At 41.5% G+C, this 72089-nt stretch overlaps 3 long non-coding RNA genes across 6 annotated transcripts; all 3 read right to left on the bottom strand.

The window, feature by feature from the left end:
* Positions 1–13909: 13909 nt before the first annotated feature.
* On the bottom strand, positions 13910–15491 carry LOC148641324 (uncharacterized). The gene is made up of 2 exons (XR_015929839.1): positions 15391–15491; positions 13910–14914 (listed from the first exon to the last, which is right to left on the bottom strand). It is a non-coding gene; the product is annotated as an uncharacterized LOC148641324 (long non-coding RNA).
* A 12189-nt stretch (positions 15492–27680) lies between these two features.
* Positions 27681–37563, bottom strand: LOC148641323 (uncharacterized). Of its 3 annotated transcripts, none has more exons than XR_015929720.1 (13): positions 37370–37563; positions 35724–36858; positions 34899–34957; positions 34446–34725; positions 32808–32924; positions 32560–32708; positions 31840–31971; positions 31429–31568; positions 30691–30897; positions 30548–30601; positions 30242–30459; positions 29503–30150; positions 28988–29205 (listed from the first exon to the last, which is right to left on the bottom strand). It is a non-coding gene; the product is annotated as an uncharacterized LOC148641323 (long non-coding RNA). The 3 variants fall into 3 exon arrangements; XR_015929719.1 differs by having other exon boundaries at positions 29507–30150; XR_015929721.1 differs by lacking the exons at positions 28988–29205; positions 29503–30150 and adding an exon at positions 27681–28109.
* A 4062-nt stretch (positions 37564–41625) lies between these two features.
* LOC148641322 (uncharacterized) lies at positions 41626–56712 on the bottom strand. 2 transcript variants are annotated; one of them, XR_015929717.1, is made up of 4 exons: positions 55869–56712; positions 48733–48904; positions 47101–47177; positions 41626–46952 (listed from the first exon to the last, which is right to left on the bottom strand). It is a non-coding gene; the product is annotated as an uncharacterized LOC148641322 (long non-coding RNA). The 2 variants fall into 2 exon arrangements; XR_015929718.1 differs by having other exon boundaries at positions 48733–48813.
* Between the last annotated feature and the right edge of the window lie 15377 nt (positions 56713–72089).

Below are 72089 nucleotides of genomic sequence, written 5' to 3'. Positions count from 1 at the left end.
CCGAGGAAGTGCCTGCTGTCCAGCAGAAAGAGATGACACAGGCTCCTCCAGAGACTGAGGAGGACAAGGAAAATGAAGGGGAACATGGGAGCTCTGGAAAACTGGAGCAGCAGTGTAGCGGCATGGCTTATAATACAGGAATTAAGTTTGCTGCTCCCTTGCCAGTCTCTCTCTCCCTCATCTCAGTGGTGCTGGACACAGAGAGGCCATTCCATTTGGTTCAGATTTAAGGTGTTTTTCTATCTGACAGAGTTTCCTGATAAGGAATAACTCCCAAGGCTGAGATTCTCCAGCTATCCTAATAAATGGTCATCTCTGGCGCCTTACTGTCTGGGAGATTCCATGGAAGAGTCTCATCCCAAGGTTTACAATCCTAAGGTCAGAGTGCATTGTTACTCATCCTCCACCTCAACTAGCCAATCAGGAACTGGTAGTGCAGGACAACCCTACGTGGGTCTCGAATGCCCGCAAAACTTTCAACCAATGAATGACCATAGTTCCTCCAGATAAAAGAGGCAGCACAGGGCCCAGAAGGTGGCCCTCCAGGACATTCTCAGACTCAGCTCGGACAATCACGTGATGGCCAGTGTTTCCGAGTGCCAGGACTTTACTTTGTTCTAAGAGTCGAGACCGGAGGTCGCCGATGCGTAACCATAGGATCCGCCCGAGGTTAGCCCAGCAGCAAGCCTCGTGAACCGCCAGTACCCCACCGCGGACGCTCGCCTGATAGTGAACTATGGTCGGAACTGTCGAGAGCTGAATCTCAGGATCGCTACATCGGTAGCGAACCGGTCTTCTTCCAGTCTAAAAGTGTGACTTGCTTGGACCCCCAGTCACTTTTCATGTGCACAAACTCTGCTAGTTCAGCCAGGACTAACTAGCTGACCTTCAGAGAGTAACTGCAAGTGCGCCGCAGCAGGAATCTCTCCCTCCTTCTCCTTTATCAATTAATAATTGTCCCAGTAAATACACAAATTCCCTACAGCAGTAAGACTTTCCTCTCATGTTTCCAGTTTGATTAATAATTCCACTGGCTCTGTTACAGTACATCATTCTATGATTAGTCTCCTGTATCCCTACAGGACCCCATTAGTTAAGAGTTATCAGCAGGCTCTCCGGAAGAGAGTGGCCCAGGCTGGACTATACAGAAAACATGCTCTGGATGCTCCTGTCCTGGCTAGGTTTAAACAGTACCTTATCCAGGACCTGGGTGTGGTAAACTGCTCTCAGGAGGTAGGTATTTAAAACTGGGCAGAGACTCGTAAAGTACATATTTTAACTCATTAGCACAGAATTCACCCATCTGAGATTGTGCCAGCCCTAAAAATAAACCCGAAAAACATTTTTTTTTAGAAAGACAGCGTTTCGTGATTCCTGTTTTTTATGGATCCGTCTGAAGCATGCTTGATGTTTGTGAAGGACATTCCCAAAACGCGCTACTTTTTTTACCAATTGAGGATGACTGGACTGTCTCACCAAACCATTGCTAATTACATCAAAAACATCAACCGGTTCCTGTGCTACATCCTGAATGCCACCAACCTAAGACAGGAGGATCCCAGCCTGGCTAAAGTCATCATCATCTTCCAAAGTATCCTAAAGGACATTCAGCAAAAAAAGCAAGGATGTCTCAAAGGAAGTCATCAGAAAGAGGTATGTTCCATTTGGAACTCTGATTCCAGTTGGTTTCTGGTTCCGTTACATGACGGGAATTGACGTTGATGGTACTACTGCTTCTGTCACAGATACAGACAGCTTCAGAGTCCTGGGCCGAGTGTCAGTGACTGCTGGAAGGTGCTGAGGGCTGCAAAGAGAGATGTGGAGTGGATACTGGAGAAGACATCACCATGCCTGAGCTGCTTCTTATGCTGTATTACCTGCAGGCCATTCTCCATCTGAAGCACCTGCAGCACCCACGGGTGATAAAGAATATGACAGTGAGAATGACAGTCTTGCATATTTCAGTTGTTTGGTCCAATTCTAACAATGACACAATGATCTGACATTTATAATGTGCTGGTCAGGGCTCATCACTGTCATTTAGGTGGCGCTCCCGTTACTTAGGGCCTTAACAAGGAGACTGGACTGGAGGGAGGGGTGAAGGAGAAGAAGGAATTTGATCTCCACCCCAACTTCTCTTCAGTAACTCCATATGTAAGAGTTAGTGAATGGCAAACATCAAGTTCAAACAGCCTCAGCAGCACTAAATCATAATGATTCTTGATGACACCTCATGTTATATGTAAGCCCCTTCTCTCCTTCACATTCATCTTTTGCACCTCCCTTCCACACCATCCCCTACTTGTGTGCAGGAGAATCAGAAACTAAAAGAAGAATTAGTTCCTGGTCGCACTGCACCAGTTAATGTGTTACAACAGTCAACTAAATTATATCCTGCTCTCCCATAGGGGAACATACAGGCAGGAAATGAAAATAATTGGGATCAATTCCCACAGTGACCATATGGAGACGGGGGGTCTGAGTGGGCTGACACCTGGTACGAGTGTGATAGAGACGGAACAGGGACTCCCCTCCTAAAGGGAGGGCGCCCGCAGATCTGTACTCTCACCCGAAGTGGGAAAGTACTTGATGCAGCAGGGGCTGGCGCTGGTTATGACAGCTTCACTCTAACTGTCTCGCACCCTGTTGTGGGGGTCTGCACTCGCACCTACCTTCCCTCATTCCCCCATACAATCAAATCCAAAACCGGAAGATATTGACCGGTGGGCTAAAGTACCGCATCCGAAATTAGGAATGCAGCAAACCTGGAGTGCGCTTCAGGAATTAAAAGGATTGTAGAAGTGAAACAAGAATACAGGACATTGTAGTATGAAGAGAAAAATATATTCTCGATGTGTATGTGTGTTTTATGAATTTGTGTGCCGGCATGTATGTGTTTAACTGAGTTTTGGTATACTAAATGACGGTGCGAGTGTGTTTAGCCAGCGGGACTGGCTAGAAACGTAACTAAAGAGACTTGACGAAAATCAACTAAAGGAGATTGGAAACTATAAGAGCATCTGAAATGTTTGAGTACAGTACAGGTGGACGTAAAAGGAGTTAGATAAACAGTTTTTGTATGTATATACAATTAGTTGTAATAGTGGAAACAAGTTGGATTTATTCAAATGTCTCGAAACCAGACATGCTGAAACGCTGTAGGTTTAGAATCAAGACTGGGGAGAATAAACAGTCTTGTGAGAAGATCTGTTTACCTAACGATTAGATCCTGTAAATCCCTTGTAGCCTCCCTAAGTCTGTCCCAGTCCAGTGCATAAAAGGAGTTAAACCTAAAATGTACTGTTATGGGGTGTTGGTTTCTCTGTTATGGGATACTGGAGCACTACTGTCATGCTTGTCTCACTTCACAGTGTGCTATAGAGTAATGTATATGGGGAGATGGCAGGAGGCCACAGGAGTATTGGGGCAGCAAGTTTTACTTGCTGAGTACCAGATTTTAACATTCACGTGCACTTATCACGCGAATGTGGGTGGTTTTATCCCAGATCTATTGGGTTGGAATATTATGCATTACAGGGAATGACTATCCAGAACAGGGTATCACGTGGCTTCAGCTGACTGTGATCCCTCAGTATGTTGATGGTAATCTGATTGCTTCCCCTGATGAGGAAACCCACAAGTCTTGAGTTGCTTCAGGTTTAGAGTGTCTAATATTAAGCAGTTATGATAAGGCCCTTTTGTGTCTTGCAGTGTGTAATTTTAACAGGGCCTGGGTGCAATGTTTTTACGGGGTGAGCACAACTTTTAACAGATCTGCAGTCCAAGGGGGGAGTGCAGTCCAAGGCCAAGATTGCCTTGGTTCCAGCAGCAAAAGCCGCCTGTAATAATTTGAAATTAGCTCTCTTACAGGTGCTGAGACTGGGGTTTCCTCAGATGGATGTACCATTCCTTTGTACAGTATGTAAGTGTGGAAAAAGGGTTCCGGGCAGCTGTGCTGATGCAGGAGCATGGAGGTAGGCACTATTATACCATTAAATGCTGTAACCAAAAGGTGGGGGACCGTGAAAATTTCAAGAAAATGTAATACTGTTTACTGATGGGTCCTCTCTGATGCATGAGGGAGAACAGAGAACAGGCTGAGTTGTTACAACAGAATTCGAGGTGCTAACAATCTGAAAAATGCCCCTCCACTGCCTCAGCGCAGCAAGTCAGTTTAGTGCCCTGATGGAAGATTGTAAAAAGAAAGATGTTAAAGGGTTACTGTATATGTATATAATGTATGTATTTGTTGCATGTAGGCACAATTCTGGATGGCTATGGAGAAACAGGATTCTCTCACAACGGCAGAGACTCCAGTTAAGAATACTGGATTTGTCTCTGAACTGATTTGTAGTTTTACAGCTGCCGACTGAAGCAGCTGGAGTAAGGTGTAAATAACACAATAAATAAAGAATTCCAGTAACTCAAGGTAACAACCGTGCAGATGCAGATGCCAGGCGAGCGGCACTGGGAGAGCAGGAGTCTGAGACTCCTGTGAAACCTGTATTTGGGAAAAGGGAGAATTCAGGTTGAGGCCTTTAATAGATGTTTAATAGTGGTTAGAAAATGTGTAAAGAATGTGGGGTTGTATGATGATGGGGTGTGGGCTGGTGGATACCCAGGTGTATGACTAAGATGATCCCATGGTGCGGACTGCCCTGCCCCTTGGATACTGATCTAGAGGCATACTACACTGGGAAGGTGTGCCAGGTTGTAATCGCCTCATTGGGGTGAGGTGGAAGTTACATTGCCCCCATCACCCACAGTCTAAAAGACCAACAAAGAAAATATCAACCGAAGGAACACCGTGGGTAGATGCTCTACCTGCAGTCCTGTGCAGTTTGCGGGCTGGAGCAAATGAAACTGTGAGACTGAGCCCATTTGAGGTCATCCCGGGCAACCAAAGAAACTCCCTGGAGGCCAAGTTTGGCTAATGGACTATTGAATTTACTAAACTCTCTATAACAGTATTGTAGGTTTGTTAACTGAAGCGGTGCACAGGGCTCGTGAACAGGTGCTGGACACTTGGGGACCTCCAGTAGAGGGGAGACACGACAGGATACCTGGCGAGTGGGTGTAGGTGAAGAAGATATACCCTGCCAGACGTTGCAATCCTGCTGGAAGGGACCATATCAAGTGCCACTAACTACTGACTGTGCCATCTGAGTGACAGGACGAGATCGCTGGATCCGGGCATCACACTTTCACCGACCCACGGCACCAGAGAGTGAGTGAACAGAAAGAAGGATGTTGTTACCATTTCTGTGTCTGATGCTTCCTAAGACCAACAGTGTGCTTGTTAGGCCTGAGGAGCATTACTGGGGATATGGTATCAATACATTCCGGGTGTTGGCATATCTATGAGCCAAAAAATGATAATTGGAGTTGGGTCAATATTGCTATTCTAAGATCCTGACAATAAATTTCCACATGGCTGAGGTCTGCGTTTGGGTCCTGGGGTAGGACTTTATGTATTTGTAGGATTATGAATGTTTTATATGTATAATTGTAACTATCACTTGTACAAAAACATCAATCACATCTTGTTGTAACCATGGAACGCACAATGTCATGGTAATGCATGCCTGTACATCTAACAAAGAAAGATCTGCCCTGACATTGTATGTGTAAAAATAGGCAGTGCTGATGTATGACATATTTTATTAGGGGGGAATGAAGTAATGCACAAGATGTAAAAGGGTTAACTTAAGTCAGTTCTGCCTGAAAATTAGACTTTTAAGCGACAGGGGTTTATGGCAGGAAAGGGGGTTAACTGATGCGAGCTAGGAACCCCCTTGGGGCGTAATCTGACCATTTGGCCAGGGTCTCTTAACTGGCCAAGTACCATGACCCCCCTCTTTACCATAACACCGAATGACGTCCGAAGCAGCAAGGAAGGACTATATAACATAAAAGTTTGTATCGGCACATCGAACAATACTTCAGTTTTGTTGTTTCTTGCGGGAAACAAGACTTCGGCTTTATTGTTCCTTGCATGCAATAAACTCATCTATTTAACTTCATCTCGGGATCCAGAACCTTATTTTTTCTGTTACAACAGATGGATGATGGCCCAGCATTCCCAGAACAGGGGAAGAGACATCGACTGAGACTGACTGGACTTCATGAACGACACCAAAAACAGAGCCTACAAGATGAGTCTAGATAACAATTCCTTAATCCTTTTAGTGAAGGTTTCTGAAAAGGCTAAGGACTACAGCAATTGTTTTTGGACTACAGAGATATTTTAAAACCTTGTTGAGAAGTTAGACATTTGATTAAAAAAACATTTTAAATGGTTTATTGTTACAATAATATTTTAAAACTTTAATTACAGTTCAATAGATGCTGTAGACCTAATCTACAATGACTGCATTTTATTTTCATTTTAGCCATAAACTGTTGTAAATAGTTTAATTGAAAAAAATATTAATTCAGAACATACAGTTGATTTTGAAATTATCAGCTATAGTGGCTCCTATCTATGACTGAGCTGTGATTTCTGTTTAATAGAGACCAGTCTCTTACACAAAGGGCATTTTTCACTCTAACAGGTGTCCTGTCCCAGCAGAGTCTGTCACATTCCATAAGGATTTACTGCATTGTAGCAGATAAGCAGTCTTCTGATAATGTAAAAGCAATTTAAAGGTGCAACAAATGGAGTTCTTGAAGTTGTTCTTTCATTGTGTCTGCCACTCATCTCCAGCCATGTTGCCAGTAGGACACATGAGAAGCCACAAAGCAGCTGACTGAGGTCCAGAAACACATACAGGCACAACAGAAGCCTATTGTAATGTTTCAACAGCCTCTTGGGAAGAGAGATGGACTGAGACTGATTGCACTTTATGAACGACAGTTTGGATTCACCCAAAACAGAGCCCACAAGATGACAAGATATGATATGATATGAAATGATGGATGGATTAATACCCTTATTCATTTATTCCTTTTTTTAAATTGTATAATGCTGGCATGCCCAAAGGGGTTGGGCAGCCAGTTAACCTTGGACCCATAGAGGGTTTTTCTCTCCTTACTAAGGAGTTTTTGGATCATCTCCTCTGTTGCCTTCTGGTCTTTTCTGTTCTGTATTCAACACAATGCATGGTTACTTGCTTTGTTAAGCACCTTGGGCAACCTTGTTATGAAAGGCGCTAAATAAAAATAAATTGAATTGAATTGAAGATGAGTCGAGAGAACAATTCCTTAATCCTTTTAGTGAAGTTTTCTGAAGAGGTTAAGGACTAAATAATTTTTCAGCTATTTTATAGGATAATTAAGTTTGATTAAAAACATATTTTCAGAGGTTTATCTTTAAAAGAATGTTTAAAAATGTAAGTTTTCTCTTAAACAAAGGCCATTGTTTTTTCACTGGAACACGCGTCTCCAGATAATCAGTTAAGCAACCTAAAACAATTGATGACTGTAAATATGACAAGATTGTCATGATGTAAAAGCTATAGTAAAGTGTAAAGTATAGATTTGTTGAATTCTTTTGTTTTTGTCTTCAACACCATCATATGCAGATGTTATCATTTATGTTACTTTTTTGTAGCAGCTGCCTGCCAGTAAAGATGCCAGGAGCTACATGATATGACCCACAAGTACTTAATGATGCAGAGAAGAGCATATGGGAAAAAGAAAATAACATTTATCTATTAACACATCCAGAAGTCAGACGATGGGTGATGGGACAGCATTTCAAGACCAGATACTAAAGGTTAAATTGACGTTTTAGAAGTGATTCTTTTTGTTTGGCTTCAACACAATAATATGCTCACATGATTAATTTTTACATACTGCCTGATATTCATTACTGTCCAGGGTTCCCAGGAGTACACACAGCACAGCCAAAATGTGGCTAGCTGAAGTACAGCAGACCATAGAGGAAAACCTCTTGCCCACATTAATGTTTCTGCTCTGAAAATCACTGGATAAAGGTATGTCACAGCCTGCTGTTCAGCTGCTTCTTTTGTGCAAAACATTGCAAATGAAAGATTGAAATGTCAGCATTCTATGAATTTCAGACATGAGTATTATATGTATAAGTATATAGTATACATAGTTTTAATAACTGAAAAATTGTAATATTGCATAGTTTGCTTTGGTTTCCTCCAGGGGTTCTGGTTTCTACCCATCAGTCCGAAGATATATTGGTGGGTGGTTAAATGGATTCTGGTCAAATTGGCCCTTGGTGTTAAGTGTATCTGTCTGTATTTGCATCTTTTATGTTTTAGTTTAGTAACAGTAACAGCTAAACTAAACGTAACCACATGTCAGCAGAAGGAAAGTGAGGATGTTTCAGATTTCACAAAAAGGTTTATAACTTTATAGATAATGATTGGGGTTAGCCAATGAAAGGGAAGTGAATGAAGATACTTCCACAGTAATGAAACAAATTTACTTGAGTGGGTTAAAACCTGATGTTGCCAAGAATGTACAACTATGCTTTCCTGAAATTACGGAGAGTGGAGACAGATTTGATTTAATAACCTGCGAATAACCTGGGTAAATAGTTTTGCTTTTCGTCTGAGTGTACCTCAAATGTATTAGAATGGAACTAACCGTATGCTCCCCGCTATAATCACAGTTTTAGGCCATCCTCTTTTAAGGTAAGAACGACTATGTAGTACTTACATACTAGACAATTTTGAACACATCACAGACTCAGCACAGCACATCAATGATGAAGGACAAATATATCACGACTATAATCCTGATGATTAGGGAGTGGGAAAGTGGCTGTAGTCTGTGTTCGGAGCCTGGGGATGATCACTGGTACAATATTTCTTTATTGGCCTAATACTACTAATAATTTTTATTTTATGTATTCACTGTCTTAAAGCTGTATGCAAAAAGGTAACTAGCTCTGTTAGCTAGTCTCATTGTTTAGAACAAAGTGGTGTGAAAACAAATATGTTCTAAAGGAGGGACTGAAGGAATGTTATAAAATGTATAAAAGCTAAAAAAAACTGCTTGTCTTTTAGCTTCTGAATTGCTTATAACCCTGACATATGGAAACATCAGTGGAAAAATACAGCTCATGTCTTAAATGTAGTAAAAAGGGAAAGCGAATGTCTTGTTTTGCGAATGTAAGCAATAACGAAAGTCTTAATAAGGAGTTGTTTTTCTGTACTCGATCTTGACTAAAAAACTAACAGTTCATTTTAGGGATTAGGTAATCTATGTTAAAGGTAGGAAGTTTGTCACTGTGTATAAAAAGCGCTGAGCAACGTCTTTTGGAGAGACTAGCTTTTGCAAGCAGCTCTCCCATGTGCACATTAATAAATAGATCTTCTCTTACCAACATTATAATTCTGTCCATTTTAATTTTTCTACATATGGGGACACTTATTTTACGGAGTGCAGGGCTGATTTTGAGCTGAACGGTGGGGTTAATGGGCATTACATTAAAGCTCTGAGTCTCTTCTTTCATGTGCATTTGGTTTTAAGCTTGTTGTATGCAGAGTTTCGGAAGTATTATTAAAACAGGCCATCAATTTTGTCACTATTCAAAAAATGGATACAAATTTCTATGGAGGTGGATATGATGCTGAGTTTTTAAACTGGGGATAATAGACATTAAATGAAAGCTCTGAGTCTCTGCTTTCATGTGCATTTGGTTTTATACTTGTGTGCACCATTTTGGAGATATGAATGAAAATATGCCATCCATTTTGTGAATATTGAAAAATAAGGGACACATATTTTAGGGAGTGCAGGGCTGATCCTGAGCTGAACTGTGGGTTTAATGGGCATTAAATTGAAGATCTTAGTCTCTTCTTTGACATGCACTGGATTGGAGACAAGATCTCTAGTACCACAATACTGAACACTGGAACCCCCCAGGGCTATGTACTCAGCCCACTCCTGTTCACGCTGATGACTCATGACTGCACTGCTAAGCACGGTGCAAATTACATCATCAAGTTTGCTGATGACAAGAAAGTGGTGGGTCTAATTGGTAACAACGATGAGGCATCATACAGAAAGGAGGTGGAGCAACTAGTGCATCAACAACAATCTGTATCTGAATGTCGATAAGACAAAAGAGATGATAGTTAACTGCAGGAAGGCCCGCCCTAATCACTCCCCACTGCACATTAATGGCTCCCCTGTGGAGACAGCTAGAAGTACTAAGTTGATTGCTGTGCATATCACAGATGACCTCACCTGGACCATCAACACCACCTCCCTAGCAAGAAAAAGCACAACAACGTCTCCACTTCCTGCGGTGACTGAGAAGGGCAAACCTTCCCCCACATACTATTGAGGAATCAAACATTATTTCACACCTGAAGAAGGCTCCACGGCCGAAACGTTGTGTTTTCTTTCTTCTTTTTTTCAGCATGGAATAAACCTATTACTTGTTCATTTATTTCACTAGTTTGCTTTTACTGTGTAAATAATGTACTAACATCATTTACTAACTATCTTGCCAGAATAATGGAAAATTACTAACTCCAATTTAAGTGTGAGCTGGCTACGCACCTGGAACATGAAGAGCAGAGCCAGCTTCGGGCAGCCTGACCAGAACTGAGGGTGCCTGATATCTGCTTAAGTCATGATTAACAAATTCTAGAAGTACATAATATCTGCTTAAAAATAATTAAAGGAGCCCAAGAATATTCTTACAATTCTTATAGTTTATCACGTACCAAGGCGCAGCCTAGCTTTACACCATATATGGCATGGAACTGTACTGAAACTGTTCTGGGTGGGTTATCTGTTTGTAATTTTGTATAAAACGTGACCTTTTGTATCAATAAGTTGAGTAATGGCTTCATCAGCTTTGGCTCCCATATGCAGACGTAATAATGGGAATGCCTGCTTCATACAATCCCCAGATTGTGTCTCCTTTGTTGGAGGCAACAAAACATGCTTCTCTGTTCAATCTAAGAATTTTATCCATATTCTGTCTCCCCAAAGTGACTAGTTTTTCAAAAAATTCATCCACTTTCAGAAACTGACAGAAATATTCACAACTCATCACAACACGCTTCTCTGTTCGATCTAACAATTATATGAATATTCTGTCTAAAGTGTAAAGTCTAAAGTGTGGTCGACAGGTCTTTTAAGAAATGACAAATTCTGGATCATGTCAAAGGAGCAGGAAAAGTGTATTTAGTGACGTGTTTTCTGTGATTCTGTGTCTCCAGCTTAAACACAGTGATATATGTATATGCACCTGTGATTTATTGGTACATATCCAAGGCAAAAATCAGGATCAGGATTTAGCTCAAGATGGGCCAGAGATAATGTTGTGAAGTACAGCAACCCAAAAGATGACAAGCGTAGACCCACTGCACTGCATCTCCTTCAAAAACCAACATATACAGGTGTGTAGCAGCATAGTACTGCTTACAGTTCTTGGAGACGGAGCACTGTCCCCATTTACAGAAACCTGTGCTTGCTGCCCAAAATTATCATATTTTAATAGAGCTTACATTTTTGCTGTGGATCTGCAGTCGGGCCGACAGATCTTTTAAGAAATTACTAATTCTGGATCATGTCAAATGAGTAGGAAAAGTGTATTTAGTGAAGTGTTTGCAGTGATCTTGTGGCTCTGCCCTCAATACTATGTTATTGATATATTTATGTTATGTGTGTGTATATGACAGGCAGTGTCAACAGAATAGAGTTCCATACTCCAGAGTGCTTCAGAGTTCCATACTGCCTAAACATAAGCAGCTCTTGCATAGTAGAGCACATAATAACACAAAGGTAACAGTGAACCCACACTAAAGGATTAATGTTTTGCTTTTTAATTTAGAAATAAAAACAGTATTTTTTCAAATTCAATGCATTTCTATTCCTTTTACCTTAACACAGCTTTGCCATTCTTAACATGGGATGACTATCTCCACCTTGTGGTCATTGTTGGTAATGTCTTACTTTGAGTGCAGGTTTTATTTCAATTCTCCAATAGGTGATTTTAATGCTATAGATTTAAATTCTACATTCAGCAGTACACAATTTTTTTCCCCCAAGTTCAATGGAACTATCATAGTAACGTAAGTTTCTTTAAAAAATTAAATGAAATGAAAGGAATACATTTTTATAAAGAAACCAATACTAACTTTCCCATGATAATCTTCCTTAGTTCATGTATTGCATTAGAACACATTGTGGGCTTGAGCTACAATAAAATGTCTGCTCTTTGATACAAGATGAATAAAAACAAAGCATTTATTTTAATTAGTTTTGTTTTATAAACAACACTTAAGATCTGATTTCATTAACATATGTGAAAAAACATTGTGTAATGCAATGAACAAAGTATTGCTGAGATAGAGCACTATGCTTTTTGACACATACTTGTGCTTGTTCCAAAAATTACCGTATTTTACTATAGCTCACATTTTGCCTGCAGATCTGCAGTCTAGCCGACAGGTGTTTTAAAAAATGACAAATTCTGGATCATGTCAAAGGAGCAGGAAAAGTGTATTCAGTGAAGTGTTTGCAGTGATTCTTTATTGCCCAGGGCAATAATCAGGATCAGCATTTAGCTCCAGATGGGCCAGAGATACTGTTGTGAAGTACAGCAACCCACAGGATCACAAGGGTAGACCCACTGCACTGTTTCTCCTTCAAAAACTATATATAGGTGTGTATACATATGCAGGTGTGTAGCGATAACATTGTAGCAGTAGTGACATTGATTTATAATAATAATCAACTTTATTTTATATAGTGCCTTTAAAGGTAACTTCTCAAAGCGCTTTACAGGATGACAATAACAATAAATAAGAAGACTACAACAATAAATAAGAACATTTCACAAGATAGGACACAATTATAATTACAACAATACAACAATAACAATAGAGGAGACTGTGGAAGGTGGTATTAAGAAGAGCAGAGGGGTGAAGAATGGAACCAGTTAAGTAAAGGCTTTTCTGAAGAAGAAGGTTTTGAGTCTGGATTTGAAGGAGTTTAGAGAAGGTGACTCTCTAATATCCTTGGGCAAGGAGTTCCAGAGCTTGGGGGCATAGCAGGAGAAGGCCCTGTCTCCCATACAATGTAGACGGGCTTGGGGGACAGTAAGGAGGGCAGAATTTGAAGAGCGGAGGTTGCGAGGTGGGGAGTAGGGCGATAAAAGTTCAGACAGGTATTGAGGTGCCAAGCCATGTAAAGATTTAGAGCCTGCATTAATGGGATGTTGGTATGATGTGCACTGAAGGACTTCAGAGCTCAGCATATCAAAGACTGGGTTGTCTTTGATATGCTGCACCACAGAATCGCTTTAAAACCTTACCTCCTCTATATTTAGTGCTTAAAGGTCCATGCAATGAGCATAGTATTGCTTACAGGTCTCGGAGACGGTGTGCATTCTCCATTTGACAGAAACCTCTGTTCGCTTCCCCAAATTATCATATTTTACTGCAGCTTACAATTTTGCTGTGGATTTATAGTCGGGCCGATTGGTCATTTAAGAAATGACAAATTCTGGATTATGTTGAATGAACAGGAAAAGTGTATTTAGTGAAGTGCTTGCAGAGATCCTTTGGCTCTGTCCTCAATACTATGTAATTGATATATTTTATGTCATGTGTGGGTATTTGTCCCAGGTATTAAGTGTCTCCAGGAAGTTTTTTTTATGGAGAAGGACAAGTTTTGGAGCATCTTCTCGGTAAAATATGAGATTTATTAAAGAGAGTGAATTGCCTCTCTTTCCTGCAGTCTGAGAACAGCAGGGGTCTCTCTCAGGACACACCCTGACTCCCTAACATCCTGACTCTGAATATTTCTCTGTGGACTTGATTAACTGTCCACTTAGTATGAGAATCAGACCCATCAGTCTTTTTAGAAAGTGAAAGTACTAAAACTAACCTCCAACCTGATCTTAGATTCCATGAGACACCTTTATCTGCCATTAGAACAACAGAGAAACCAAACAAAAAAAAACAAATGCTGAAATTGAGAGGGAGTATTTTAATACTAAGACAGTAGCACGATGGTTGGCTCAGGATTTCAGTGTAGAGCTTACAGGAAAGCCCAGATGCTTCACTGCTGAGATACAGGTAAGCTTGCATGAACAGGAAATCAAACTGGAAAGTTTATACAACAAGACTAATGAATAACTGAACAAAGAGACATGCTTACTGAGGAACTAGACTCTGCCCTGCAAGAAATCAGAGATCTCAAGCAGAGCATGCGTGTCTCAGGTAGGGGCCAAGGGTAGAGGGCATTCAGGAAGCCTGGGCTCAGAGTGTCTCTAGAGGAGGATCTCCGAGTGGATCAGAAAGAGCCATATACAGGATGCTCAGGTGTATTCATCCTGTCCTTGATCCATTTTGTAGGTAAGACAGCAGATTTAACCTCCACTAATTTAGACAGCTAGCAAGAAAATAAATACTTGATCTGACAATACCTGGTTGTAATGTCAAGACCTATATTGAGGAGCTGAAGGATATGCTCCAGTTCGTGCCTGAAGCTATGGAACTCATGAAAGTTATTTTAGTTAGAAAAACTACCAGCAGGGCAGTACATGAGTAGATGGCAAGGCAGGGACCATAGATCTGTAACAGTTTGATGTCAAGCTATGATATAGGAATATTCTATTCATATTGATCACGTATTGGTTTTGCTGCTTTCCAGCATAAAATTGCAATCATGCTGTCAAGGGAATTCTTAACCAGAAGGTGTAATGAGCAGGCTTGAGCAATGAGAGATAATGGTCATGCATACAGTCCAACCATGTGCTCCAGATGAGGGCTCTGTGCAGGGTCAAGTAGGTCCCGCTACCACACAATCCCCCTGAGGGGTTCACAGAGCAGATTTAAGAACAACTAGAGAAGACAGACACACTGGAAACAGAGGAGCACCCTTTCAGACACCCTATCTGGCCAAGATGTGAATCCAGTGGGAGACAGGAACACAGCTTTTCAATAATGCTGAGGAGTCAGCAGAGGACCTGAAGAAAGAGGATATAACATTGATGCAGTTCGGAAATGAACAGATGAATTTCACCCACAGCAGATATAAACCAAGAAACATTATAAAATCACTTGATACTTTCTGTTGCATATCAGTCATATTTGGGAACTATAATATATAAGCATTTTAATACGATTACAGATAGCATTTCCGCTTGTTTTATATATATGATTTATAAAGACCTGTTATTGTCACGATTATAGTCCCCCGTCCTTAAGGGTGCTCCAGCCCTTTCACTTGAGACTTTATTCTGCGCACCTGATTCCTATTCCCAGCCCACCTTAAAAGCCAGGCCCTGACGCTCATCCGGGCTCTGCATCTGGTTTCCGTACCGTGCGAGTCCGGGACCTGGAAGCGCCTGGTCCCGTTAAGGTTTTAATCTCGGTTCCCGTTCCGACCCGGCCTTCGTGTTTTAATTCCTTGTTCTGATGGATCTCCTGGTTTTGGACTTACCCACTTGTTTGGATTCTCTCTAAGGACTACTGTTTTGGATTGTTCGCCTCGGCCACACCTCCCCCGTGCACCAGCGCACCTTGGACACGCCCCCCTGTCTTCAGCCCCGTATTAGACAGTGACTTTCCAAACTGACCGGGAAGGTGGAGCTTCATTCTTGGCAGAGATAGGAGTGGGGGAGCTAATTCACCTGCTCGTGTCAGCGAGGGGCCCCCACAGGACACAGGAACTTCCCCTCCATTCCTGGGAAGGAACCAGATCACCGTTTGACCCCATCGGTGGAAGTCATTCTTTTTTAAATTGTTTTTGTTTACTGTTCATGTTGTATGGATTTATATGTTCAAGTTGCCAGCGTATACATCACACCATTATATGCTGGTTGTGTATGGAAATTGTAAAGTAGCGGTATTTAATGTTAAATACTCAGCATACTCCAGAATAGAGGACTTTTCATGTTTAATAGTGATTGGCATGAGGTGGAAGAATGTATAATTTTACACCTAGAAATACAGTTTAGAGAATGAATAAGAAGTCAAGTCATATTTAGAGAACGATGATAACGAAGAAGTGAGCCCTGCTATACTTTGGGATCACCTGTAGGTCTGATTGCAGATCTGCAGCCAAAATGTAAGCTTTAGAAAAATATGGTATTTTTTGCAGGAAGCACAGGTATGTGTCAAAAAGCATAGTACTCTGTCTCAGAGGCCTGTAAGCAATACTTGGCTCATTGCATGGACCTTTTAGCACTAAATATAGAGGAGGTAAGGTTTTAAAGCGATTCTGTGGTGAATCTGTGGCTAGGCGTTTGATATACTGGGCTCTGAAGGCCTTCAGTGGACATCATACCCTATAGATTCCACAAGCCCCGTAATGCAAGCACTTAATCAATGTCACTCCTGCTACAATGTGATCGCTTCATACCTGTACAGTATATCTTGTTTTTGTAATGAGAAACAGTGCTGTGGCTCTACCCTTGTGATCCTGTGGGTTGCTGCACTTCACAACACTATCTGTGGCCCGTCTGGAGCTAAATCCTGATCCTGATTATTGCCATGTACCAATACCAATGGGCATGTACCAATAAATCACAGGAGCATATATCTATCTTTCTGTGTTGAAGCTGGAGATACAGGACAACTGCCAACATTTCACTGAATACACTTTTAATGTTCCTTTGACATGATCCACAATTTGTCGTTTCTTAAAAACCTGTTGCCCAGACTGCAGATCTGCAGGCAAAATGTAAGCTCTAGTAAAATATGATAATTCATTAAACGTGCACAGGATTACATCAAAGGTTGTCAGACACCGGGAAGCAATACTTTCGTCATGCACTGAGCAATAGGAACTAAGTATACCAGAGTTAAGGTTTAAAAGTGATTCTGTGGTGCAACATGCCAGGCTTACAGCTAGGCGTTTGATATACTGGGCTCTGAAGGCCTTCAGTGGACATCATACCCTATAGATTCTACAAGCCCTGTAATGCAAGTAATTAATCAATGTCACTCCTGCTACAATGTGATTGCTTCATACCTGTATATGTTGGTTTTTTAAGAAGAAACAGTGCTGTGGCTCTACCCTTTTGATCCTGTGGGTTGCTGTACTTCACATCACTATCTCTGGCCCGTCTAGAGCTAAATCCTGATCCTGATTAATACCCTGGGCAATACAGAATCACTGTAAACACTTCACTGAATACAATTTTCCTGTATGTATCACAGAACAAAAAAATCACTGTAGCTCAAGCCCACAAAGTGTTCTAATGCAATACATGAACTAAGAAAGATTATCATGGTAATGTCAGTATAGGTTTCCATATAAAAATGTATTCCTTTCATTTCATTTTATTTTTTTTAAGGAAAGTTACATTACTATGAAAAATCTATTGAACTTGGATAAAAAATCTTGCACTGCTGGATGCAGAACTCTATAACATATTGTCCTCCCATGTTAAGAAGGGCAAAGCTGTGTTAAGGTAAAAGAATAGAATAGAAATGCATTGAATTTTAAAAAATACTCTTTTTATTTCTAAATTAAAAAGCAAAACAGTAATGCTGTAGTGCGGGGTCACTGTTACCTTTGTGCTATTATGTGCTCTACTATGCAAGGGCTGCTTATGTTTTGGCACTATGGAACTCTGAAGCACTCTGGAGTATGCAGTACTGTGTCCTTTGAGACACACCTGTGCATGTTGCACAAATTATCATTGCATTGTGGATTAGGGACTAAATATACTAAAAGTATGATTTTAAAATGTTTTTATGTTCATTAAATAAATTATTACATGTTTTAAAAAACAAATCTAAAATACATACTTTTGTTTTAATTTATCTTTTACCATAGAACAGGAAAATCTTTGTAGTTCAAGCCCACAAAGTGTCCTAATGATGCAACACGATTATCACGGGAATATCAACATTGTTTTTCTCATAAAAATGCATTCCTTTCATTTCATTTTTTAAATAAACTCACATTATGTATAGTAGTAGCCTTCAATTTTTAAAAAAAATCTAGTACTGCTGAATGAACAATTCAAATAAATAAAAGTAAAATCACCAAATAGAGAATTGAAATAAAGGTTTACTCAAAATAAGACATTACTAACAATGACCACAAGGTGGAGATATTGACCTTACAAGTTAGGAAAGGTATAACTGAGAAAAGGTAAAAAGGAATTGAAATGCATTGAATTTTGAAAAAATACAGTATTATTTTCTAAATGAAAAAGCAAAACAGTTATGCTGTAGTGCAGTTTTGCTGTTACCTTTGTACTATGATATAATCTACCATGCAAGAGCTGCTTATGTTTAGGCAGTATGGAACTCTGGAACTATGGAACTATGGAACTCTGGCTCTGCATACAGCCTTGGAACACCTGGACACTAAGAACTCGTATGTGAGAATGCTGTTTGTGGACTACAGTTCAGCATTCAATTCCATCATACCCAGTCAACTGGTGACAAAGCTCAGGGGATTAGGTCTGTGCAACTCTGTCTGCAACTGGCTGCTGGACTTTCTTATCGAGAGACCACAGGTGGTGCGGATAGGCAATAAAACATCAACACCACTCACCCTGAGCACTGGAACCCCACAAGGCTGCTGTCTGAGTCCAAGGTTGTACTCCCTATTTACTCACGACTGCACAGCAAGACACAGCAACAACCGCATCATTAAGTTTGCCGATGACACCACTATAATAGGACTGATCAGTGATGATGACGAGTCCACTTACAGGGATGAAGTTGTACAGCTGCATAGGTGGTGTCATAGCAATAACCTGGACTTGAACATAAAGAAAACGAAAGAGCTAATAGTGGACTTTCGGAGACACAGGCCACACACTCACAGCCCACTCAGTATTGATGGAACGGAAGTGGAAACAGTCACCAGCTTTAGGTTTTTGGGAATTCACATCTCTAAAGATCTAACCTGGACTGTGAACACTGACTCTATCATGAAGAAGGCTCAGCAGCGCCTTTATTTCTTGAGGTGCCTCAAGCGATGGGGGATGCCAATACATGTGTTGGTGAACTTCTACCGCTGCACTATCGAGAGCGTCCTCACCAACGGGATCACCGTGTGGTATGGCAACACCTCTTCGCGAGAAAAAAAGGTACTGCAGAGAATGGTCAATATGGCCCAGAAGATCATCGGCTGCGGTCTCACCGAGATTAAACAGCTCTATGAGGACCGCTGCCGTGGTAGAATTCTGGCCATCACAGAGGACAGTCACCACCCCGGGCATGAGCTCTTCACCCCACTGCCCTCAGGCAAGAGATATAAGAGCATACGGACACTTACCACTAGATTCTTCAATAGCTTCTATCCACAAGCAGTGAGACTGGCGAAAACATTTAGCCATCCCCCTCGGACCACACCTACACCATCACCATCTACCTCATTGTAATTTATTTATTGTACGTCTCCAGTCATTGTTTACACGTCTGTATTGTTTACATTCAAACTGTCTGCATGTTTACTTGCACATTGTGTATTGTTTGTTTGTACATTGTCTTGATGCACTGTTTGCACTTTGTTTTGTTTTTTACACTTGTTTTACAAATGAGAGACTTTCTGTAAGTAAGAATTCCATTGTAGCAGTACCGGTTACATATGGCAATAAAGTTCAAGTTCAAGTTCAACTCTGAAGCACTCTGGAGTGTGGAACTCTGTTCTGTTGACATTGCCTGTGATTAATACCTGGGACAAATACCCACACATGACATAAATATATCAATCACATGGTATTGAGGGCAGAGCCACAGGATCACTGCAAACACATCACTGAATACACTTTTCCTGCTCATTTGACATGATCCAGAAATTGTCATTACTTAAAAGACCTGTCGGCCAGACTTGCAGATCTAGATCCAAAATGTAAGCTCTAGTAAAATATGATAATTTTGGCAGCAAGCACAGGTTTCTGTCAACGGGGACAGCGCACCGTCTCTGAGACCTGTAAGCAGTACTATGCTGCTACATAACTGTACAGTATATGTTGTTTTTTGAAGGAGATGCAGTGTAGTGGCTCTACCTTTGTGATCCTGTGGGTTGCTGTACTTCACAACACTATCTCTGGCCTGTCTGGAGCTAAATCCTGATCCTGATTATTGCCCAGGGCATGTACCAATAAATCACAGGAGCATATATATATATCACTGCGTTGAAGCTGGAGACACAGGACAACTGCTGTTACGTCCCAGTGTGTGGTTTATGTGTGTTTTGTTGCTATCTTCCACACTTCCTGACCTTGATTGTTCTTCCTCCCCCATTGGTCCATCATTACATCATTGTTTCAGTCTGACATCATCTTCAATTAACTCTCAGCCAATCAGAACACAGATAATTCAGTATATTAGGTTTTCAGAACGAAGGGGCCTTTTGTTTGACTTCGGTCCCGCTTGACTTATCTTTGGTATAGCTTCGGCCTTTTATTTGTGTTTTCCTTATACTTTTGTTTGTTTGTGTTTATCGTTTATTTTGCCATTACTGTAAACTTCCCCGGCTGGCGATCAATTGATCACTCAAGGTTTGTAAATTCTGTTCTGTCCTCCTTATCTTGTTTCTCTTCCTCTGACCCTCTAGAGGACAAAATACAGTTACTTGACAGTGCTCTTTTATCTACCCTCGACACCCACGACTTTTACTTCCTCTAGATAGTCAAGTTTGATCGTCTTCTCAGTGCTCCACCAGGGCCGTGGCCGACCCCGGCGGGGCCGATCCAAGGACCTCACTAAACCATCCAATCGGTAGTAGCGACGGGCAGTGTGTACAAAGGGCAGGGACTTTATCAACGCAAGCTTATGACCCGCGCTTACTGGGAATTCCTCGTTCATGGGAAATAATTGCAATCCCCGATCCCCATCACGCATGGGGTTCAGCGGGTTACCCGCCCCTGTCGGCGAAGGGTAGACACACGCTGATCCATTCCATTTGCTTCTTTAAAAACTCCATCTCCTTCTCTCCCCCTGCCCCCGGTACAATGACCAGCTGCGATCCATGAAGGCAGCCTCTCGCAAACTTGAGCGTAGGTGGCGTCTTTCTAGGCTAAAAGTACATTATCAGGCTTGGAGAGATTACATATCTGAATATAAGTGTCACGACTATAGTCCCCCCTCCTTAAGGGTGCTCCAGCCCTTTCACTAAAGACTTCATTCTCTGCACCTGTTTCCCATTCCCTGCCCACCTTAAAAGCCAGGCGCTGACGCTCTTCCGGGCTCTGCATCTGATTTCCATATCGTGCGAGTCCGGGACCAGGAAGCGCCTGGTCCCGTTAAGGTTTTAACCTCCGTTCCCGTTCCTGTTCCCCGTCCGCCGGTTCCGACCCGGCCTTCGTGGTTTTAATTCCGAGTTCTGATGGATCTCCTGGTTTTGGACTTACCTTCGTGTTTTGGATACTCTATGGATTACTCTTTGGGATTGTTCGCCTCGGCCACACCTCCCCCGTGCACCAGCGCACCTTGGACACGCCCCCCTGTCTTCAGCCCCGTTTTCCTGCATGACATTTCCCTAGTGTTTCCCCACTCCGTCGGACTGTGTCGTCCGCATAGGGTCCGGAAAGAACTGTTCGTTACAGAATGCAGAGCCAACACCTGGACCCCGCGGACGGCACCCTGGCAGCCTGGATTCCATCGGTTTTTTTTTCTCCCTTTTTTTTCTTAGGGCTTCGGAGCCGCCCTGAAAAGGAGGGGCGTACTGTCACGACTATAGTCCCTCCTCCTTAAGGGTGCTCCAGCCCTTTCACTAAAGACTTCATTCTCTGCACCTGTTTCCCATTCCCTGCCCACCTTAAAAGCCAGGCGCTGACGCTCTTCCGGGCTCTGCATCTGATTTCCATATCGTGCGAGTCCGGGACCAGGAAGCGCCTGGTCCCGTTAAGGTTTTAACCTCCGTTCCCGTTCCTGTTCCCCGTCCGCCGGTTCCGACCCGGCCTTCGTGGTTTTAATTCCGAGTTCTGATGGATCTCCTGGTTTTGGACTTACCTTCGTGTTTTGGATACTCTATGGATTACTCTTTGGGATTGTTCGCCTCGGCCACACCTCCCCCGTGCACCAGCGCACCTTGGACACGCCCCCCTGTCTTCAGCCCCGTTTTCCTGCATGACATTTCCCTAGTGTTTCCCCACTCCGTCGGACTGTGTCGTCCGCATAGGGTCCGGAAAGAACTGTTCGTTACAATAAGGTTACTATAGAGCCTGCTAGATCCACCTACTTTTCTCACATCATTGTAAATCACCAAAACAACCCCAGACTTCTTTTCTCCACCATCAACAGACTGCTCAAGCCAAACTGCCCCACCACATTACCTGCCTCATCACAACTTTGCAACACATTCTTAGATTTCTTTAGTTCTAAGATCGACATCATCCACTACGCATATCATTTCCATACCTCCTCCCTCCTCATCCAACTTCTCTGGTTCCCTTCTCTCCAGATTCTCTCTTCTTGACTCAGCATCCCTCAATAAACTAGTTACATGCATGAAACCCACCACATCTATTTTAGATCCCATTCCCACCACTTTATTTCAGTCCTGTTTCTCTTATCCTGTCCCATTGTCCTCAATATTATACATGAATCCATGAGCACTGGCATTGTACCAACGGTCCTCAAAACTGCTGCCATTACGCCCGTGCCAAAAAAGCCTAACATGGCTCTCGACAATCTTAACAATTTTAACCCCATCTCCAACTTACCCTTTCTTGCTAAAATTCTAGAACGTGCTGTCACACTTTAGTTACATAACCACCTGATGACAAACAACCTTTTCGAATCCCTCCAATCTGGCTTCCATCAACTTCACAGCCCAGAAACTGCCCTGGTCAAAGTCACCAACGATCTTCTAATAGCTTCTTATTCTGGTTCTCTTTCTATACTCATCCTTCTTGATCTCAGTGCTGCTTTTGACACGGTTGACCATAACATCTTACTTTCTCGTCTTGAGACTGTGTTTGGAGATTCTGACATTGCTCTCAAATGGTTCAAATCTTGCCCCACTGATCGCTGTCACTTTGTCTCTCTTAATGAGTACAGGTCGAAATTGGTCTTGTTAAGTCTGGTGTTCCTCAGGGCTCAATACTGGGCCCCTTGCTCTTCAGCATTTACATGTTCCCACTTGGTCAGCTTTTAAGATCACATACCAAACCTGACACTGATGTGGCTGTCTCTATCCTATCTAATTGCATCTCTGACATAAAAATTTGGATGACTCAAAACTTCCTTCATCTTAACTGTGACAAGACTGAAGTCATGCTTATTGGCACTCCCCATCAACTTTGTAAAGCCAGTCCTGTAACCCTATCTGTAGATGGCTCTGTACTCTGTAGCTTCAATCAAAGTTAAAAAACCTTGGGGTTATATTCGATTCTGGCTTAACACTCGACCCACATGTGCAGCATACTGTCAAAACATCGCTAACAAACAAAATATCGCTAGACTACACCCTATGCTCTCATTAACTGTGGCTGAAAAGCTGATCAACACATATGTATTCTCTCGAATTGACTACTGTAATGCTCTACTTGCTGGGGTATCTAAATAGACTCTGAACAAACTGCAGTATGTCCAAAATTCAGCAGCCAGAATCCTGACCAGGACTAGTGCAAGTGTTCACATTACTCCTATCCTGGAGTACTTGCACTGGCTTCCGGTCAAATTCCGTTTAGACTTTAAAATCCTCATGCTCATCTATAAGGCTCTGCATGGCTTGACACCTCAGTACCTGTCTGAACTATTATCACCCTACTCCCCACCTCGCAACCTTCACTCTTTTAAGTCTGCTCTCCTTACTGTCCCCCAAGCCCGTCTACACTGTGTGGGTGACATGGCCTTTTCCTGCCATGCCCCAAGCTCTGGAACTCTCTCCCCAAGGATATCAGAGAGTCACCTTCTCTAAACTCCTTCAAATCCCTCTTCTTCAGAAAAGCCTTTACTCTGTATATTGTAATTGTGTTTTATATTGTGTATTCTTTTTATTTATTGTTGTTGTCATCCTGTAAAGTGCTTTGAGAAGCCACCTTTAAAGCCGCTATATAAAATAAAGTTTATTATTATTATTATTATTATTATTATTATTATTATTATTATTATTATTATTATTATTATTTCCTTGCCATCAACCTCTATGTTCTTTTGTACCCTGTTCCTGTTGTCTACTCTCATTTTCCCTTATTTGTACTTTGTGTATAGAGTTAGTTTACGTTGTCAGGTACATTCTGCACACATAGTTGATTTTTGTAATAGTAACACTAGTTTAGGACGGGTGAATGCCGTTTTCTTGTATGGTTTTGGGAGGTCAGTGAAGGTTAGCTAGGCTGTTTGAAGATGCCGAAGACCGTGTGTTTTTGGTTTTCTTTTGTAGTAAGGTTAGCTTTCCCAAACCTTCTTAGCCAGTTCCATTTTATTTGTTGTTTTCTTTTCTTTGGCACTACTATAGTTCCCTTACCCTGTGTGTTATTGTGTCTTATCACATACCAGTAACTTATTCACTTAAAATAATCACTTTTTGCACCAACCCTTGTTGTCACGCTTCCTAAATCCCTCACCAGAACCCACCTGTATCCAAAAATTATCCTAAATGTTACACCCCTTTACCCCTAGATACTTGGGGTCATAACATTTTTCGGGGCTCATCCGGGAGATCAAATCCCAGTGTTAAGGATTTCTTTTTTGGTTGCAGAATTTTGGTGTTTGTACTTTTGTGCATTTTGGGACTGGTTAGCGTTATCGGGTATTTGTTTAGGAATAAGGACTGCTATAGGATTCTGATTTGTGGATTGTGTTTTTGGCAAGGTAGTTATGGCCACTTTTGATTTGCAAACGTTTGTGGAGGAGCCTTCCTTTGAGCAGCTGGAGAGGTGTAGGAAGGACGAATTGCTCCAAATTGCTGATCACTTCCAGATTCAAGTATCGACGCAAGCTCCTAAAAGGAACATCAAGAGAGCTGTGATTGATAAATTGGTGGAATTAGAAGTCTTTGCACTAGCGAGCAACGACGCCAGTCCTCCTCGGGCTGGTGCTAAATCTGCTATGGCTAGCGAAGAACACATTGAGGTGCAGGTGGTGGCTAAAGACTTAACGGAGGCAGACGTCAAGGCCACATTACCTCCCTTTGAACCGTTCTCTCCGGTCTCCACTGGGTCAAAAAATGAGATTCGCCTGAAAGTTCATCTGGCCTGCTTGCAAATAGAGGCGCAGGAAAAAGCCCAGGCACGCCAGGTAGAATTTGAGTTGAGCCTTTGTAGCGGACGGCTTCCTCTGCATTGTGTCAAATGAACACCCAGGGACACCAGGTAGAGGTCTGCGATTTTATTTCCTGATAGAACATAAAACGTGGGTGTTACGCTAAATGTCTCTCTCTCTCCCGATTGGCATCCACAATGCATCTGAGACTCTCCTTATTATATCATATTATATAAAATAACAGAATAATAATAATATCTAGAATGATATATAAGATCTAACAATATAAAGAATGATATATAAAAATAATAGATTACATATATAAATGTAATTATATAATATAATATATAATTAACACAATACCCACCATCTATGTACATTCAGATGACTACACATATATCATATCAATATCAAATCAATTACAATGATTGTTATACACCCATAATTAGCCCCTTTCTTTTCCCATGTTTTATCTATCATCACATTATATGTACTCTCCATGATATAAGACACACCTAACATATTAAATAAGAAAGAAAAAAATTATAACAAAATGGACGACATACCTTATAGAACATAAAACACATGGGCGTTACACACGCTAAATGTCTCTCTCTCCTGCTTAGCAAAATATAACATGGGGTTAAACACCATATAATGCATTAAACATTACCTTTATGAACTACCGTGATTAATTGGGCACACAACTGTAATATTCACAGAAATAAGATATATAATATCACCACATGATATGTAATAAAAAGAAATTAAAAAAATAACGCTTGCATGCTAACTTGCATGACCACGTGTCGCTAGCACCACACTACACTCCATTACGGTACGTTAGCATATCGCAACAGGCCCTCCAGATCAGACATCCTAACTTTCTAATTAATCAAATAAACATTACGTGCAACCCAATAATGCTGCACAGTCTTCGTCACATGGTCACCAATATATTACGCCACACTAGTAATCATTTAAAACAGAAAATAAATTGAAGAAGGCTCCACAGCCGAAACGTTCTGACCAATATGTTAGAATATTGACCAAACGGATGGCATATTTTCATTAATATCTCCGAAACAGTGCAAACTATATAGCTTAAAACCCAATGCAAGTGAAAGCAGAGACCCAGAGTTTTCATTTAATGTCCATTAACCCCAGCTTTAAACGCAGCATCATGTCTGCCATCAAATGAAAGTGTGTTTAATATTGAGGAATAATGGCCAAACAGATGGGATATTTTCATTAAGTTCTCCGAAACGATGCATACTACAAGCTCAAAATCCAATACATGTGAAAGCAGAGACCCATAGCTCATTTAATACCCATTAACCCCGGTTTTAAACGCAGCATCATGTCTGCCATCATAAGAATATACGTCCAATATTTTAGAATATTGACCAAACCGATGGCATATTTTCATTAATATCTCCGAAACGGTGCATACTACAAGCTTAAAACACAATGCATGTGAAAGCAGAGACCCAGAGCTTTCATTTAATGTCCATTAACAATGGTTTTAAACGCAGCATCAGTTATGATTGGGATTCTAAGTTTAAAAACCACTTATTCTTAATTCAAGAAGTTGGAATCCAACCGCACAGGGCCGCGTAACTAGTTAGCATGCCGGAGTCTTGTTCGTTATCAGAATTAACCAGACAATTCGCTCCACCAACTAAGAACGGCCACGCACCACCACCCACAGAATCGAGAAAGAGCTATCAATCTGTCAATCCTTTCCGTGTCCGGGCCGGGTGAGGTTTCCCGTGTTGAGTCAAATTAAGCCGCAGGCTCCACTCCTGGTGGTGCCCTTCCGTCAATTCCTTTAAGTTTCAGCTTTGCAACCATACTCCCCCCGGAACCCAAAGACTTTGGTTTCCCGGATGCTGCCCAGCGGGTCATGGGAACAACGCCGCCGGATCGCGAGTCGGCATCGTTTATGGTCGGAACTACAACGGTATCTGATCGTCTTCGAACCTCCGACTTTCGTTCTTGATTAATGAAAACATTCTTGGCAAATGCTTTCACTTTCGTCTGTCTTGCGCCAGCCCAAGAATTTCACCTCTAGCGGCGCAATACGAATGCCCCCGGCCATCCCTCTTAATCGTGGCACCAGTTCCGGAAACCCACAAAATAGAACTGGAGTCCTATTCCATTATTCCTAGCTAAAACACTTATCCATACTCGGTTGAATTTCACATACTTTTCACTTTAAAAGTCAGCTGTGAAATCATTAAGAAATTAATGATACAACTGATTTTTCTCTTCACTAAACTTACCAAATTCTCAGAGTAGAGTTATCTGTGAATTCCTTTGACCTGCTGTGGTCTGCACAATCGGTAAGAATCACAGAACAATGAGGGACCAATTTTAATACATTGCAATCTTACAGTTTGTTTCATACATTTTTTAGTTATGAGATCAAAAATAAAAAAAATATTTTAATCCCAAAACAAGAAGCAGTCATTGTTCATGATGGTCACAATTAGAAGTTGTATTGAAATTATATAGAAAATCTAAAAGTTTGAAAAAGCTAATTGCGCAATAATTTTTATTATTTTTTTATAAATTATGGCAATAAAATATGACAGCATTCACAACTAGTATGGTTAAACTCAATTGATTTTTATATAACATATTTCATAACAAGGTTGACCTGAGACACTTAACATAGCTGGGTGATGATACATGATGTTACAATATAGAAAGAGTAAAAGCCAGAAGATAACTGAGGAGAGGAACCAAAAACTCCTTAGTAAGGAGAGAAAAAAAACCTCTAGGGGTCCAAGATCAACTGACTGCCCAACCCCTCTGGGTATGCTAACATTATACAATTAGAAAAATAGTTTGGAGGCAAAAGACAAAACTCTCGCACAGTCCTATTTTCAGTTTTTCTGCATTATTGATTTCTTCTTCAAAGGTGTTAGGCAGGTGAAAATTTGTGATTTGTCCTGAGCAGCACTGTCATCCTGGTCATCACACCTCTTCATGTACATCCTTGCATCTTTTCTGGTAGTGAATGGCAGGTGACAGCTACAAAAAATAACATATGCATAATCATTATGATTGTGTTGAAAACAAAATTAAAAAATAAAAGCCTAAGCAACTCTGTGCATTAACATTTCTAATATTCACAATTGTGAATCATTAAAAAACAAATGCAGTAGAATTAGGCTGTGAAACTGATCAAATGCCATAAGCCCTATTCAAATTCGTGACTGATTTTCCAGGATGGAGACAATTTTATTTTGTTTAAGAAACTGATCTCTGTCGTAAATAGAAATCCCAGCTCAGTGATAGAAACTAGCCATGTTAGCAGATTATTACTTTACAGTTTAAAAAGTAATTAATGTGGTCACAAATAATATCTTGGCTTTCAGACCATAATATGCTTTTAACAGTTTACTGAAAAAATGTTCCCAGCAGTTTAGCTCCAAAATGAAAATGAAATGGTTTCATTTTGTGTTATGTCAAGGGTGTCCACTGTATAGAAATTCAATTTTAAAACATTGTTGAAATGACAAACCACTGGAAATACAGGTTTATCTAACCTCTAACTCATTAACAATGTTCATTGCTGTTGTCCTTAAACTTTTCAGAAATTTTAATTAAGAAAATAAAGCAATTGTTCCGTAGACTAATCTTTTGTGTTCTGTTCGCTGTGAATCAGAAAGGTGCTGTTCTTGAAGTCCAGTCAGTCTCTGTTATCTTTCTTCCCAAGAGGAATGCCATCTAATTCCATCAAACTTCTTTTTCTTCTGCTTGTCTAAGGATGAACTGAAATGAAGCAATTAGTATTTCAGTGGCAGAACATAATCTGTCATATATACCTCTCCAGTGCTTTCGATGCACAAATGGTGTCCTGATGAAAAATTCTTCTGTTTGGTAATGTTGGGCAGTTTCGAAAGAAGCTTATCGATATGATTATCAAAAATCTATTCTGTAGATAATGAAAGAAAATAACTAAAAAATCAGAGTAAGAATTATTATCCAGACTTATCTTTCTGTTCTCTTTCAATAAGAACGGTGTTATTAATGAAGTCCAGTCGGTCTCATTCCATCTCTCTTCCCAAGAGGCTGCCCATCTAATGCTGCTGAAAACTCCATTGTCCATTCTGGGAATGCTGTGCTGTTCAGATAGTGTCAACAAATTTCAAAAATAGTTCACATCTTTAAATCTTTTTATGTTTTGTTTACAGCATGTGGCATTTTTTTGCAGTAACAATTGAGTGGGGTATTTAATTTGGCTCTATGCTCTTCTGAAAATCATTTGTTGGGCATCTCATACCCCCCCCCCAATATACTTGCTATACTTGCTGATGAGAATGAGAAATGCCATATTCTAGATAATAAAATAAACAGAATTCTAACCATAATTTCAAGCTACAAGAAAATACATATCTGCAAAACTTGTGGTTTCATATACCTACTAAGTATTGTTTTAAATGCTTAGTGATCCAACAACTCCAGAGCCTGTTCTTCTCCTTGAAATGATTTCCTTGAAACACTGAAATCAAAGAGGAGCTCTTCTCTTTCAGCAATATCCCTATTTGCCAAAAACAGAATTGTCAGGATGGGCTGTTCGTTGATTATGAATGTCTCTAATACAGGTCTGATGTTGTCCCTTTTCTTAGAGAAATGTATCTGCATTCCGATCGTCTCCTTATCTTGATGACAGGTGCAGTGTTCACCACAAGCGTCAATGCACATTTTTTGTACAGGTCCATCAAAAAAGATAAATATTTCATTTCTCCTTCTGGCATCTGTTCCATTAGGGCTTCTGCAGCTGTCTTTGTGATGACCTCACCATGAAAATCACACACAACCTCTCCCTTCTGGAAACGTCTGGAAGTCAAGACCTTCTTCCCTTTCACAGGATCGACAACGATGTGCAGGCCTTTCCACCTTTGATGCTTTACCAACTTTTTAATTTCATTATCATTTGGTGGCAGTTCCAAGTTTGTATTCCACTTCTCAAGAACGTCAGATGCTGTTGATGCATTGGCTGACCATCCCATCTTTTGAATATAGCAGGTTACCTGTCTTTCTGTTGGTAACTGTCTAGCGTAATGGTCTGGAAAGAAAATGACAATATACATTCTCAGAATATATTCTAAACTTACATTAAGTGTTTGTTGGTGAAAATAATTGATTTGTACATTTACCAGTAATATTCTGCTGTCTCATCTTCCTCTGCTCTGTTCTCCACCTGTCATAACAGTGACGGTCATGACTTCCAGTCAGGCTAACACGCTTCTTCTTTTTGGGAAGCTGTCCATCTAATGTCACCGGAAACACCTGTATCAGTTGTTGGAAGGCTGTAGAATAATCCAACTTCGTAGAAGTAAATCCTGCAGCTGCCATAGTGGATCTTGACCTTGATCTGTTGTAAGTATTTAAATAAAATATCACAGGTCTTTGTAACACAATGTAAAAAATGAATGAAAAGGGAATATTAGATTCCAACTTACTCCACAAGTGGTGTGCGTTGTTCAGAGTCTGATGTTTTCTCCCGTGAGCTTGACCTGAAGTTAAAAAAATAAGTAATTGTGTAATTGTAGTTTTGTGAGATACTGATTTTGTTTACTCATTTTGAGATCACAGTGACACTTACTGCGATCCTTCTTCTGCAAAACCTTCAATCACTTCGATTGCTGAGCAGATGTTGGCATGTGTCAGCATTCTATAAGGTTTCTCTGCCGTAGAATTGGAATGTGCTAAATTATCTGCAACAATGCTCTTCTGTGCATCTGTTACATTTATTGCGGCCGTCTCAAATGCCCTCCTGGCAACCTGGCTAGTAATGAATGGCAAGCAGTACCTACAAAATAAACAAGCAAGCATATGTGATCATTTCCAACTCACCAAAAAAAAAAAAAAAGATGCTGATGGACAAAAGAAATACAACATTTTCCGGAATAATAATACTATACCTTAGTTGCTATAGTTATAGCTTATGTACTTTCACAAAAAGTTGTCAATTTGTCTGACCAGCAATAAAGCTAGTACAGTGAGGCATTGCAACTTGGCAATCATGCAAAAGCTCATTAGGTGCACTACAATGAGGTCCAGGTGAAACATTATCAGAACCAGGTCACCTTTTAAAAAGACTTAATTCAAAGCTTAGGTCACTGCAAGGAAAAGGCCACACCTAGTCAGTTGTCTGTGCATTCCATAATGCCTTGAATGTCACCAGAAAAAAGGAAGGGAGCCATTGGCATGCTGCAGGATGGGGGCAGAGTGTGGAGGTGTTGCATTTATTTTTCCATCAGTTTATATTAATTATATATATTTAATATATAATATAATATTATTATAATATATAATATTATAATAATATTATTCTGCTTACTTCTTATACAGTCTTCTCAAGTCATTGGTAGGATTGTAAATAGGATCTCCAGCAGATGAAATGAAAAACTTCTCTTCCTCCTGTCCACAGCTGCTGTCCTTGGCAGTAGAGTGCAGTTGTGTGAAGTACACATGAAACATCTGATGGAAAACAAAATGCAATTATGGTACATTCCAAATATTCTTAGATATTGCAAATGATGGTAGCTATACAGGGAGAGGTCTTTTTTTCTATATTAACATGTATTTTAATTGGCTTCTATGAAAATTGCCTGTGGTTTAAGTGTGTGTGTCTTGTGATGGACTGGTGTCACATTATGTGTGTTACTCTGCTTTGCACCCACCGCTTGACAGGAAGGTTCCAGTTCTACCACAACCCTTAAGGGATATTTCAGTGTAGCCATCAACTTACATGTTCCTCTTCTTCATTCAATGCAAAGGACGCCAATTGCTGTGATGCAGTTTTGTGCTCTTTCACACCAATTATGACCATTTTTTGTCCACTTGGTGAAACAACAGTCTTTCTTTGCATCCATTCCTCAACCTGTAATAGCAAGAAAATAAAATAAATATGCCAACCTGTAAGACGATCGCAAACCCCTACTCTTAAAGGCGCTCCAGCCCTTCCTCATTTGCCTCATTCACCGCATCTGTTCCTTGTTCCTACCCTGTTTCAGTTCACCTCTAAAAGCCAGGCGCTCACTTCACTGGAGGCTCTGCACCTGATCTCCGCATCGTGCGAGCCCGGGTCCTGGTTGTGCCTGGCTCTGTTGTGTTTTTAGCTTCCTGCTCCTGTTCCTGTTCCCCCCGCCGGTCCCGACCCGGCACCTGTTTTTAATCCCTGGTTTTTTGATAGATTACATGGACATGGACCTTTGCTTTTTTTGTTGGATTCTCCCTTGGACTTATTCTTTGGATTGTTTGCCTCGGCCACTATTCCCCGGATCACCAGCACTGCATGGACACGCCCCCCTGTTTTCATCCCCCATTTCCTGCATGACTTTTTCCCCAGTGTTTCCTCACAATGATGTTTATGGCTGACATCATTTCACATGGGTGAAAGCTAAGGAATAAAAACATGTACAATGGAGATACCACTGCTTAATTTTAAATGCCTTTAAAAAATAAATACCTCCTGAGAACAATTTGCCACTCCCAAATCCTTGGTAAGGTACTGTTTGAATCCAGCCAGGAGGAGCATCCAGGGAGTGCTTTCTATAGAGTCCAGCTTGGGCCACTCTCTTCAGGAGAGCCTGCTGATACTTTTTAACTACTGGGGGTCTGTAAGAATATAAAACACCGGTTTAAACATTTAATACCTATAAGACAAATTAGAATTTTAGTAAAAAATAGATACATCGGAAAAATAAAAAGTCTTACTGCTGATAGAGTTCTTTGGAGCTCACATCTTCCCCTTCCTTATCCGCTTCTGCTTCAATTTCTGGAGCAGCCTCTGGCATCTCTTCCTCCTGGACAGCGGCCTCTTGCTCAGGGCCGCTGGAATACAGGTAGATTAATAATAATAATAATAATAATAATAATAATAATAATAATAATCTTTATTTTATATAGCGCCTTTAAAGGTGGCTTCTCAAAGCGCTTTACAGGATGACAATAACAATAAATAAGAAGACTACAACAATAAATAAGAAAAATTCACAAGACAGGACACAATTATAATTACAACAATACAACAATAACAATAGAGGAGACTGTGGAAGATGGTATTAAGAAGAGCAGAGGGGTGAAGAATGGAACCAGTTAAGTAAAGGCTTTTCTGAAAAGGAGGGTTTTGAGTCTGGATTTGAAGGAGTTTAGAGAAGGTGACTCTCTAATATCCTTGGGCAAGGAGTTCCAGAGCTTGGGGGCATAGCAGGAGAAGGCCCTGTCACCCATACAATGTAGACGGGCTTGGGGGACAGTAAGGAGGGCAGAATTTGAAGAGCGGAGGTTGCGAGGTGGGGAGTAGGGCGATAAAAGTTCAGACAGGTATTGAGGTGCCAAGCCATGTAAAGCCTTGTAGGTGAGCATGAGGATTTTAAAGTCTACGCGGAATTTGACCGGAAGCCAGTGCAAGGACTCCAGGATAGGAGTAATGTGAACACTTGCACTAGATCTGGTCAGGATTCTGGCTGCTGAATTTTGGACATACTGCAGCTTGTTCAGAGTAGATTTAGATACCCCAGGGAGCAGAGCATTGCAGTAGTCAATTCGAGAGAATACAAATATGTTGATCAGTTTTTCAGCCACAGTTAATTATAGCATAGGGCGTAGTCTTGCCATATTTCTAAGGTGAAAAAAAGATGTTTTGACAGTATGCTGTACATGTGGGTCGAATGTTAAGCCAGAATCGAATATGACCCCAAGGTTTTTCAATTTTGATTGGAGCTCAAGTACAGAGCCATCTACAGACAGGGTTACAGGACTGGCTTTACGAAGTTGATGGGGGGTACCAATAAGCATGACTTCAGTCTTGTCACAGTTAAGATGAAGGAAGTTTTGAGTCATCCAAATTTTTATGTCAGAGATGCAATTAGATAGAATAGAGACAGCCACATCAGTGTCGGGTTTGGTATGGATGTATATTTGAGTATCGTCAGCGTAAAAATGAAAGCTGAGGCCATGTGATCTTAAAAGCTGACCAAGTGGGAACATGTAAATGCTGAAGAGCAAGGGGCCCAGTATTGAGCCCTGAGGGACACCAGACTTGAGAAGACCAATTTCAGACCTGTACCCATTGAGAGAGGCAAAGTGACAGTGATCAGTGAGGTAAGACTTAAACCATTTGAGGGCAGTGTCAGAGACTCCAAACACAGTCTCGAGACGAGAAAGCAAGATGTTATGGTCAACAGTGTCAAAGGCAGCACTGAGATCAAGAAGGATGAGTATGGAAAGAGAACCAGAATCAGAAGCTATTAGGAGATCGCAAGATTCTTTTCTACATGCTTTAACATAATATGTTGTAACAATGATTTCAAAAAGAAACTACAGAAGCCTTACAAATTAAAAATATCTCACCGTGCCAATGTGTCTTCAGGCTTCCCACGTACAAAAAGGCCCAAGGACTCCAGCAGTCTTACAACCACTGTCCCGTTTGCCTCACCAGACACGATCTCTATTCTGTTGTAATCCACGATGGCCCTGTTCTTCAGGTGATTTATCTTTCCTCGCCTGTTGAGAGGCCATCCTGATCTCCTCTGCCGTGGCGTGCTTCGTACACGCCCTCTTCAAGTGAGCAGGAAGCTGATCAAAAGTATTCAGGCACATCTTACACACCAGGGGAATCCTTGCGGGTTTCCTTTGAAAATAAATAATATAATTTGTGTATAGAAACAAGCTAAGACTGATTTCTTAAATTATCCTTAATTTTCTCTCTCATAGTTTGAGCATAATGATTTTATTGTATTTATATCAGAATTGCTCATTGCTACAAATGAAATAATGGCTTAATATAAAAAAGTGAACTCTTACTTGGTCTCAGTCACAAACTTTCCAATAGGAGCCATTGTGGAGTTCAAAAACTGCTGGTCCTAGAAGTGGGGAAGGAATTTTATAAGATAAATTGAATTACAACAGAAGGACTGGCTGAGGGAACACTGGAATATATACAAATTCCAACTAGTGAGGAGTCCATATAGACAATGCTACCTTTCATATTCAGTATAAGATGGAGAGATTAAATTGGCCCTGAAAATTCACTGCAATGAGAAACTGCTCCTGCCACTGTATATGAACAAACATACATGCTCATCTATATTCATTTGCAGTTACATTATTGCAATGAATCTGTATCCAAAAAAGGATGTGCTCCATCTCGTCAGTAGATTGGATTCCAAAACTGATTTGGGTCAATATACATTACCTTAGAAGATAAGGTACAGTCTACTGTAGGGAAACATTAACTTAGAAAGCATTGGCCTTCCCCGGGGGGCAGGTAGGTGCAAAAGATAAACCTTTATGCTATCTTTATCTTAAGATAAGTGGCAAAGCAGTATTTTTCCAAGTTTCACCAAGCTCATCATGTTGCCATAGTAGACAAAGTTCTATAAAATGTTAAATAAACAGCATCTTGGTCTTTCAATACTGTACAAGGTGAATTAAACTGTCCCTGGTAATGCAAAGTAATGAGAAGCATCCCAGAAACTTTATCTCTAGAAACATTAGCTGTTTTATACTATCATGTAATTTAGTGTGATGTTGTCAGAATTCAAGGACATTATCACACACAGAAATTGGTTCAGTTGAATCTAAAAAACACAGCTAAACATGGGTTTAAATGTAAAATAGAAGTCTTACCTCTTGTCAGAATCCTCCTGAATGATAGCTACATACACGATGTCCCTCTTGGATCCATGGCAGTGATGCAGCATTAATCTCCCAGCCCATATCATATCATATCAACTTGTGGGCTCTGTTCTGGGTGAAATCAAACTGTGTCTTTTATGAAGCACAATCAGTCTCAGTCCATCTCTTCCCAAGAGGCTGCTGAAACATTACAATGCACTTCTGTTGTGTCTGCATGTTCTCCTGGACCTCAATCAGCTGCTTTGTGGCTTCTCATGTGTCCTACTGGCAACATGCCAGGAGATGAGTGGCAGGCGGACTCTACAAAACAGCAGAAGCACATTAATATGATTTTGTTGAAGGCACAATGAAAGAACAACTTCAAGAACTCCATTTGTTGCACTTTTCTATTGCTTTGAAATTCTCAGAAACCTGTCATATTTTAAAAGCTGCAGTGGACTGAGTCTGCTTATCTGCTCCAATGCAGTAAATCATTATGGAATGTGATAGACTTTGCTGGGGAGTGACACCTGTTAGAGTAAAAAATCTCCTTTGTGTAAGAGACAGGTCTCTATTAAACAGAAATCACAGCTCAGTCATAGATAGGAACCGCTATAGCTAATAATTGAAACCGGCCAGGACCGATAGTCGACAATAATTGAAACCGCTATAGCTAATAATTGCCTCTCAATTCCAAAATCAACTGGATTTGGTGCTCTGAATAAATTTTTTTTTCAATTAAAATAATTACAACAGTTTATGGCTAAAATGAAAATAAAATGCAGTCATTGTAGATTCGGTCTACGGCATCTATTGAACTGCAATTAAAGTTTTAAAACATTCTTGTAAAGATAAATCACTTTTCATTAAATGTCTAACTTCTTAATGAGGTTTTAAAATATCTCTGTAGTCCAAAAATAATTGCTGTAGTCCTTAGCCTTTTCAGAAACCTTCACTAAAAGGTTTAAGGAATTGTTATCTAGACTCATCTTGTAGGCTCTGTTCTTGGTGTCATTCATGAAGTTTAGTGAGTCTCAGCCGATGTCTCTTCCCAAGCGGCTGCCCATCTAATGCTGCTGGAAACTCCAGTGTCCGTTCTGGGAATGCTGGGCCATCACCCGTCTTCTGACAATCATATCTCCTTTGTCTGTGAACAATACATTCATAAATCAATAATTAGTGTAACACATCGTCTCAAAAAGATTTGAGAGTTTGTTTAATTTCAACTGACCCAAAAGCAGATGTCTTACACTGAAAAAGATTATTTGCATTGCTCCACTGATCATGAACTAATTGGAAAACTTTTAAGTGGAGTGATCGCTCTTTTGAAACATTCAGATAAAGTTGACAGTTTTTCAAAAGTGGTGACAATTAGACCTCTTCATTCCAAAACTTTCAATAAGAACAAGAGCTGGGCAGATGTCTCATAGTGTTTTGTCTTGGGAATATTTGTGTGGGATGGCTAATCAGCCTCTATGCTCTTCTGAGCTTCATCTATCTAATTTTTACTGTCTCTTATCCCCTCCTGTTGCCCTAGCTGTTGGAGAATGAGACATGTCATCTTCAAAACAATGACACACACAATACTGAGATAGATTTCAAGTCACAAGAAGACACTATCTTTAATAGCTGAAAGAAAATATGTTCAACATACTTACAAAGTATTTTCTGGAACTGGTTAGTTATCCAACCACTCTAGAGCCTGTACTTCACCCTGAAATGATTTCCTCGAAACTCTGTAATCAAAGAGGAGCTCCTCTCCCTCAGCAATGTCCCTCTTCGCTATAAACAGAATTCTCATGACGGGCTGTCCGTTGATTATGAATGACTCTCTGACAGCCCTGATGTTGTCTTTTTTCTTTGAGGAATTTATCCACCTTCCGATCGTCTCCTTATCCGGGTGGCAGGCGCAATGTTCTTCACAAGCATCAATGCACATTTTTTGTGCAGGTCCGTCAAAAAAGAAAAGACGTCTCATTTTTCCCTCTGCCATATGTGCCATTAGGACTTCTGCAGTTGTCTTTGTGATGACCTCGCCATGGTAATCACATACCACCTCTGCCTTCTGGAAACGCCTGGAAGTCACAACCTTCTTCCCCTTCACTGGATCGTCAGTGATAGTCAGGCCTCTCCAGGTTTGACGCTTTACCAGCTTTTTAATTTGCCTTACATTTGGTTGTGCACCTGTGTTGGGCTTCCACTTCTCAAGCACTTCAGATGCTTTTGGTGTATTTGCAGTCCAGCTCATCTTTTGAAAATAGCGAGTCACCTGGCCTTCCGTTGGTAACCGGAAAGCGTAATGGTCTGGAATGAAAACCAGAACAGAAACCCTCAGAAATGATTCCAAATTCACTTTCTTTGTCTGTTTCTCTGTGAAAATAATTGATATGTAAACTTACCAATAATGTTCTGCAGTCTCATCTTCCTCTGATCTGATCTCCACCTGTCGTAACAGTGTCGGTCATGACTTCCAGTCAGTCTCAGGCGCTCTTTCTTTCTGGGAAGCTGCCCGTCTAACAACACTGGAAACTCCCGTGTCAGCTCCTGGAAGGCTGTTGCATCATCCATCTTTGGATTTCCAGATCCTGCAGCTGCCACAGTGCATTTTGGTGTTGATCTGATGTAAAAACGAATATTAGATCACAATAATCTCTGTAACACATTGGCTGAAAAGAACTGAAAGCAGTGTTATACAGCAGATGCGCATACTGCAGCACTGAGTGGCGATTGCTCTTTCAAAAGCATTAAGTAATTGCTGTTTATGACACAAGAATATTTTGTCATCTGTTCAGAACATGGTGATACTTACTGAGCTCCCTCCTCTGCAACACCTTCAATGACTTCAATGGCTGAGCAGATGTTGTCATGTGTCAGTATCCTATAGTGTTTCTCTGCAGTACCATCTGAGTGGGCCAGATAATCCGCCACAATGCTGTTCTGTGCATCTGTGAGCCTCTTTGTGGCCGTCTCAAATGCCCTCCTGGCAGCCTGGCTGGTGATGAATGAGAGGTGGTATCTACAAAATAAACACATACACAAAGTGTATGATTGTTTCCAAGCCACAGACAGTTTGATTAATACATTAAAACAACTTTGTGATTTGGTTTACTTCTCATGCAGTCTTCGCAGGTCATTGGAAGGACTATAAATTGGCTCCCCCACAGAAGAAATGAAAAAATGTTCAGTCTCTGTTCCACAGATGCTGTCAGTGGCAGTACAGCGTAGTTTAGTGAAGTAAAGGTGAAACATCTGAAATAACAGACAAAATGCAGTTATTGTACTTTGTATTGTATTGTTGAATGCCGAAGACAGATGTTGACAATGAACTGGAGAGAGTATATCAACGTAACTTTCACACTTACATGTTCCTCTTCTTCATTCAGTGCAAAGCATGTCAGCTGCTGTGAGGAGGTTGTGTGCTTTTTCACTGCTATTATCACCAGTTTTTGCCCTCTTTGTGACACAAAATTCTTTCTCTGCATCCATTCCTGGACCTGAAATCACAAGCAATTCAATAAATAATAACTGATTCATAACTGCCAATGATCATTTTACAGTATCAACAGCAGCACCCAGCAATGAAGTGTATGGAGAGTGTTGAGTGTTTCAATCAGTCAGTCTGACCCACTTGGCTGGGTGCTAAGCTTCTGTAGGACGAGGCAGCTGGGATCCCAATGAGGACTCACAAGTAGGGGATGGTATGGAAGAGAGGTGCCAAGAGGTGGAAGCGAGATAAATGTGAAAGAGAGAAGGGGCTTACATATAACATGAGGAGGTGTCATCAAGAATGATTATGATTTAGTGCCGCTGAGGCTGTTTGAACTTGATGTTTGCCATTCACTAACTCTTGTTACATATGAAGTTACTGAAGAGAAGCTGGGGTGGAAATCAAATTCCACTCTCATACTTCCACTGTCCAATCTCTCTGACTGAACACAGAGCTTAGAGCATCTTCTCCCCCACCCTTCCCTCCAGTCCAGGATCACTGGCACAGCAGGTCTCCCTGTAAAGGCCCTAAGTTACAGGAGCGCCACCTAAATGACAGCGATGAGCCCTGACCAGCACTGTTATTCTGTCTCTTTATGAATGTCAGATCATTGTTTCATTGTTAGAATTTGGCCAAACAACTGAAATATGCATGACTGTCATGCTTACTGTCATATTCTTTACCACCCGTGGGTGCTGTAGGTGCTTCAGCTGGAGAATGGCCTGCAGGTAATACAGCACAAGAAGCTGCTCAGGCATGGTGATGTCTTCAGAGGTGTGCGTCTTCTTCAGTATCCGCTCCACATCTCTCTTTGCAGCCCTCAGCACCTTCCAGCAGTCACTGGCGCTCGGCCCAGGAGTCTGCAGCTGTCTGTATCTGTGGCAAAAGGAGTAGTACCATCAATGTCAATTCCCATCATGTACTGGAACTGGAAACCAACTGGAATCAGAGTTCCAAATGGAACATACCTCTTTCTGATTACTTCCTTTGAGACATCCTTGCTTTTTTTCTGCTGAATGTCCTTTAGGATGCTCTGGAAGATGATGATGATGTTAGCCAGGCTGGGATCCTCCTGTCTTAGGTTGGTGGCATTCAGGATGTAGCACAGGAACCGGTTGATATTTTTGATGTAATTAGCAATGGTTTGGTGAGACAGTCCAGTCATCCTCAGTTGGTAAAAAAAATTGCGTGTTTTGGGAATGTCCTTCACAAACATCAAGGATGCTTTAGACGGATCCATAAAAAACAGAAATCTGGAAACGTTGTGTATCTAAAAAAAATGTTTTTAGGGTTTATTTTTAGGACTGGCACAATCTCAGATGGGTAAATTCTGTGCGAATGATTTAAAATATGTACTTTGTGAGCCTCTGCCCAGTTTTAAATACCTACCTCCTGAGAGCAGTTTACCACACCCAGGTCCTGGATAAGGTACTGTTTAAACCCAGCCAGGAGAGGAACATCCAGATTGTGTTTTCTGTATAGTCCAGCCCGGGCCACTCTCTTCCGGAGAGCCTGCTGATAACTCTTCACTACTGGGGTCCTGTAGGGATATAGGACACTAATCACAGAATGATTTCATACATAAGAGAGCCGGTGGAATTATTAATCAAAATGGAAACATGAGAGGAAAGTCTTACTGCTGCTCCAGTTCTTCAGACCTCCCATGTTCCCCTTCATCTTCCTCGTCCTCCTCAGTCTCTGGAGGAGCCTGCGGCAGCTCTTTCTGCTGGACTGCATGCGCTTCCTCAGGGCATCTGGAACTGTAAAAGTACCATTTCATAAAATACTAACCGAGATAACCGGTTTCAAAAAAGCCTTTGAAAATACAATGAAGAAATGGCAAAATTGAATCTCTCACCTTGCTGGTTTGTCTTCAGGTTTCCCACGTACAAAACAGCTGTTGTAACAGAAGAAATAAGGTTCTTGATCCCGAGATGAAGTGAAACAGATGAGTTTATTGCATGCAAGGAACAATAAAGCCGAAGTCTTGTTTCCCGCAAGAAACAACAAAACCGAAGTATTGTTCAACGTACTGTTACAAACTTTTGGGTTATATAGTGTTTTCTTCTCCGTTTCTGACGTCACTCGGTATGATGGTAAAGAGGGGGGTTCATGGTATTTGGCCAGTTTACGATGTTCTGGGCAAATGGTCAGTTTAACATTACACCCAGGGGGGTTCCTAGCTGGCATCTGCAATCCTTATCAGTTAACCCCCTTTCCTGCCATAAACCCCTGCTTGTGACTTGGAAGTCTAAACCCCCTACAGAAAAGATTAAATTCAAACCCCCGTCTTCACATCTTTCTTCATTCCCCCCTTATAAAATATGGCATACGTCAGTGTAGCCTATTTTTATACATACAATGTCAGGGCAGATCTTTCCTTTCTTGGCGAACAGGTATGTATTGCCATGACATTGTACGTTCCACGGTTATGGCAAGATGTGATACATGTTTTTGTGCACGTGATGATTACAATTATACATATAAACAATACTACTCCTACAGATAAACACTATAAAAAGGTTCCACCCCAGGCCCCAAACACAGACTTTACCCAAAACCCAATTCCCCAATTTTCAGTATAATAGTCCTGATATTTCTGTCCCTCATTGTAAATGTGTTGGGCCAGATCTGAGATGTGCTCAGAATTATCAGGGATATATGTGCAGCATTCAGTGCCAATTACTGCACAAGTTCCTCCTTGGGCCGCCAGTACATAATCTAAAGCTAGTCGGTTCTGCATGGCCACTGTTCTGAGGGCTACCATCTCATCATTAACAGCCTTCAGACTAGATGAGGTAGAATTTGCTAATTCTTCTAAAGTCGAAGCCATTTGAATTAACTCTCGACTCAGAAAGTTCATGCCGGCTTGTGGAAATATTATACCTAAATAATATTCCCAATCAGCCAATTTTCTTTGTGGTCTGTGGTTAGGTCCGAAGGGGGTGTGGGTTTGAACACGGATATGAGGAACCACATATCCTAAATAACATGAGCCAGACCACTGGGCTGGCAAACATGGGTAGGCTCGTTTTCCACAAATGAAATATGTTCCGTTTGGCGCTCCCCATGCCTCTGAAAATAAGAAACTTATACCGAATTGTGGGGTGTGCCGATCCCATCCTGGAATTTGGAAGGTAGAGGTGGATATATTTGCAGCGATGGTAAGGTTGCAACGACTCCATCCAACCAAGTGCAGACCATTAGTGTGCTGAAAACATATGTTTCCCTCACGTTCCTTATTTAGAGTCAGGTATGGTGGTGTATGGCTTCTGTTATATTTAGGAGCGTAAGAGCCTGTGAAACTCGTGGGCTCTAAGCCTCGCTCCTGTAGATACTGTAATGTTGTGCAGGTTAAAGTCGTGTTATGGCAACCCCCATAGTTTGTCATATTAAAATCTCCTAAATTATCCCTCCAAATGATCATGCCTATGACTTCCTCGAGACGCCAAGGAATGGCTCCCATAGGAAGTCCTCCCTGTACATATTTGGGTAATGCTGCACACACCCAGCAGGCACTTTGGTTGGTTTTCTTAGCTGTCAGATAGGAGAGGCCTAAAAAGGAATTAATTCCATGTTCTCCTTTGTGGGAGAGATGATCATTAATCCCTGCGGAACATAGTTCTACAGCAACAATTATCATTATTGACAGAAATGATTTCATTCTGAGTCTGTAAATGGGGATGAGGCTCGTCGGCAGTGTGGCGCGTGGATCCAGCGATCTTTTCCTTCCACTCGAACCGCAGACTCGGTTGTCAACAGGATCTGGATCCCACCTGGGCTGGAGAACCTGTGAAGGAAATTTCCTGATCCACACCCACTCTCCTGGGATGAGGTTGTGCCCTCCTTCAGGTGGTGGTCCCCACGCCTCCAGGACCTGCTCGCGGGCTCCTTGGGTGGCCTCTGTCAGCTACTTGCAATAATACAAAGGAATGGTTGATCCCTCTGAGGAAACCCCAGTCTCAGCACCTGTAAGAGAACTTGTTTCAAATTATTAAAGGCGGCTTTTGCTGCAGGAACCAAGGCAATCTTGTCCTTGTACTGCACTCCCCCCTTAAGCAGATCTGTTAAGAGTTGTGCTCACCCTGTAAAAAACATATTACCCAGGCCCTGTTAAAATTCCACAATGCTAGACACAAAAGGGCCTTATCATAACTGCTTCTATTAGACACTCTAAAGCTGAAGCAACTCAGACTTGTGGGTTTCCTCGTCAGGGGAAGCACTCAGAATACCATCAACATACTGAGTGATCACAGCCAGTTGAAGCCACGTGATACCCTGTTCTGCATAGTCATTCTTTGTAATGCATAATATTTCAACCCAATAGATCTGGGATCAAACCACCCATTAAAATCTGGTACTCGGCAAGTAAAACTTGCTGTCCCAATACTCCTGTGGCCTCCTGCCATCTTCCCATATACATTGCTCTATAGTACACTGTTGAACAGAGGAGTGAAACAAGCAGGACAGTAGTGCTCCAGTATCCCCTACAGAAAAACCAACACTCCATTAACAGTACATTTTTATCCACTGGACTGGGACAGACTTAGGGAGGCTACAAAGGATTTACAGGATCTAATCGTTAGGTAAACAGATTTTCTCACAAGACGTTATTCTCCCCAGTCTCGATTCTAAACCTACAGCGTTTCAGCATGTCTGGTTTCGAGACATTCGAATAAAACCAAATTGTTTCCACTATTACAACTAATTGTATAAATTACAATTTATAATAATTTATAATAATACAAAAACTGTTTAACTACTTTTACGTCCACCTGTACTGTACTTATACGTTTCAGACGCTCTTATATTTTCCAATCTCCTTAAGTTGATTTTCGTCAAGTCTCTTTAGTTACGTCTCTAGCCAGTCCCGCTGGCTAAACACACTCACACCGTCATTTAGTAGACCAAAACTCACAGTTACACACATACATGCCGGCACACAAATTCATAAAACACACATACACATCGAGAATATATTTTTCTCTTCGTAATACAATGTGCTGTATTCTTGTTTTACTTTTACATGAATCCTTTTAATTCCTGAAGCGCACTCCAGGTTCGCTGCATTTCTAATTTCGGGTGCGGTACTTTAGCCCACCGGTCAATATCTTACGGTTTTGATTTGATCGTATGGGGGAAATCAGGGAAGGTAGGTGCGATTGCAGACCCCCTCGACGGGGTGCGAGACAGTGTTAGAGTGGCGCTGTCATCAACGGCGCCAGCCCCTGCTACATCAAGTCCTTTCCCACTTCGAGTGAGAGTACAGATCTGCGGGCGCCCTCCCTCTAACAGGGGAGACCCTGATCCGTCTTTATCACACTCATACCAAGTGTTATCCCAATCAGACCCCCCTTCTCCATATGGCCACTGAGGGAATTGATCCCAATTATTTTCGTTTCCTGCCTGTTTGTTCCCCTGTGGGAGAGCAGGATATAACTTAGTCGCTGGCTGCAGCACATTAACCAGTGCAGCGTGACCAGGAGTTAATTCCTAATTCGTTTCTCACTCTCCTGTACTGCCTCTTTTAGCTTTTTTTTCTATACTCTTTCGTAGCGAGTAAAGTAATTTTCTTCCGGGTTTTTATTTTCCCCGTAAACACACTTTTAAGTCACATCCCAATTTCTTTCTTTTTCGTCATGTATCTTCCACTACTGGTGCCGGCCGTGCACCAGGGTGGGAGCTACATGCTTGTGCTTTTGCCAATCAATACTCATATATGCTTTCTTTACAGGCGTCTTCGCCCCAAATTCCCTCTGACAAACTCAGCTTTTTCCATATTTTTCTCCTTCTTTTCCGTCAACTTACACTTTTCCGATATTTAAACGGACCCTTCCACCACTTTCTCAAACCATCAGTTAGCGCACCTGTTCGGTCTCTTTAAGATTTACTTTTGTCGTGTGTGAGGTAACAGCTCATTCAGTAGGGGGATGCTTTCACTTGAAAAACCTGTGCATTCCTGCACTCATTCAGCCAAGGGCGTCTGTTACCTCCGGATCTAAATACCTCTCAGAGACTTTAGAGAGGATTTACACCGCACTGTTCACAGGTAAGAAACGAGACCTCGAAAACCCCCTTTCTTGATCAGTAATTCACCATCCCCAGAACGCCAGCATCGCTGCTTTTGCCCCGGGGTGGACTTACGCACTGAGCTCAATCAGGGCGATTCTCGGGTCTCAACGTCCTTTAAATCCTGCTACTTAATGCTTTGCTCTTTTATTATGAGGTGCGTTTATGTTAGTGTCGTGCGTGTGTATATGTATTTCACAAACAAGGAAAACACCAAAAACATACATACATATATCTCCTCCACTCCTGCTTCCTTTAAAACAAAAAAAAACCACGCCACGCCAATCTGTGCATGATCAAGGCGTAGCTAATCTCAGGACCCCGGGCGTAATTAAAGCCCACACCAATCCTGGATTATACGTGCATTTAATGCACCACTCAGCTCCAGAACCCCGGGCGCAATTAAGGCCCACACCGATCCCGAGCCACAGAACTCCGGGTGCAATTAAGACCCACACCAGTTCTGACCTTCAGAACTCCGGGTGCAACTAAGACCCACACCAGTCCTGAACTACGTGCATTTAATGCACCACTTGCTCTAGAACCCCGGGCGCAATTAAGGCCCACACCGATTCAGAGCCTCAGAACTCCGGGTGCAATTAAGACCCAAACCAGTTCTGACCTTCAGAACTCCGGGTGCAATTAAGACCCACACCAGTCCTGACTTCACGGTAAGGGTCCAAAACCCGTTCAAAACTCCACGCGCAATTAAGGCATACACCAGCTTCGAACGCCTGTACACAATACCGCGGAACCCCTGCCAGACCAAATTCTGGGCTTACAGCAAACAACCCATTACATACACCGGTGCCTTCCCCGGGCCAGAGGAATTCAGAAACTCACGTTTACTCCGTCATCTCGGGCGATTCTCGCAGGGAGCAGAGATTTCCCAATCGGTCAGAGAGAGTCGGGACTTTTTTTTTTAAAAAAGAGGAGTCCTTACCTCTTTGTAATGTGAGCGCTGACCGTCTCTCCTGCCGATGGGAAGTTCTGCGCCTTCTGGAGCATCCGCCGACTACGCCAAATTTGTTGTAACAGAAGAAATAAGGTTCTTGATCCCGAGATGAAGTGAAACAGATGAGTTTATTGCATGCAAGGAACAATAAAGCCGAAGTCTTGTTTCCCGCAAGAAACAACAAAACCGAAGTATTGTTCAACGTACTGTTACAAACTTTTGGGTTATATAGTGTTTTCTTCTCCGTTTCTGACGTCACTCGGTATGATGGTAAAGAGGGGGGTTCATGGTATTTGGCCAGTTTACGATGTTCTGGGCAAATGGTCAGTTTAACATTACACCCAGGGGGGTTCCTAGCTGGCATCTGCAATCCTTATCAGTTAACCCCCTTTCCTGCCATAAACCCCTGCTTGTGACTTGGAAGTCTAAACCCCCTACAGAAAAGATTAAATTCAAACCCCCGTCTTCACATCTTTCTTCACAGCCCATGGACTCCACCAGTCTCACAGCTAGGTTCCTATTTGCCTTGTCAAACAATAGCTCTATGCTCTCGTAATCCACAACATGCCCATTCCTCAGGTGATTCATCAAATCCTTCCTGGCCTGGCGAGAGGTCATCCTGATCTCCTCTGGTGTGGCTTGCTTCATACACACCCTCTTCAAGTGAGCAGGAAGCTGGTCAAATGTCCTCAGGCATATCTTGCATACCAGGGGAATCCTGTTGGGTTTCCTAAGACAACATAGAAAAATGTTTGTCTATAGAAACAAGAGAAAGCCTACATTTTCCTAATTAAGCTTTCTCCCTAATTGTATTTTATCAGCTAGGTACATGATTCTGAAATAAAACATGACTTTGTACAACAACAATGAACTCTTACTTGGTGGATGTTCCAACTGAAGCCATGTGAGATCTGTCCCCAGACGTCTTCAGATGTAAAAGACTGAGGGAATTTTCCTTTTCAAAAGATACATGAAGAATTAAGTCTACATTATTAATATCAGGGGAAGTCAAAATGAATTAGCTAAAACAATTCCCTTAGGTTCCCATCTAATTGCCAGCAACCATACCACCCTGCAACTCACAACTGGCAACCCACTGAAGCTAAGCAGGTGTGAGCCTTGTCAGTACCTGGATGGGAGACCTCCTGAGAAAAAGGAAAGTAATTAAAGTAAGGCTGCTGGAAGAGGTGTTAGTGGTGCCAGCAGGGAACGCTCACCCTGCAGTCTATGTGGGTCTTAATGCCCCAGAGTAGTGACAGAGAAACTGTACTGTAGAAAGGTGCTGTCTTTCGGATGGGTCGTAAAACTGACCTGTTGGGTCCTGACCCCCTGTGGTGTTACCCCAGCATCGTGGCTAAATTTCCCATTGGCCTTTACCAATCATGGCCTCATAATAATCCCTATTTATGAATTGGCTTTATCACACTGTTCTTCTCCCCACTGAGAGCTGGTGTGGTAAGTATTCTGGCACACGATGGCTGCCATCACATCAGAAAGAAATGAGTTTTACATTTGTTCTGTAAGTACTTTTTCAGAGATGTTCTGAACAATAACACATTAAAAGATAACTGTATAATATTCATATTTAAATGAAATCTTAGTGCTATTTTACATATTCCAATAAACAGAGAATGTTTGAAAGTCTCTAAACAATGGGAGATGAGTTAGGAAGTCTTAAAGTTTTAATCGTAGTCTTTAAAAGCAATAAATATCATGTCAAAACTAAAAATCAGTAAGATCATTGGGGCACATTAAGCTCTGCTTCCACTTTCCTTATTCAATATTCTGACACTGTTATATCTTCCATAAGCTTCTGTGAAGATGTATGCATACCCACAAAACAGTTAAGATATATGGCAATAAGAATCCATGGTTCTCAAAAGAATTACAAGACCTGTGCCATAAAGAGAACAGGTCTTTTATCATGGTTGACTGAACTGAATATATCTCTGACAAATCAAATCCGGTGAACACAGGATCCAGGTGGTCTGCACAGTGACATATTGTCTAGAGCCCTTCAATCAAGATTCTCAAAGAGCACATCAAACTGAAGTTTACCTGGCAGGCTGGGGCCTTTGACCAGATTTTTTGTTTCATAATTGGTCATTTTTTTCTTTTTCTTCACAGTTTCAGAGTGTCCACTCTAAATCCTGGTCCTGAATCTTCAAAAAAATCGTGCCCTAATGGCTACAAGCCAGACCAACTGCTCTGAGCTAGAAGGCTATGAATGGCTTTGAGCATCTGGCGCTTAAGCACCTCCAGCTGTGCCCATCTCCCCTGTTGGATCCTTAACAGTCTGCCTCTCGGGCAATCAAGTCTGCTGAGGATGCTGTTAACCTGGCTCTCCACTTGACACTCCAGCACTTGGAAGAACCATATTTCTGCTCGTTGCTGTGTTTGGATTTTAGATTGGCCTTCATCACCATTAACCCACATAAACTAATTATTAAGTTGGTAGTAGTGTTGTTGGCCTGTATAAGCATATATGATGTTTAAATACAATTTCTTACCTTTTGTCGGCAATATTGATTGCAGAAGCTGAACTCAGATGTTAATGATAGAAAATCCAGATCTTCAGGTTTTTTCTACCGCTTAAATAGAGGAGAAATTGAAAATGCATCCAACAGTAGAAATGCTGAAGAGCTCATCCAGTGAGTTGTGTCTCAGATGGAATTGGTGTCTCTAGTGAGTAGAGAGATGTGGCTTATCAAAAGAAATCAGTTCGGCTGCTCCACCCCCGCAGTCTCCTCCCCTCCTCCAAGCCCAGCCTTTTATTCAATCTAACGAACCAGATCATGTCACGGAAAATAACGGCTTTCATATTAGCACACATCACTAGAAAAGGATTATATTTCTATATTTCTCTTACATACAATTTATTTACAAGTGTTGTTATTGCGTGGTCCCTTCATTGCCCTTCATTGTGTGGTTCCCATATGTTTGTACAGTAAATACAGCGGGAGGAGTTTTACTCACTACACTCAAAACTTACAGTACAGAGATGTTCTGAACGACAAAACATAACGATTCTTAATCCCACAAGAAAGAAAAGAACAATCTTAATGTTAAGACATAATAAATTGTGTTCTTTCCAGTAGTAATTTGTACTACCAACCAGCCCATCATTGGGAACAGTCCAATTACCCATTAATGTAATGATTCCTCGTTCTACTTCTTTTTGAGAAGAAGAGATTTTAAAAAAATCAGGAAGAAGTAAGAGTGCAAAGGAATATTTTAATGATCTCTAGTTAAATTGGAGAATGAACTGCCTCTCTGTCCCCCAGTCTGAGAACAGCAGGTGTCTGTCTCAGGTTACACCCAGACCCTCACAGACACAGGAGATGGAGGCTATAACATCCTGACTCTGAATGTCTCTCTGTGGACTTCTCTGAATGTCTGAATGTCTCTAACTATCTACTTAGCATGTCAATCAGCCCCATCAGTCTGTGCAGGAAGGGAAACTACTGAAGCTAACCTCCAACCTGAAATTAGATTCCATGAGACACAATTATCTGTCTTTAGCGCCACGGTGAAAACAAAACTAAAACAATAATGAGAGTACGTTAATAAAGGAACAAGTAATAGGTTTATCCATGCTGAAAAGAGAAAGAAAAAATTCATCTGTGAAGCCTTCTTCAGGTGTGAGCAGGGGTGAATATTTTAATAAACCTGTGTGAGCAAGATCTGTGATCTACATGAGACTTGGAAGAAGGTACATAGTGACATATTACATATATTGAGAATCTCAGTCATTATATACATCATGCTAACACACACTCTTCTGAAAAAATAAGAATATCATATTAAATACATCATGCTAACAGTGACAGACCTTGCTTCAGTGTGCCTCAGTGCTTTCACTCCACCTACACTCTTCTGAAGAAATTAGACGGAATGGAGGAACATGCGGTAAGATGTTGGTGCCACAATAATATTTTCTTGGTTAGCTGAATACCCAGCTATATAAATAGACTAAACACAAAGAAAAGTCTTTTCTGATCACTATTACATAATGTGAAATGTACAGTACACAAAATTAATTTCATAGACTCACTTCAACAATTTATAAATAACATGAACAAAAATCACATTTCTGACAGAGCGCCACTATGAAGCTGAAATGCAGCACTCATGGTGTGTTCAACTAGCACTCACATTTTAAATGAGCAATTAACATCTTACACATTAATCTCTAACCCAGACATTAAATGATTATTTTCCTGATATGCAAACTAAAATATCTTCATTTAATTCTGAATGTTTAATTTGTTGCCTTGCTACAGAGTAAAATATTTTTGATGCGAAAGTGTCTGGTTCTTATGCCGCTTCAGATTTGTTGACATTTTTCAACTTATAATGTTAGCCACATTCTGCTTCCTTATCTTCAGTAATATTGAAATAATAAAAGAGTTTTTCTTGGTTTGCTCGTCGTATATAAAGTATCTCAGACTCCAAATCTTTTTCTTCCAGCTGAAAGCAAGGAGAACCACAAACATTTATTTCATCTCCTCGCCTTTTCTTTTTTCTAATCAAGGTGCTCCGATTTGAATCTTTAATCTAATTAGCACAGTGTATACATCTCATTGTCTGTCTACGTAGCAATCAATTAACACACAATGGGGATTCATGACGGGGGGTGTGGGGAAGACCGAATGGAAAGAACTGCAGCTCAACAAAGGAGAAGAGGAGAGAGAGCAGCATACCCTGATACTGGAGATTCTCACACAGCAGTAGCCCTGAGGGGTGCCTCAGGGCTACTGCTGTGTGAGAATCTCACAGCTCTGGGATTATTCCCAACGCAGCCGGCTTGCTACTGGCCAGACAAAGTAAATGCGTAAACGGCCAACTTCATGTGATGAAAATAATTTCCGTTTGAGTTTAGTCAAACAGGTCATTTTGACTCATCCTAATTCACTCAAATAAAAATGCAAAGCAATTTAGTCTTCATCACGGTCACTGTGGATTTTATTCGCTAGCATTTCGTCATTGTTAACTAAAATAAGAAAAAGCTAATTAATGACTTAGCAAAGCACATCTATGATGAAGAAAAATATATATAATAATTATAATCCAGATGATTGGGGCATTGGTGCATGGCTACAGTCTGTGCTAGGAACCTGGAGACGGTCTCTGGTTCAATACATATTTGTGTGTCTGGTATTTTTTGTTATGATCATACTGTTAATATCCTGCTTGAAAAACATGTGGACTAAAGCTGCTGCTTCTGTGCTAATTGTACGCCCTGAAGGGATCATGAAGGTCAAAAAATGATTTCATGGGAAAGGTTCTCTTATCTAGTGGCAGAACCTGATGGGTAGAACAGTATAGTTTTAAGGGGGGTTACCCTTGGGAGTGATTCCCATAGATGCACATTATTATTATGGTTTGTTTGTTCATAATAAGATGTTTTGCAGGAACGGACCAAAGACAAATTTTACAACTTCAGCTAGAATTGTTCTGCAAAACGACACAGCTGAGGCAGTGGAACAATGTGTAGATTTTTCTAAGAGTTATTACCCAGCTGTTGACCAATCTTGTAAAAAAAAAAACCCTAAGAAAAATGCTGGGCTCCAGCCCGCAGGGATTTACCTGTGCTGTAAGAACTAATGAGTGAATAAGGAGACTGGATTCTGGTGAAAGACTTCAGGAAAAAGAAATGGTGTTCACTCAGGTGGAGGGGGCCGTACCAAGGCTGCTGACCACTGCAACTGCTGTGAAAGTCACGGAAAGGGTGCCCTGGATTCATGCTTCCCACTGTAAAAAGGTCACAAACGAACTGAGCAAAGCGCAGGAGTGATGTCTCCACATGATAGATGGGGATCACATGCTTGGGACTGATGTGCACAGCTTTTTTCCTTTTTATGTGGAAGCCTGTCACCACCCAGAAAGAGGAAGAATCTAAACGCGAAGCCTCTTTGTATACAAACTGGCTGAATGAAACTGATAATGAGGGGGATATGAGTAATTTGTGGTATAAACTTATAAATCATACTGTAAAGTTAAAGGAACTTAATGCATCTTGTTATGTATGTGCTTTAATGCCTCATTCTAGAGCCTCACCCATTTCTCTCCTGGTTAGAATCACTGTTTGGGCCAGGGGGAATGTTTTTCTTTAAGTTACTAACACCAATTATAGTAGCTGTGATACTTGTCTTCCTGTTTTTGTGTTGCTGTACGACATATATTATTCCACTGCTTTGAAAAATGGTAATGAATATGTTTGCGTATCAGTATGTTCTGATAAGAATGCAAGAATCCGAAGTATGGGAGCCTCCTGGGAGTCCATATGAAGAATCTAACTTTTAATCATTTTCAAGAATAAAAAGGAGGGAATTGAAGTGGAAATCTAATAAGTAAATTGATTCTTAAAATGTAGAGAGCTTTGCAAAAAATATATTGGTGCTTTTAGATAATATATTTCAAGGATGTAACTGCTGTGCTACAGTACGTGCAGAATTTTAGAAAACAGTGCGTCAACAAAGTACACTGTTTAGGTTACTTTAGAAGACAATGTACCAAAACAATATATGCTGTCTGGGTCATTAGAATTAGCCAAAAGTAACTGATTAGCTTTGAATAACAAGTCTAGTGCTTCTTCTCTCACTCTATGATGTAATCTGTTTTGTCTTAGGGAAAGGGGAAGTTTTAGAAGGAGCAAAGCGCTGAGCTTTTTTACAGCGCAACGTCTTATAAAAACCCTGTACTGCTTGTAACAAATTGAGTCTCTGGTTGCACTTTGCGAAGTGGCAGCAGGGCTCCCAATATTGCAATATTGAAATAAAGACCTTACTCAGGTGAGAACTCTCTCTTGTGGCTTCCTTGATAGTTATATTTCCATGACAATTTGGGGGCTCGTCCGGGATCACAAACCTGAACGCGAATGGCTGCTGAAACTCCATCCGGACACGGATAATTTTAGTAAAATTGGACGAACCTCGGAGGATAAATTGTTTATCCTTCCAGAGACGCATCTGGAGAATTGGCAGCTGTCTGACGTCAGTAAGTTATCCTTAAAAATTAATAGCTTGAGAAGCGAGCCACAGGGGTGTTCTCACGCGGGTCTGGGACTCATATAAAGAACTTATCTTAACACAGACCTGTGGTTTTTGCTCTGCGGAGTAGTTAATGTGATAAGGTTCTAAGTAAGGCACCGATCGGTAAAAATGGGAAATTAAAATTCAAAGACGAAAATGGGACCGAGCAGTCCAGCAAAAGTACATGTACGACAAATTCAGAGAAACAATTATAGCCTGGGTTAGAGTAAAAAAAATGTTTTATGTTCATGAACTGTAAAGCTAGGGTAATAGGTGTAAGGGAACTTGCACATAATTTATATATGATAATTAGGGGCCCATAACTATGAAGGATCTTTGTAAGTGAATCAGAATGGACAGAGGAAAGTTGAATTAGGAAAAAGAAGTTTCCTGAAGAAGGGGAAACTTAGAAGAGAAGGAGAAGAAAGGAAAGAAAGTGAATTGGAAAACTTATGTAATGGAAAGAGGAATCACAGAAATAATGGGAAGCTTCAAAAAAGACTAGTCTTGAAACTAAAGAACAGCAAGCTGCAGCTAAAGTCATGGCCATGCCTTTTAAAAAGAAAAAGTCTCCACCGAAATTAGAAAGCGGTCCGGAGCCAAAGCCTTTTCACTTGTTCGTGAAATGCCAATGTGCACTTTTCCAGGTCCAGAAGGAACTCCAGCATATGTACATTGACTTTGGTCTCCTAGTGAATTATTTGCATTAGTTAAGTCTTTTCCTAAATTGCCTGATGACCGTAAAGAATTTAGAAGAAAGGAAAGCCTTGTTCTTGATTGTCTTAAGCCTAATTACAGTGACATAACCTTGTTGCTAGATCATATTGTTCCTAAAGGTTTACAACGTCCTCTAAAAAGGAGGAGGCAGATTGGCGGATATGTGACCCAAATGATGAAGAAGTATCCATCTAAATTAAACCACACGAACATGGAGAGGAAAAGTTAGGCAGCCACTTCTAAAAAGAGGTAAGGACTCCACTTTTCTAAAAAGTCCCTTGTCCTCTCCATGTTGCTGTGGTGGGTTCAGGGTTTTCCTGAAGCTGAAGCGAGTACAGCAGAAAAATGAGTTAATGGTGTATGTGTTTTTAGATGCCTGTTTTGTGAAGGTGGGGTAGAAAAAGAGGGATTGCTGAAGGAATAGCGTCTCACCCTGCCCGTGCGAAAAAATCCAGGTGTTGCATCCTGGTACACGACTGCAGTACGGCTGAAGGTAGTAACTAGAACTACTGTATACTCGCAGAAGAGCCGAGGGTGGTAACTCGATTCAACTGTGTGTTTAAAGCCAGGATTTGGAACCTGGTCCATGTTCCCGAATTGTGATAGTTCGTCAGTTTGTCTCGACTGGGGGATTCCGCGGGGCGCGTGGGAGACGTGAAAATGGTTTGGTGTGAAGAAAAAAAAGTTTGATTAATCCAAAATGAAACTTAAAAGAAATATTGACTGTCAGACGGAATTTAGGCTGAACAGGAATGTAGAAAAGTGTATGAACATTTGGATAAAAATAAACAATAGTTAGAGGAATATTTGAGAATTCAACAGAATATCATAGATGAGATGCAAAAATCCCTGATGGAAGAGCTAAAAGCAATGGCTGAACGAAACGAAGTTATATATGCAGAAAAAGAAACAGCAAAAAAAGAAATCACGCCTTAAGAGAGAATCTGGGAGAAGGGTGGGGATTAGTGTGGAGATTTTTGAAAGAGCATTACCCACCGAAAACTGATTAGAGAAAAGTAACAGCATGTCAGCAGAAGGAAGTGAGGATGTTTCAGATTTTACAGAAATGTTTATAGCTTTATGGATAGTATACTCGGGGTTAGCCGATGAAAAGGAAGTGAACGAAGATACTTCCACAGTAATAAAACAAATTTACTTGAGTGTGTTAAAACCTGATGTTGCCTAGAATGTACAACTATGCTTTCCTGATATTACGGACAGCGGAGACAGATTTGATTTAATAACTCGCGAAGCATGCATGCAGAAGTGCGAGCGCTGCAAATGAGAGGTAAAAAGACTCCCAAGGAGGAGAAAAGGGAGCCGCCAGTTTGTCGAAATTATTGTGCGACTTTAATGTTATACCGAGATATAAAACCCCAAAGACAAAACTACTAATAAGCTGGTGTGCAGTTACTGTTTTTTGGAGAAATTGTAAGAAAGAGGCTTGATTTCACAATTAAAGAACACGTCAGAAGCTGAAACGAGAGCCGTGTGTGAACTAACAGTTTTAATCTAGTAAACCCCTCTGTAGCCTTCCTAAATTTATCTCAGGATTTAAATAAAAGTGAAATAATCTTACAGTGTGCAGTAACTGGGGGACACAGGAGCACAGCTGTCCTGTTTTTAGACTAAAACAGCATAAAGATGTGATATAACGTTTTCTAACGGGTAACAGGAGGCTACAGGAGAAGGGGTGCAAGGGTTGTGTTTAAAGCAAATATAAGCTGTCACAGTCTGCTTGGGAAAAGATGTACAGTTTCAACTACTGATGTGGGTGGGGGACACCCCAGACCTATTTTAGGCCCAGACTGCAGCCTTTTATAAGGAATTACTGCATGAAATAGCATTTATGTAAACTAACTCAATAGAGTTATGTGATATTGTGATTGTTTTACCTAATGAGGGAATCCATAAGGCCGGGCTACTCCAAGTATTTGTAACGCTGCTCTGTAGAGGTGAAAAGGATCCGATGCAGATGCAGGAGTCGCAGGGAGGTAAGTAAACGTACCGAGCAAATCCAGGAGCTGAGTCGTAGTCCGAAGGCGAAGGTAAGTCGAGATCCGGTAAAGGCACTGGTGGCGAACAATCCAAAACGTGAGACAGAATCGTAGTCGAAAAGAGAGCTACAGGGTCAAATCCAAAACAGGCAATGATAGCAAACAATCCAAGGGGCGAGACGAGATCCGAAGTCCGAAGGCAAAAGGTGCAGGCAGAATTCCAGGAAGGCAAAAGAGGGGTAAGAACGCTAGGCTGAGCAACAAGTAGAGAACTCAATACCGAGCAACGGGAATCAGGTACGAATGGTATAAATAACCCGGCGTGCCACACGGTAGAGCAATTGCAGGTGTGTTAACTCGTGCGGCGGCGCTTGTTAGTAGTAATCCCCTGCTGGTGCTGATTGGCTCGCTTACGTGTTGATCTCAGCTGGCTGGTGGTCGTGACAGTATTGGATCTTGAGAGGAAAAAAAGGAGTATAAAACCAACTACATGATAAAGCCAGGGTGAATGCCTTCTCAGAACGAGCTTGTCTAGTGACGTATTGGTTTAAGGGGGGTAGTGCAGTATAAAGACAAAATTGCCTTGACCCCTGCAGCAGAAACTGTTTTTGATGTTTTGAAACAAGCTTTCTTGCAGACACTGGCCCTGGACTGGATTCCCTAAGACGGATCATCTGTATGTAATCTGTATGTAAGTGAAAGAAATGGGTTATGAGCCGTTGTGCTGGTGCAGGAGCATGGAGATAGGCATCGTCTGGTGGGTTATTATTATTCAGGACCCCTTGATGCGGTGGCCAAGGGGCCGTGTTTATGTGTTGTGCAGGCTACCTGCCTGGCTGTATAAACTGTGAATAATCTGGTGTAGAACTAGCAGACCGAATGAAAAGATTTAATTGAAACTTGTAAATATGGTAAATGGAAAATTGTAGCAATTTATATAGACTGTATATATACATTTGGTGTATGCCACAATTTTGGATGGCAGTGAAGGAATAGGGATTTCCCCAACATGTCAGGGACTCCAGTCAAGAATGCTGGGTTTGTCTCTGAACTGTTAGAAGCTTTGCAGCTGCTGACTGAAGTAGCTGTGGTAAAGTGTAAATCACATAATAAAGAAATGTTTCCAGTAACTCGGGGGAACAACTTTGCAGATGTAGCGGTCAGGTGAGCAGTCCTGGTAGAACAGGGGTCTGAGACCCCTGTGAAACCTCTGTTGGTGAAAAAGGGACAGCTACAGGATATTCAGGCTGAGGCCTCTAAAGCAGAGAAAAGGACATGGTTAGAAAAGAGTGTGGTGCTGCCAGCACACTGGACGCTCTGCATGCCCTCACAGCCTAATGCCCTTTGTAGCTCGACAAATGCACTCTGTCGGACACCTGTGTGCGAGTTAAATGGTGTGCCGGTTACCCAAACCTGGGTGGGGACTGTGTTTGAAGCAGTAGCCACTTATGTGGTATCTCAATGTGATCCTTATCAAAGGAACTCAACTACAGTTCAGGTGCAGGTGCTACAGCTCAAAAGGCCTGCTCCTGAGAAACCTTTCATGCAGTAGCAAATGTTTACAATTTACAATTGTAAAGGGAAACCTTGGCTCTTATAATCTGTTTTCCCAGTGGGTTGCTGTCACTGCCTCTGTGTCTACCAAACACTTGATGATGGAGATAAGCCCTCGGTGGGCACTGCCCTACCGCTTGTATTATGATCAGGCTGTGGCTGCATTAATCGGGGTGAGATGGACTGAGATCACCCTCAGTCTGCTGGAACAGTGGAATGAAGGAACAGAACTCTAAAAGATCGACTAGACATCAGACTGAAGGAACGCCATGGGATGCGGGCTGGATCAAACAGAACTGTGTAATAGAGCCTGTTTGATATCATCACAGGCCAATCAACGAAACTTCCTGGAGGGATGAATTTGGCGAATGGATTGTTGAATTTGCTAATTCTCTATTATAGTATTTTAGGTTGTTAATTGAAGTGGTGCACGGGGCTGTTGAACAGGTGCTGGACGCTTGGAGACTTCCAGCAGAGGGAAGACACGACCTGATACCTGGCGAGTGGGTGTGGGTGAGGAAGATATACCCTGCCAGATGTTGCAACCCTGCTGGGAAGGACCATATCAAGTGCAACTGACTACCGACTCTGCCATCTGAGTGACAGGATGAGATCGCTGGATCTACGCATTGCGCCGACACCGAACCACTGCACCAGAGACTGAGTGAACATTAATTATTATATTGTCACTGTTTCTGTGTTTGTTGAGCTTCTTGAGGTGGGGGCGACAGTGTACCTGTTAAGTGTAAGGAGTTTTACTTTTATAAATGGGGATATGGAATCAATACTTTATCAGTCAGCCACAAATAATAATCAGAGCTCATGTTGGGATTGTATTGCTATAAAAGATGCTCTTGGGAGTAATCCCCTTTGATAGAGGTGATTATTTAGGTTTATTGGCATAGGTAAATAGCCCTGCTTTTAGTCTGAATGTAACTCAGATGTATTAGAATGGAAATAACTGTATGCTCCTCGCTATAATCACAGTTTTAGGCCATTCTCTATTAGGGTGATAGACAGCTGTTTAGGTGAGCAAAGACTAAACAGTACTTGTATTCTAGACAATTATTAGCAAATTAATGACTTAGCAAAGCACATCTATGATGAAGAAAAATATATATCATAATTATAATCCAGATGATTGGGGCATTGGTGCATGGCTACAGTCTGTGCTAGGAACCTGGAGAGGTTCTCTGGTTCAATACATATTTGTGTGTCTGGTATTATTCATTATGATCATACTGTTAATATCCTGCTTGAAAAACATGTGGAAAAATCACATTTCTGACAGAGCGCCACTATGAAGCTGAAATGCAGCACTCATGGTGTGTTCAACTAGCACTCACATTTTAAATGAGCAACTAACATCTTACACGTTAATCTCTAACCCAGACATTAAATGATTATTTTCCTGATATGCAAACTAAAATATTTTCATTTAATTCTGAATGTTTAATTTGTTGCCTTGCTACAGAGTAAAATGTTTTTGATGCGAAAGTGTCTGGTTCTGCGCTTCTTATGCCGCTTCAGATTTGTTGACATTTTTCAATTTATAATGTTAGCCACATTCTGCTTCCTTATCTTCAGTAATATTGAAATAATAAAAGAGTTTTTCTTGGTTTGCTCGTCGTATATAAAGTATCTCAGACTCCAAATCTTTTTCTTCCAGCTGAAAGCAAGGAGAACCACAAACATTTATTTCATCTCCTCGCCTTTTCTTTTTTCTAATCAAGGTGCTCCGATTTGAATCTTTAATCTAATTAGCACAGTGTATACATCTCATTGTCTATCTACGTAGCAATCAATAAACACACAATGGGGATTCATGACGGGGGGTGTGGGGAAGACCGAATGGAAAGAACTGCAGCTCAACAAAGGAGAAGAGGAGAGAGAGCAGCATACCCTGATACTGGAGATTCTCACACAGCAGTAGCCCTGAGGGGTGCCTCAGGGCTACTGCTGTGTGAGAATCTTACAGCTCTGGGATTATTCCCAACGCAGCCGGCTTGCTACTGGCCAGACAGAAAGTAAATGCGTAAACGGCCAACTTCATGTGATGAAAATAATTTCCGTTTGAGTTTAGTCAAACAGGTCATTTTGACTCATCCTAATTCACTCAAATAAAAATGCAAAGCAATTTAGTCTTCATCACGGTCACTGTGGATTTTATTCGCTAGCATTTCGTCATTGTTAACTAAAATGAGAAAAAGCTAATTAATGACTTAGCAAAGCACATCTATGATGAAGAAAAATATATATCATAATTATAATCCAGATGATTGGGGCATTGGTGCATGGCTACAGTCTGTGCTAGGAACCTGGAGAGGGTCTCTGGTTCAATACATATTTGTGTGTCTGGTATTATTCGTTATGATCATACTGTTAATATCCTGCTTGAAAAACATGTGGACTAAAGCTGCTGCTTCTGTGCTAATTGTACGCCCTGAAGGGAGCATGAAGGTCAAAAAATGATTTCATGGGAAAGGTTCTCTTATCTAGTGGGAGAACCTGATGGGTAGAACAGTATAGTTTTAAGGGGGGTTACCCTTGGGAGTGATTCCCATGGATGCACATTATTATTATGGTTTGTTTGTTCATAATAAGATGTTTTGCAGGAACGGACCAAAGACAAATTTTACAACTTCAGCTAGAATTGTTCTGCAAAACGGCACAGCTGAGGCAGTGGAACAATGTGTAGATTTTTCTAAGAGTTATTACCCAGCTGTTGACCAATCTTGTAAAAAAAAACCCTTAGAAAAATGCTGGGCTCCAGGGATTTACCTGTGCTGTAAGAACTAATGAGTGAATAAGGAGACTGGATTCTGGTGAAAGACTTCAGGAAAAAGAAATGGTGTTCACTCAGGTGGAGGGGGCCGTACCAAGGCTGCTGACCACTGCAACTGCTGTGAAAGTTACGGAAAGGGTGCCCTGGATTCATGCTTCCCACTGTAAAAAGGTCACAAACGAACTGAGCAAAGTGCAGGAGTGATGTCTCCACATGATAGATGGGGATCACATTCTTGGGACTGATGTGCACAGCTTTTTTCCTTTTTGTGTGGAAGCCTGTCACCACCCAGAAAGAGGAAGAATCTAAACGCGAAGCCTCTTTGTATACAAACTGGCTGAATGAAACTGATAATGAGGGGGATATGAGTAATTTGTGGTATAAACTTATAAATCATACTGTAAAAGTAAAGGAACTTAATGCATCTTGTTATGTATGTGCTTTAATGCCTCATTCTAGAGCCTCACCCATTTCTCTCCTGGTTAGAATCACTGTTTGGGCCAGGGGGAATGTTTTTCTTTAAGTTACTAACACCAATTATAGTAGCTGTGATACTTGTCTTCCTGTTTTTGTGTTGCTGTACGACATATATTATTCCACTGCTTTGAAAAATGGTAATGAATATGTTTGCGCATCAGTATGTTCTGATAAGAATGCAAGAATCCGAAGTATGGGAGCCTCCTGGGAGTCCATATGAAGAATCTAACTTTTAATCATTTTCAAGAATAAAAAGGAGGGAATTGAAGTGGAAATCTAATAAGTAAATTGATTCTTAAAATGTAGAGAGCTTTGCAAAAAATATATTGGTGCTTTTAGATAATATATTTCAAGGATGTAATTGCTGTGCTACAGTACGTGCAGAATTTTAGAAAACAGTGCTTCAACAAAGTACACTGTTTAGGTTACTTTAGAAGACAATGTACCAAAACAATATATGCTGTCTGGGTCATTAGAATTAGCCGAAAGTAACTGATTAGCTTTGAATAACAAGTCTAGTGCTTCTTCTCTCACTCTATGATGTAATCTGTTTTGTCTTAGGGAAAGGGGAAGTTTTAGAAGGAGCAAAGCGCTGAGCTTTTTTACAGCGCAACGTCTTATAAAAACCCTGTACTGCTTGTAACAAATTGAGTCTCTGGTTGCACTTTGCGAAGTGGCAGCAGGGCTCCCAATATTGCAATATTGAAATAAAGACCTTACTCAGGTGAGAACTTTCTCTTGTGGCTTCCTTGATAGTTATATTTCCATGACAGTTCAATCAATGGTTTTATTGTAGAAACCATTTACGTTAAGTTGGGGAGAAAAGTTTTGTTTTATCAAACACTTTGAATCTAGACATGTCTTCTAACCAGCAACGATCCTGTAAAGGGAGAGCTTGCGTGTGCTTACCATGCTTTGGAGCAGGCGGATGAGTGTTTTTATCTTCTCTGTAAAACATGAGATTTGTTAGAGAGTGTTAATTGCCTCTCTGCAGCCCAGTCTGTATTCACACATCTCAAAGTCTCTGGGCAGGTGAGCATCTTTAGAGCTTTGTGTGTCAGTCTAGAGATGGAGAATGAATTCACAAAGGCAAGGGGAGTTTTAGAGGCGATATACACTGCCCTCTCTACCTGTTCCGTGTCCTGGGCAGAAGTGTTGCCATCTCACACAGTGATGGGAAACAGCACAACACTCTCAATGACAGATCCGTAAAAGAGGGCCATTGCTTCCTGTGACACTTCAAACTTCTTCTTGTGCTTCAGGGATAAATTGAAAATCTCTCTAAGACAGTAGCAAGCTGGTTGGCACAGGATTTCAGTGTAGAGGTTACAGAAAAGCCCCGATGCTTCACTGCTGTTCTGCATGTAGAAAAAAAATCAACCCAGGTGCACCTACTCTTTAAAGCTACACTGTAAGTAAGGGTTCCCTTTCATGCTGCTGTGGTAGATAGTTGTCATAGAACTGTAGTAAGGTGTGTTCAAAGGTAAAATTCTAAAAAGAGTCTTTTGTTTCCCTGAAAAATAGAAATGGCTGCCAGATAATCTGAAGTTCAGTGGTTTAAAATTAAGATCTCTGATTGCGACAATCCTGGTTGCTGGGACAGTCTTAAGAAGTCTGACTTTAGATTTCAGATTGAAAAACCCCACACAGAAATCCCAGCCGGGGCAATTTCCTAGTTTAAAAAGGAAGGGTCCCAGTCTTATCCAGTTTAGCTTTAAACTGCTCTAGTTAAATTTGAATTGACACTGACGGAGTTGTCAAAAGCTCAGTATCTCAGAAGAGTAAGCTGGAGGAATATAAAAAAGAGAAATTCTAAATATTGGGCATAATCAGTGAAAAGAAAATGGAAAATGAACAGAAAAAGAAACTACTCAAATAAGAGTTAGTGAAAATAGAAAATAGAAGACCCTCTGTCGTGGAGGAGGTCAGAAAAGAGATAGAGGTAAGCTTGTATGAACAGGAAATCAAATTGGAAAGTTTATACAAGACTAATGAATAACTGAACAAAGAGACAATCTTATTGAGGAACTAGACCCTGCCCTGCAAGAAATCAGAGATCTCAAGCAGAGCATGCGTGTCTCAGGTAGGGGCCAAGGGTACAAGTGCATTCAGGAAGCCTGGGCTCAGAGACTCTCTAGGACAGGATCTCTGAGTGGATCAGAAAAAGCCCTATACATGACGCTCAGGTGTATCCATCCTGTCCTTGATCCATTTTGTAGGTAAGACAGTGGATTTAACCTCCAGTAATTTAGACGGCTAGCAATAGACAAAGAAATGTTTGATCTGACAATACCTGGTTGTAATGTCAAGACCTATGTTGAGGAGCTGGAGGATATGCTCCAGTTCATGCCTGAAGCGATGTGTCATGACTGCAGACCTCTCCTCTTAAGGGCGCTCCAGCCCTTCCTTGTTTTCTCCCATTACCAGCACCTGTTCCCTATTTCTGTTCCCCCTTAAAAGCCAGACGCAGACCTCACTCCTGGTTCCTCATTGAATCCCGTTTCGTGAGAGCCTGGGGTCCTGCTGCGTCTGGCTCCGTTATGGTTTTAACTTTCTGTTCCTGATTCCACCCCTTGGATCCGACCCCGTTTCTGTTCCTTATCCCCCCGGATGGGTCGCCTGGCCATGGACTTTTGCCTCTATGGATTTTCTATATGGATTGTTCGCCCTGGACTCACTTCCCCTGGACACCTGCACTCTTTGGACACTCCCCCTGTCTCCATACCCTCTCCTGCATGACTTTTTCCCTAGTGTTTCCTCACAAATCCGGATCATGTCGTCTGCATAGGGCCCGGAAAGAACTATTCGTGACACTATGGAACCAAAGAAAGTTATTTTAGTCAGAAAAACTACCAGCAGGGCAGTACATGAGTAGAAAGCAAGGCCGGAACCATGGATCTGTAACAGTTTTGATGTCAAGCTATGATATAGGAATATTTTATCCATATTGATCAGGTATTGGCTGTTGCTGCTTTCCACTGGGTTAAGCACGGATGTCTGAGTCTCCTCGTGAGATTTCCAACAGGATCAGATGCACTTATTTTGCTGGGCAGAATTGTGTCAGTGATGAAGAGAGATCAGGGATATTATGACTACCCCAGCATACGATTGAAATCATGCTGTCAAGGGATTCCTTAACCAGAAGGTGTAATGAGCGGCCTTGAGCAATGAGAGCGAATGTCATGCATACAGTCCTACCATGTGCTCCAGATGACCCCTCTGTGCGGGGTCAAATAGGTCCCACTACCGCACCATCCCTAAGGGGTTCACAGAGCAGATTTAAGAACAACTAGAAAAGACAGACACACTGGAAACAGAAGAGCACTATTTCAGACACCCTCTCTGGCCAAGATGCGAATCTAGTGGGAGACAGGAACACTGCTTTACAATAATGCTGAGGAGACGGCAGAGGACTTGGAGAAAGATGCAGTAACATCGATGCAGTTCGGAGGGGATGCGGGCAGTGCTCCAAGAATTTCACCCACAGCAGATATAAACCAATAAACACTGTAAAATCACTGGATAATTTCTGTTGCATATCAGTCATATTTGGGAACTATAATACATAAGAATAGATTGGAAGATGGCATTTCTGCTTATATTATATATATGATTCATAAAGACCTATTGCTAGACAGTGACTTTACAAACTGACCTGGAAGGTGGAGCTTCATTCTTGGCAGAGATAGACAGAGCGGGGGAGCCAATTCACCGAGGGGCCCCCACAGGACACGGGAACTCCCCCTCCCCCAAGCGGATCACTGTTTGACCCCATCGGTGGAAACATACTATGAAGTAGAGCCAAAGGCAGAAGGCTTCATAAACAGCAAGCCTCAAACACAATAAGATAAAAAAACACCTGATAAAAACACTCCTGGACGGGAGGAGGTTGACCGACAATTGCCGCAGCTGGGGTGATCCGCAGGAATGGCCTGGCATTTGTCCAGATTCGCCACCGTGGCCGATGGCTTGCTACCCCGGCACCCTGGCCGTCTCCCCACCCTTCCCCCACAAGGAAGGGAGGGGGGCATGGCACACGGTGCCTCGTCCAGCCAAGACTCGCTCCCAGCCCTGCTTTACACCCCAACCCGACTGACCCAGCCATTTGAGCCAATCCTTAAACCGAAGTTACGGATCTGACTTGCCAACATTTCTTACCAACAGCATGGAACCCTGCTGCATACTACAAGCTTAAAACTCAATGCACATGAAAGCAGAGAATCAGAGCTTTCATTTAATGTCTATTATCCCCACTTTTAAACTTCGCATCATGTCTGCCTCTATAAAAATGGGTGTCCAATATTTTTTAATATTATTAATGGATGGCATATTTTCATTAATACCTCTGAAATTATACATATTAATAGGTTTAAACCAGGCACATGTAAAAGCAGTGTTGTAACAGAAAGAACAGTTTATTTCACTAGTTTAAAGTGCAGTCTCAGCACCTGTAAGAGAGCTTATTTCAAATTATTACAGGCGGCTTTTTCTGCTGGAACCAAGGCAATCTTGGCCTTGGACTGCACTCCCCCCTTAAGCAGATCTGTTAAAAGTTGTGCTCATCCGTAAAAACATTGCACCCAGGCCCTGTTAAAATAACACACTGCAAGACACAAAAGGGCCTTATCATAACTGCTTAATATTAGACACTCTAAACCTGAAGCAACTCAAGACTTGTGGGTTTCCTCGTCAGACTACCATCAACATACTGAGGGATCACAGTCAGCTGAAGCCACGTGATACCCTGTTCTGGATAGTCATTCCCTGTAATGCATAATATTCCAACCCAATAGATCTGGGATAAAACCACCCACATTCGCGTGATAAGTGCACGTGAATGTTAAAATCTGGCACTCAGCAAGTAAAACTTGCTGCCCCAATACTCCTGTGGCCTCCTGCCATCTCCCCATATACATTACTCTATAGCACACTGTGAAGTGAGACAAGCATGACAGTAGTGCTCCAGTATCCCATAACAGAGAAACCAACACCCCATTAACAGTACATTTTAGGTTTAACTCCTTTTATGCACTGGACTGGGACGGATTTAGGGAGGCTACAAGGGATTTACAGGATCTAATCGTTAGGTAAACAGATCTTCTCACAACACTGTTTATTCTCCCCAGTCTTGATTCTAAACCTACAGCGTTTCAGCATGTCTGGTTTCGAGACATTCGAATAAATCCAACTTGTTTCCACTACTACAACTAATTGTATATACATACAAAAACTGTTTATCTAACTCCTTTTACGTCCACCTGTACTGTACTTACACGTTTCAGACGCTCTTATATTTTCCAATCTCCTTAAGTTGATTTTCGTCAAGTCTCTTAAAATTACGTCTCTAGCCAGTCTCGCTGGCTTAACACACTCGCACTGTCATTTAGTATACCAAAACTCAGTTACACACATACATGCCGGCACACAAATTCATAAAACACACATACACATCGAGAATATATTTTTCTCTTCGTACTACAATGTGCTGTATTCTTGTTTCACTTCTACACGAATCCTTTTTACTTTTAACAGCGTAACTTCTCATAAAACTCGACATCGCTTATTATCCGTCTATTTTTTCACCACTGCTCAGACACTTTCCGACAGTCCTGCTCAGACCATTCAACCGTATGACAGTCTGTACCCGTTTTTCATCTTTTGATCCTCCTGCACAGCCTCTTTTTGCTTTTGTTCATACTCTTTGTAGTATGCATCTTTTTTTTCGTTTTTTTTTTTCTCTCCCGTAAATACACTTAAGTAATCACATTCCTAGTTCTCTTTCTTTTTTTTCTCTCATGTATCTGCCACCACTGGTGCTGGCCGTGCACCAGGGTGGCAGCTACATGCTTGTGCTTTTGCCAATCAATACTCATATGCTTTCTTTACAGGCGTCTTCGCCCAAAACTCCCTCCGAGAGACTCAGCTTTTCCCATATTTTTCTCCTTCTTTTCCGTCAGTTTACACTTTTCCGATATATAAACGGACCCTTACACTACTTTCTCAGACCATCAGTTAGCACACGTTAGGTCTCTTTAAGAGTTACTTTGTTGTGTGTGAGGTACAGTAGCAGCTCATACAGTAGGGGGATGCTTTCACTATGGAAATCCTGTGCATTCCAGATGCATTTACCTCCAGATCTAAATGCATCTCAGAGCCTTTAGAGAGGACTTACACCGCATTGTTCACAGGCAAGGAACGAGACCTCGAAAACCCCCTTCCTTGATCAGTAATTCACCATCCCCAGAACGCCAGCATCGCTGCTTTTGCCCCGGGGTGGACGTACACACTGAGCTCAATCAGGGCGATTCCCGGGTCTCAACGTCCTTTAAATCCTGCTACTTAGTGCTTTGCTCTTTTATTATGAGGTGTGTTTATGGTTTATGTATCGTGCGTGTGTATATGTTTACAAACAAGAAATACACCAGAATCATACATCTATATCTACGTCTCTGCTGCTCCCTTTAAAGGGAGGAAAACACGAAAAACATACATGTATCATCGACGTCTTTCCTGTTCCTTTTAGAACAAAATAAAACAAAACCACGCCACGCCTATCCGTGCACGACCAAGGTGTAGCTACTCTCAGGACCCAATCCTGAATTATACGTGCATTCAAAGCACCACTCAGCTTCAGAACCCCGGGCACAATTAAGGCCCACACCGATCCTGAGCCTCACGGTAAAGGTTCAAACCCGTTAAAAAATCCCGTGCAATTAAGGCATACACCCGACACCAGTTTCATACGTGCAATTGAGGCATACACCCGACACCAGTTTCGAACGCCTGTACGCAATACCGCGAATCACCGCCTGCCAGACCAACTTCTGGGCTTACAGCAAACCACCCATTACATACACCGGTGTCTTCCCCGGGCCAGAGGCATCCAGGAACTCACGTTTACTCCGTCATCTCGGGCTATTCTTGCAGGGAGCAGAGATTTCCCAGTTGGTCTGAGAGAGTCGGGACTTTTAAATAAAAGAGGAGTCCTTACCTCTTAGTAATGTGCACGCTGACACTACTTGTATGCATGATCATTCGCTCAAGGCCGCTCATTACACCTTCTGGTTAAGGAATCCCTTGACAGCACGATTGCAATCGTATGCTGGGGTAGGCGCAATATGCCTGCTCTCTCCTCATCACTGACACAATTCCGCCCAGCAAAATAAGTGTATCTGATCTTATAGCAAATCTCACGAGGAGACTCAGATGTCCCTGCTTAACCCAGTGGATCAATATGGATAGAATATCCCTATATCATAGCTTGACATCAAAGCTGTTACAGATCTATGGTCCCTGCCTTGCCATCTACTCATGTACTGCCCTGCTGGTAGTTTTTCTCACTAAAATAACTTTCTTTGGTTCCATAGCTTCAGGCAAGAACTGGAGCATATCCTTCAGCTCCTCAATGTCATGATCGCAATCCCCTCCTCTTAAGGGTGCTCCAGCGCTTCCTTGTTTTCTCCCATTACCTGCACCTGTTCCCTATTTCCGTTCCCCCTTAAAAGCCAGAAGCAGACTTCACTCCTGGTTCCTTAGTGAGTTCTGCTTCGTGAGAGCCCGGGGCCCTGCTGCGTCTGGCTCTGTTACGCTTTTAACCTTCAGTTCCTGATTCCCCGCCCAACCAATTCCGACCTGGTTCATGGTTTTATTTCCTGGATGGATCCCTTGGCTTTGGACACTACCTTCTGTCTTGGATGACCCGTTTGGATTTACTCATGGATTGTTCGCCCCGGATTCACTCTCCCTGGACACCTGCACCCCTTGGACACGCCCCCTGTCTCCATACCCTGTCCTGCATGTCTTTTTCCCCAGTGTTTCTTCACAATTCCAGATCGTGTTGTCTGCATAGGACCCGGAAAAAACTGTCCATGACACTCAATATAGGTCTTGACATTACAACCAGGCATTATCAGATCAAACATTTCTTTGTCTATTGCTAGCCCTCTAAATTAGTGGAGGTTAAATCCACTGTCTTACCTACAAAATGGATCAAGGACAGGACAGATACACCTAAGCGTCCTGTATAGGGCTCTTTCTGATCCACTCGGAGATCCTAGTCTAGAGATTCTCTTAGCCCAGGCTTCCTGAATGCCCTTGTACCCTTGGCCAATACCTGAGACACGCTTGCCCTGCTTGAGATCTCTGATTTCTTGCAGGACAGAGTCTAGTTCTTCAATTAGCGTGTCTCAGTTATTCATTAGTCTTGTTGCATATTGCAAATTTTCCAGTTTGATTTCCTGTTCATACAAGCTTACCTGTATCTCTTTTCTGGCCTCCTCCATGACAGAGGGTCTTCTATTTTCTATTTTCACTAACGCTTCTTTGAGTAGTTTCTGATTATGCCAAATATTTTGAATTGCTCTTTTTATATTCCTCCAGTTTCTGAGCTTTTGACAACTCAGCCAGTGTGAATTCAAATTTATCTAGAGCAGTTTAAAGCTAAACTGGATAAGACTGGGACCCTTCCTTTTTAAACTAGGAAATTGCCCCGGCTGGGATTTCTGTGTGGGGTTTTTCAATCTGAAATCTAAAGTCAGACTTCTTAGGACTGTCCCAGCAACCAGGATTGTCGCAATCAGAGATCTTAATTTTAAACCACTGAACTTCAGATTATCTGGCAGCCATTTCTATTTTTCAGGGAAACAAAAGACTCTTTTTAGAATTTTACCTTTGAACACACCTTACTACAGTTCTATGACAACTATCTACCACAGCAGCATGAAAGGGAACCCTTACTTACAGTGTAGCTTTAAAGAGTAGGTGCACCTGGGTTGATTGTTTTTCTACATGCAGAACAGCAGTGAAGCATCGGGGCTTTTCTGTAACCTCTACACTGAAATCCTGTGCCAACCAGCTTGCTACTGTCTTAGAGAGATTTTCAATTTATCCCTGAAGCACAAGAAGAAGTTTGAAGTGTCACAGGAAGCAATGGCCCTCTTTTACGGATCTGTCATTGAGAGTGTTGTGCTGTTTCCCATCACTGTGTGAGATGGCAACACTTCTGCCCAGGACACGGAACAGGTAGAGAGGGCAGTGTATATCGCCTCTAAAACTCCCCTTGCCTTTGTGAATTCATTCTCCATCTCTAGACTGACACACAAAGCTCTAAAGATGCTCACCTGCCCAGAGGCTTTGAGATGTGTGAATACAGACTGGGCTGCAGAGAGGCAATTAACACTCTCTAACAAATCTCATATTTTACAGAGAAGATAAAAACACTCATCCGCCTGCTCCAAAGCATGGTAAGCACACGCAAGCTCTCCCTTTACAGGATCGTTGCTGGTTAGAAGACATGTCTAGATTCAAAGTGTTTGATAAAACAAAACTTTTCTCCCCAACTTAACGTAAATGGTTTCTACAATAAAACCATTGATTGAACTGTCATGGAAATATAACTATCAAGGAAGCCACAAGAGAAAGTTCTCACCTGAGTAAGGTCTTTATTTCAATATTGCAATATTGGGAGCCCTGCTGCCACTTCGCAAAGTGCAACCAGAGACTCAATTTGTTACAAGCAGTACAGGGTTTTTATAAGACGTTGCGCTGTAAAAAAGCTCAGCGCTTTGCTCCTTCTAAAACTTCCCCTTTCCCTAAGACAAAACAGATTACATCATAGAGTGAGAGAAGAAGCACTAGACTTGTTATTCAAAGCTAATCAGTTACTTTCGGCTAATTCTAATGACCCAGACAGCATATATTGTTTTGGTACATTGTCTTCTAAAGTAACCTAAACAGTGTACTTTGTTGAAGCACTGTTTTCTAAAATTCTGCACGTACTGTAGCACAGCAATTACATCCTTGAAATATATTATCTAAAAGCACCAATATATTTTTTGCAAAGCTCTCTACATTTTAAGAATCAATTTACTTATTAGATTTCCACTTCAATTCCCTCCTTTTTATTCTTGAAAATGATTAAAAGTTAGATTCTTCATATGGACTCCCAGGAGGCTCCCATACTTCGGATTCTTGCATTCTTATCAGAACATACTGATGCGCAAACATATTCATTACCATTTTTCAAAGCAGTGGAATAATATATGTCGTACAGCAACACAAAAACAGGAAGACAAGTATCACAGCTACTATAATTGGTGTTAGTAACTTAAAGAAAAACATTCCCCCTGGCCCAAACAGTGATTCTAACCAGGAGAGAAGTGGGTGAGGCTCTAGAATGAGGCATTAAAGCACATACATAACAAGATGCATTAAGTTCCTTTACTTTTACAGTATAACACTTCTGCCCAGGACATGGAATAGCTAGAGAGGGCAGTGTATATCACCTCTAAAACTCATCTTCCCTTTGTGGATTCATTCTACATCTCTAGAATGAAACACAAAGCTCTAAAGATGCTCGCCGGCTGCTTCCACCCTGCCCAGCCTCTGTTTACCTTCTTCCTCTCTGGTAGTGCTTAGGTCTGTTAAAATAAGGAGTACAGCTTCTGTATCAGCACCTGCCCAGAGGCTGTGAGATGTGTGAACACAGTTATATAATGTAGGTTAAAGGAAGACATTATTACTGGAGTATATAAGGATAGTATGTGATGTGGGAATGTTATTATTGGTTTTATGTTTGTACTGTCGTATATTGTACTGATGTCTTTCGCTTGCATGAGCTGACCAAACCAGACTCGATGCAAATGGTTATTATGGTAATAGAAGTGTTGAACTTGAGAAACTGTCGAGCAACACAGTACAAGCAACAAGCTTAGTAGCTAAGCAACCACTTAGCATAAACCTACATGAGAAAATATTCAAACAGAAGCCAGTTTCAGTCTATTTTCTTTACTGAGGAATAAAGCCAGCTGATGTTTATTTGTTATCAACAAGGCTCTTTAAGGCCTTTACCTTCAATTAAGCTCAAATCCCCCAGGAATCTCTCATGTATCTTGCTGGAGAACAGGCCCAGGTTTCATCAGCAATGACCCATGACTGAGAATTGCCATGTATTTTATGTGTTTTTCCAGGTATCCTGTATATCATCTGGACTGTGTGTGCCATCTGTGGTATTAAAATACTCCCTCTCAATTTCAGCATTTGTTTTTTTTTTGTTTGGTTTCTCTTTTGTTCTTAAGGAAGATAAAGGTGTCTCATGGAATCTAAGATCAGGTTGGAGGTTAGTTTTAGGACTTTCACTTTCTGCAAAGACTGATGGGTCTGATTCTCATGCTAAGTGGACAGTTAATCAAGTCCACAGAGAAACATTCAGTCAGGATGTTACAGCCTCCCTCTCCTATGTCTGTGAGGGTCTGGGTGTGTCCTGAGAAAGACCTCTGCTGTTCTCAGACTGGAGGACAGAGAAG

Source organism: Lepisosteus platostomus, chromosome 24 (genome assembly GCF_059453375.1).
Source record: "Lepisosteus platostomus isolate fLepPlt1 chromosome 24, fLepPlt1.hap1, whole genome shotgun sequence".
NCBI lineage: Eukaryota > Metazoa > Chordata > Actinopteri > Semionotiformes > Lepisosteidae > Lepisosteus > Lepisosteus platostomus.
This window is presented reverse-complemented; position numbering and strand designations above follow the sequence as displayed.